At 35.6% G+C, this 70,734-nt stretch overlaps 7 protein-coding genes and 1 non-coding gene across 11 annotated transcripts; 3 read left to right on the forward strand and 5 right to left on the reverse strand.

Annotated features, from left to right (window-relative positions):
- Positions 1-1,915: 1,915 nt before the first annotated feature.
- On the reverse strand, positions 1,916-3,525 carry LOC111803363 (large ribosomal subunit protein cL37). Its single transcript, XM_023687728.2, has 2 exons — positions 3,369-3,525; positions 1,916-2,474 (listed from the first exon to the last, which is right to left on the reverse strand). Exons 1-2 carry the CDS (start codon positions 3,484-3,486, stop codon positions 2,113-2,115), a joined length of 480 nt encoding a protein of 159 aa, XP_023543496.2. The 5' UTR covers positions 3,487-3,525; the 3' UTR covers positions 1,916-2,112.
- Positions 3,526-4,738: 1,213 nt separating this feature from the next.
- On the reverse strand, positions 4,739-12,784 carry LOC111803359 (ER membrane protein complex subunit 8/9 homolog). Its single transcript, XM_023687724.2, has 5 exons — positions 12,465-12,784; positions 12,152-12,298; positions 12,018-12,077; positions 5,144-5,310; positions 4,739-5,049 (listed from the first exon to the last, which is right to left on the reverse strand). Exons 1-5 carry the CDS (start codon positions 12,669-12,671, stop codon positions 5,019-5,021), a joined length of 612 nt encoding a protein of 203 aa, XP_023543492.2. The 5' UTR covers positions 12,672-12,784; the 3' UTR covers positions 4,739-5,018.
- A 918-nt stretch (positions 12,785-13,702) lies between these two features.
- LOC111803348 (putative E3 ubiquitin-protein ligase RHC1A) lies at positions 13,703-15,990 on the reverse strand. 3 transcript variants are annotated; one of them, XM_023687707.2, is made up of 2 exons: positions 15,832-15,990; positions 13,703-14,882 (listed from the first exon to the last, which is right to left on the reverse strand). In XM_023687707.2, exon 2 carries the CDS (start codon positions 14,822-14,824, stop codon positions 13,904-13,906), a length of 921 nt encoding a protein of 306 aa, XP_023543475.2. In that variant the 5' UTR covers positions 14,825-14,882; positions 15,832-15,990; the 3' UTR covers positions 13,703-13,903. The 3 variants fall into 3 exon arrangements, with proteins under 3 accessions (XP_023543475.2, XP_023543477.2, XP_023543476.2); XM_023687709.2 differs by having other exon boundaries at positions 13,703-14,887; positions 15,832-15,985; XM_023687708.2 differs by having other exon boundaries at positions 13,703-14,927; positions 15,832-15,981.
- A 174-nt stretch (positions 15,991-16,164) lies between these two features.
- Positions 16,165-16,237, forward strand: TRNAE-CUC (transfer RNA glutamic acid (anticodon CUC)). The gene has a single exon. It is a non-coding gene; the product is annotated as a tRNA-Glu (tRNA).
- Positions 16,238-17,802: 1,565 nt separating this feature from the next.
- LOC111803360 (nascent polypeptide-associated complex subunit alpha-like protein 1) lies at positions 17,803-20,089 on the reverse strand. The gene is made up of 4 exons (XM_023687725.2): positions 19,975-20,089; positions 19,367-19,448; positions 18,412-18,539; positions 17,803-18,298 (listed from the first exon to the last, which is right to left on the reverse strand). The coding sequence occupies exons 1-4, from the start codon at positions 20,032-20,034 to the stop codon at positions 17,966-17,968; spliced, it is 603 nt and encodes a 200-aa protein (XP_023543493.1). The 5' UTR covers positions 20,035-20,089; the 3' UTR covers positions 17,803-17,965.
- Positions 20,090-24,558: 4,469 nt separating this feature from the next.
- LOC111803361 (nascent polypeptide-associated complex subunit alpha-like protein 1) lies at positions 24,559-26,568 on the reverse strand. The gene is made up of 4 exons (XM_023687726.2): positions 26,407-26,568; positions 25,756-25,837; positions 25,136-25,263; positions 24,559-25,050 (listed from the first exon to the last, which is right to left on the reverse strand). Exons 1-4 carry the CDS (start codon positions 26,464-26,466, stop codon positions 24,718-24,720), a joined length of 603 nt encoding a protein of 200 aa, XP_023543494.2. The 5' UTR covers positions 26,467-26,568; the 3' UTR covers positions 24,559-24,717.
- A 1,313-nt stretch (positions 26,569-27,881) lies between these two features.
- Positions 27,882-31,908, forward strand: LOC111803332 (uncharacterized). The gene is made up of 5 exons (XM_023687683.2): positions 27,882-28,385; positions 29,579-29,691; positions 29,774-30,145; positions 30,828-31,521; positions 31,606-31,908. The coding sequence occupies exons 1-5, from the start codon at positions 28,148-28,150 to the stop codon at positions 31,677-31,679; spliced, it is 1,491 nt and encodes a 496-aa protein (XP_023543451.2). The 5' UTR covers positions 27,882-28,147; the 3' UTR covers positions 31,680-31,908.
- A 3,429-nt stretch (positions 31,909-35,337) lies between these two features.
- Positions 35,338-42,950, forward strand: DPE2 (disproportionating enzyme 2). 2 transcript variants are annotated; one of them, XM_087127778.1, is made up of 23 exons: positions 35,338-35,571; positions 35,744-36,133; positions 37,236-37,356; positions 37,468-37,526; positions 37,652-37,779; positions 37,890-38,016; positions 38,105-38,301; positions 38,789-38,867; positions 38,987-39,025; positions 39,341-39,460; positions 39,607-39,708; positions 39,816-39,899; positions 40,005-40,247; positions 40,333-40,458; positions 40,547-40,621; positions 40,711-40,782; positions 41,146-41,262; positions 41,392-41,489; positions 41,627-41,786; positions 41,892-41,990; positions 42,100-42,297; positions 42,398-42,491; positions 42,573-42,950. In XM_087127778.1, the coding sequence occupies exons 2-23, from the start codon at positions 35,780-35,782 to the stop codon at positions 42,764-42,766; spliced, it is 2,886 nt and encodes a 961-aa protein (XP_086983904.1). In that variant the 5' UTR covers positions 35,338-35,571; positions 35,744-35,779; the 3' UTR covers positions 42,767-42,950. The 2 variants fall into 2 exon arrangements, with proteins under 2 accessions (XP_086983904.1, XP_086983905.1); XM_087127779.1 differs by having other exon boundaries at positions 35,339-35,571; positions 37,471-37,526.
- The last annotated feature ends 27,784 nt before the right edge of the window (positions 42,951-70,734 follow it).

The following is a 70,734-nucleotide window of genomic DNA, read 5'->3' on the forward strand; positions in this document are numbered from 1 at the left end:
ATTACTTCTATCTCATCCAAATTTACATATCACTCGAAATTAAGTTCTATAATTTTATTTAAATTTTAATGAATTTTAAAAAATCCATCGTATTTTTTATTATTTATTTAGTTCAACAACAAGTAAAATACGGGATTTTATTAAAAAAATTATAGTAATGAATTAATTTATTGGTGTTAGTCAATAATTTAATGAGTAAGAGAAGTAAATATAGGAGTGCATTATTCCATTCAAACTAATGCTTGAATTGGTCTAATGGTGGAATTATGATAGTTTGTTCATAAATATATTATTAATTCAACTAATTAATTCTTTCTTTTCATTTTTCTTCATTTTATTATTATCTTTTTTATTCAATAATGATGAAATTAAAGACCCGACCATTGACATTTTAGTTGGTAATACGTATCTTATTCATTTAATTATATTGACATTTTTAATTTTGTGTTTAATAAATCTTTTAATTTTTTTAAATGAACCTAATAAATTTCTTGAATTTAGATTTCCAATAATTAGACCATCAGAAATTTGCTCAAATCACCTCACCTAAATCAAATCTCTAAATCAAATCTCTGTTTATAATCATTTACAAAATCAAATAAATTAGAAAGGAAATGGAAACATGATACAATATATTTGTCTGTAATAAATAATGGAAAACTAAATATCATATCAGATATTTGATAGTCAAATATATATGGTAAATAAGCTGTAATGGAACACTAAATATCATATAAGATATTTGCCTTTAGTTCATCAAATATGATACATGTGATAAACCGTAATAGAATGCTAAATATCCCCATTCATACAAGCATTTTTTCCGTCGATTAAAATTTTTAAGCCCTAATTATTAATTTTCAACAATGGAATCATGCTAAATGGAATTTTGATTTTCCACCATAATCAAAGTTTGGTGATTGATTATACTCTTTGAATTGATTCAAAAGAAGTAAGACCCAAAACCCATAAGCATGACTTTTATTTGAAAATCATATAAACACATATGTTTAGAATTAATGAGTGAAAAATGAATCTAAAGGTAGAAAGTACCATCCAAATTCAAATATCTTACGCATCAAAATCTGCAAATAATATATATATATATATATATATATATATATATATATATATATATATATATATATATAACTAAATAATATCTTAACCATCAGTTCAAATATCTTAACCATATAACTGAATAATACACAAATTGGTAAGTTAAAAATCTTAACCATATAACTGAATAATACACAAATTGGTAACTTAAAAATCATCCTAAGGAAGTAGTTAAGACATATGTCCTTGATCAAGAGATCGGAAGTCATCCTAAGGAAGTAGTTAAGACATGTCCTTGATCAAGAGATCGGAGGTTTGAATCGGAAACTTTGATGAGTACTTAATGGGTTAAAAGTTATACCAAACATAGAAAGCTGTCCATCCGTTGACAGGTTCGAGCTCTAAAATGTTGGATGATGAAAGTCTCACATCGGCTAATCCACAGCAGAAAGGCAAATCAGCTCTAAATCCTAAAAGACAAGACATTCAAAATTTGGTTCTATCATGAGTGCCATCCTTTCCTACAAAGCATGTAAAAGCAGATACTTCCTATCCCTACATACTATTCAATCTTCATCAAAGGCCAGAATTCTTTGTTTGTTGAAGTGTCTATTCTCCCTAGCTTTCATCTCTATGCAACCAGTCAGTGACAAATTAAGACAGATACGTCGAGCTCAAGCTTGTCCCTCGACGGGGGTGTTGATCTCGACGTATATTTAAAAGGAACAAAAGCTTCTAATGAACCAATTTGGACAGTCTAAGTTCCTAAGATATGGCCTTTGTGCAAGGTTTTTTAGCAAGCTCTATATGATGGGAAGTTGAATGTTCTAACCAAAGTCTAGAGGCAAGTATTCAGTTCCTTTCAACTGACCATTAGTCATTCAAAACTAAGAGCACAATTTGCACATTACATCACTCACTGGATTCTTTAAGATACATAATGAAGCAAGTACATTCATGAAAGTATAAAGAAATTAGACAGAGAAAGTTGGAAGCAATGAGGAGAAATGGGGTCACCTCTAAACCTGCAAGAATTGAAGGAGCTGAAGATTGTCAAACGTTCTTCAACTTCTTCATCTTTGATGGAGGCCATCGTCCTTTCTTCCTCAAATGGCGTTTCCGAACAAGCCGCTTCCTCCGCAGCCTAATCTTTTTTGCCAACTTCATCCTTGCCTTCTGCTCCAGCCTCTCTTGCAGTTTTGATTCTAATGGAAGTTTGTCAACTGGAACATCCTCCTTTTTAGCTTCTGCCGAGGGCTTCGGTTCGTTACTGTCGGTTTCTCCCGTAGCATCGATCTCAGATGCAGCCTTGACAATAAATGACACCGTATTTTCAACGAAGGAGGGGTTTCGAAGTCTAACCCCATTGAAGTGTTTTGGCTGAAACCCAGTAGGCTTCATGAGTAACATAGAATCTGAAATGGAAACCACAATAAAGGAGTGGAAATTGAGCTAAGATACATAAAATGTAGGGAATTAACCATTCCAAGCCAAGAATATGTATGACTTTGATCTCTAAGCTTTAAGAATTGTGTCTAATAGAACCTTTAGTTTCAAAAAGTATCTAACAAATTCTATTCTTTTAATTTTGTGTCAAATAAGCCTTGATATTTGAGACGTTTTTAATGTTCAAGACCAATTAAACACAGATAATAGTTTAGGACTAGTTAATATGTTGAAATCCACTAGAGATTTCTTTTAAAGTTCAAGGATCTACCACATATAATCAAAGTTAAAGTTTCACCAACAAGCTCATAATATAACCAGAGGTTAAATATCTTCTAACCTATCCGCTCAAGCATTTGATTAAGTTCATTTTTTAAATTGTTGTCTATCAAACCATGGGATACTAGGAATGCTTATAATGCTAAATTAACATTCAAACGGATTAAGAATATGCATAAAAGACGACATTCACTCCAAACAATCTCTCTTCGGTTTAGTGACACACATTCAACCGCATTTCATGACTACGAAACTGTAATCTAGACATCAAATTGAGGATGATGAACAAGTAACAGAACATTCAGCATACAAAATCAGGAAAGGGAAAATCGACAGTCTCTACACACAGATACCAACTGTTTTGAAAATGCCTGACAAAAGAAAAATGACTGCGAGGAAACTCTTTCAATCAAGCACAGAAAAATAGTTTCTCAAGTTCGTGAAAATGAACACGCAGCGAAAAAAACTTTAGAACAAAGAGAAATGAATATACAGAATTAGACAAAAACATGGGGGTTAGGTTCGATCCCGTCAAACAGAGGCGCGGAAAGGAAGGTTCAGGAAGGGAAGCGGAAGATACTTACTCAGGGCGGAGAAATTCACTGGAAAACATGACGGCGACGGCGATGGCGATGGCGACGGCGAAAATGTAGATGAATGGAGAGAGATGGAGAGGGAATTGGAGCAGAGAAGAAAAGCCATCGTGTTTTTCTCTGGTTTGAGAGCCCCTCGCTGCCTTTGGATAAGCTATATATAATTTTTTTTTTAAATTAATTTTTATTCGAAAAATTACTTTTACCCTTAAATTTAAATCAATAAGGTCAACTATTTAGGGTAAAATTTCAAGCATTGAAGATTCCATCTACAAACGAACCTGTTCGGGAGATGGTAAAGTGGCTCTTGCTGACATCATCCACAATAAAACGAGATCGTCTTTCTTTCCCATCGACATATGGTTCTGCTTTCAAGCCTTAAAAAATGTCAGGAAAGAGGAGGAGCTGACACCGAACGAGAGATCTCGACAGATAGACAACATTCATATCTCATCCTTTATTTTATGATCTCTGAACCTTCCCACTATCCGTCCTCGTTCAAAAACATATAATTATTTAAATGAATAATTATGTTATCATACTTCCAAATTATTAAGTTATAAATATTTATTTATTAGATTTTATGAGTGTTTATTTAAAAAAAAAATATATCAAAATTACTGTTTGATCGATAGATACTTCAATTAACCGCTACATTCATATCAAATTTGTCGGTCAATTCTCGAAAGCTTGAATCTATTTTTTTTTTTTCTTTTTTTTTTTGTTACTTAAACGTCTATTTCTATCAGTTTATAAATACTATTGATGGATTACATAAAAGCTATCAAGTTAGAAAACTTATTACATAAAAGCTATCAAGTTAGAAAACTTATTTAAAAATACTAAATCTTTTAAAGATGTGAATAGAGATGTCTATTTAACTCGTGGGACTCATCCTAACAAGATATAAAATCACCATTTAAATGAGAAATAAAGGTAACTTATTATATATATATATTTGTACCCTGATTCGTAGATACCTCTAGTTGTGAACGTAAACCGTAAACATTGGCGTAAAACACATCATTTAAAAACAATACAAGGAATACCATTTTGAGTAATTCTCAAATTTATTCTCAACCAATAAACTAATACTCAATGTGCTTGAGAGTATATGTCCTCTCAACAAAAAGAATGACACGTATAGTGCAGAGTACATCCAAACTACCTCCTTAAACATCATCCACCCCTAACTCAAAGCACTAAAACACCGAACCAGATCGAGATCCATGTCCCACTCAGGGAAAGAGTTTGAGTTCGATGCGCCTGAACCCCGAACCATCTTGACCTCGGCTAAGTACGGGAAGCCGCTTACCGTCCGTACACTCATCCCAAGAATCAAAATCAAGTCCTTTTAAAGAGAATGCGAAAAGCTAAGATTCTTCTTTATTAGAAAAATGAATAAGAGGTTGAGCTAGAAGGATTGAATAGAACATGCCAGTGAAGGAGATCGGAAAGGGAAGAACGTCGGTATATCGAATCAAAGATGAGTAATCGAAGTCTAATGAGATAAAATTGGTTGAATACTTTAATACCAATACATCTAACAATATGAGTAATTGAAGCACAAGAAGCCTCCAGTTTCCAACCAATCCTTCTAAGAGCAATCAAGCCTTGCAACTATGAAGAAAAGATCTTTCTCTACTTGAAGAGGTCTGGGTTCAACCAATCCCTGCAAAATTTTTGAAGTTTAAAAGATTACTTTTGCTTCTTTTTTTTCATGATTGATGATGCAATATTCAAAAGAGGGGGATTGTGTGTCGTACTTGCTAATGTCGTCGAGGTGATCATCGAAGTCCACCACATCTTGCCATTTTTCAGATGATACGTAATCTAAGAGGACCATATTTGCTAACGGTTCTTTGATTGTTAGCTGGCTGCTTCCGTCGGATCCCGCCAGCTTCCAATTCTTGGAAGTTTCCCTTGTGTATAGCTGGCCGGTGACAAAACAAACGAAATGAATGAGCAGAACATTAGCAATAGATGAGGCCCTATAGTTTAATAGCATTCCTAGATTACATGATGTCTGGTTAGGTGGCATAGAGTAGCAGCATAGAGTAGCAGCACAAAACAGCCAAGAAAATCAGATATTGTTCATTGAAAGTACAGTCATGCAATCATATCTTGATTAAACTAAGTGATCCAGAAGAACAAATAAAACAAAAAAGAACAAATCAGAAAACCCCAGGTCTTCTCTCTATCTCTTTCTTTCTCCCTCCCTCATGAACCAGGAGCCAACAGCCACCCCCACCGTTTTCCCTCTCCAACGACTCGCGACGATAGCCTGTGGTGGTAACCACAATCAGAAGACGTCATCTGACTACACCTAACTCGTGCTACTCCTCCAGTGAACAGATTACCATAACGCGTGCAACTTTCTCCCATGATCGACGTTGACGACGTTATAGCTCCTCAAATGAATCCATATTTATCTATGTTAGCACAATTCCATAGACCAGTCACAACGGCGCTCCACAAATAGTAGACCCAGGATGAACAAACCTGCAATGTACTTCACCCACAAGCTTCATGACGTGCAACTACAGCAGACCTCTGATCTGACTCTCTTCTTTTCCCACCACGTGAGCACCCACTCCTCGAGGACGTCCAGCAGGCTCTTAATAAACACTCTATGATATCCCACATTGGTTGGGAAACACCCTTTATAAGGGTGTGGAAACCTTTCCCTACCAGACGCGTTTCAAAAGCCTTGAGGGGAAGCCCGAAAGGGAAAGCCCAAAGAAGACAATATCTGCTAGTGGTGGGCTTGGGCTTGGGCCGTTACAAATGGTATCAGAGCCAGACACCGGACTATGTGCCAGCAAGGCGGTGTGCCAGTAAGGATGCTGGACCCCAAGGGGGGTGGATTTGGCGAGGGTCCCACATTGATTGGAGAAAGGAACGAGTGCCAACAAGAACGCTGGGCCTGAAGGGGGGTGGATTGTGATATCCCACATTGGTTGGGGAGGAGAACGAAACACCCTTTATCAGGGTGTGGAAACCTTTCCCTAGCAGACGCGTTTTAAAAGCCTTTAAGAGAAACCCGAAAGGGAAAGCCCAAAGAGGACAATACCGGCTAGCGGTGGGATTGGGCTTGGGCCGTTACACACTCCCACAGCAATAAAAGCATCGACAACCCAATCTGCATTAGTTTCATTACCCACACTCTAAAAGACCTCAAAGTTGAATAACCATAGCTTGTAAAGTTCAGATCTGTGAATTCGAATACATTCGAACACAAACAAATAAGAACTCAAGTTTGTTTGGTACGAGCTAGTAGGTAATGCTTCATTCATATAAATTCCTTTTGGATTGAATTAAAGTATTTATAATAGTTTATAACCATTGGAACCTTTCTGGCTTTAGACAGAGTAGATTGGGAATGATGGGATAACGTTTGGTAAAACTAGATTTAACCCTCAAATAAAGTTTTAATTTCAGAGATTTATTCAGGTCGACCAAAGAACTTTCATAGTGCTAAGTTGGGATATCATATGATCATGATATTTGTTTTGAATGTTGAATGTTTATGTGATTGATTTGAAAGTTTTCCAAGTTGTATCACTGAACAAAAAATGAAATTGTGTATGTATGACTATATAAATGCAAATGTTATTCCGAAGACGGTGGTAATTATCCTCCTCTAAAACGTGGATATAGATCTTTAAAAGAAAAATGATGGCTAGCCATTCCAGACTTGGCTTGTGCAGACTGGATGACAACTAACCATCAGCTGGGGTAAAGTCTCATAGGGGCCAACTAAGCACCGAAGGGTTGAAAAAGGAAAAGTTATGAGAGGTTGGGCTAATTGTGGCCACCGTCGAAGTGAAAGGGTCAAAGAAAAATGTTTGGAGTTAAACTTAAAAGTTTATACTTTTGACTAGTAAGGTGACATGATCATTACTCGTACCTCGTCCAACTAACTCAAACCTTAAAAATATAATATTTATGATAGGCCCTGTCCAACAATTTTAGTTATGATAGGCCTATCAATTTTATTTATAACCAAAACAACTAACAGCAAAAAGATACCCTCCTGTCACAAAAACTCTCAGCTATATACTCTAGCTCCACTGCCACTACAACTATAAAACTCCCATCGGGCCCACTAATGCACATAATGCACCATATTCCTTTCTCGAGCGCTTATCACGTTTTTCACTCTCTTTCGTGTATACACGTTCGTAATACCAGGTCTATCAATTATTTTATTTTATTATAATTATAGTGCACATCTTAATTATTCTCATTAGATGATTGCATAACTCTGCTACATTTAGCTATTATGGAAACTCATAAAAGTTTAAATCATAGGTAGATGATCACCATGAATTAGATCCATTCGCTCTCAGCTTTTTACTAATTACATAAGTCTTTATTGACCACTAGTCCTATCTGTGATGGTTGGTTGGCAGAGGAGATAATGTATAGTTTAATTTCGAGGTTGCATAAAGTCATTTCTGTTATCTTTTCGATCCAAATTCTGAAGGAAGGAAAATTATGCTCTCAAGTTTGAGAATCTCCCTTAGAAATCTGAGCATCATGTTTATCATCTTTAAGTTTTCATGCAATTCTTGTGGTAGATTGCATATGAGTTATTCAACCAAGTTTTGAACAAGATTAATTGTGGAGTGATTCAATTTAGAACAAGATTTTCAAATCTTGCTTCTAGATATTTTATCTTATCTAATTTAAGACTTATCGCTAGGTTGATTTAAATTTTGCATAACGAAGTGTTAGTTTCTTTGATTCAAGAGTTGTTGCTTCAATAAAAATATGGATGGTTGGACTAAGAATTAGGGTTGTCTTATTTGGCATCTGAACTTATGTTGCATATTGTGCCATGCTCTAGATTTAATTTTATCTTTCATTTATACAATTGTTCATCTTTTCTACAAATCTGTCCGTTCATTTCATTGATGCACCTCCACCATTCCTCTTCATCTTTTGACTTTGATCTCCCTCCACCATTCCTCTTCATCTTTTGACTTTGATCTCATTTTTATCTTTAAAGATCAAGTTTACATCTTGAAAAGAGAAAAAAAAAGAGAGAAGAAAAAACATGTAGAAATTTTTTCATAGTGTTCTTAAATTACTATTGTAAATTTGGTGTTTGATCTTTGCAATCTAATCATATTTGAGATAGTAGTGATATTACAACAGTTATTGTTATTTTTTATCAACTATTAGACAATTTGTATGTTTATTTGAAGATCAGAATCACATTTTGCTAATACTGCCCAAATCTTGTCTCGGTTGCTTTTTAATGTTTTTCTTTCATATTCAAACTTGATGACGTCTAAGTTAGCTTGATTGCTCTGTTTAAGAAAAGAGAGACTGGCCTCTTATCTTTATGAGTTAAGAAAGACATTTAGTCAAAATCGTAACATCTTTGTTTTTAGAATTCATTTCCAACGTTATGTTTTACCCAAGAACTATCTTTGGGACCTTCCTTACTTGTTTAATCCTTTCTTCGTTTTTTTTATTCTATTTTGTTGTTAATTCATAATTATTCTGTGGTTGTCTTGAATAGCTTTCGGAAGTACCAAATAAATGATTATTTGAATCGGGGTTTTGAGCATAAAGATTCCACTGTAGTTCCTACAGGGTGGAGATGATGGAGTCGGTCCATGGATTTTCCTTCCTTTTGCCGCATTTCGCTCAAAGGGTTGAAGGGAGATAGTGCATCCAGCTGTTCGCAAGGGCCAACTTGATCCTCTTCCCCAGGATTAACGGATCCCTTAATCCACGTAGCAGCTCACCCAAGATCATAATTTAGCCATGTTTCCCAAATGGCCTATCTTTAAGTGTAAACACGATGTTCCGAGTAAAATAAATGACTTGAGTGTTTGAGAGATCATATCTTTTCATTTTACTTTCATCTTAAGAGCATATTTCACCAATGATGAAATCATCATGAGACCTACAGTAGTGATGCTCATTTATGAAAGGTTGTTCGAGATAATTTAGTAGAGATATGTCAATCCTTAAATACAAGTCTGACTTGAATCAAGAGATGAACTAGCAAGACCAAATCAAAAAGAGTCCAGCCACACAATCTATTAACAATAAGGAAGATTGTCTGATACCTCAAGTTGACCAGCCAATTCAAGATGAGGGAGATCATCCAGAATCTAAAAAGGAAGATTCCAATAGTGAGGTTGTCGAGGTGGATAAGGAGATATTTGAAGTGAGAGTTGAGAATGGAGCCATGATAAAATCTCTAGAAAAAATGAGGAAAGACAGATTCATGGGAACGAGGGTTCAGTTATGAAAGTTTGTGAGAAGGGCATTGTTTTGTTTTCAAAATGACACATACATGAACTTGTAACCAGAAGGACTTGATTTCTAATGGGTGCGCTTAAACCAAGTGTTCCTATTTTTCTTTTGAAATTCTTGCATAAAGCAAATGTTTAGTGTAAGATTTAAAGGTTTCTTAAAATATGAGCCCATGCCGAAAGAAAAGGACCGAAAGGCTACAAACGAAGCGACACTTCTATTTCATTCATCAAATTCAAACCTAGATTTCATGTGGGAATATGGAAGAGTAAGACCACGTGATGCAAATGATTTCAAGTTTTCATTACAATGGAATCCCTTAGATTCGAGGAAGAATCCCTTATATTCGAGGAAGAATCATCTTGAAGAAGGGTAGAATAATACAAACTGAGGTGCCTTAAACATGTCATGAGAATTTTAATGTAGATGTCGGGATTGAACCCTACATTCATTGTGAGATCCCACATCAATTGGAGAGGGGAACGAAGATTCTTTATAAAGGTGTGGAAACCTCTCCCTAACAAATGTATTTTAAAAACCTTGAAGGGAAACCCGAAAGGGAAAGCCCAAAGAGGACAATATCTACTAGCGGTGGGCTTGGGCTGTTACAAATGGTATCAGAGCCAGACACTGAGTGGTGTGCGAGCGAGGACGTTGGGCTCCCAAGAGGGGTGGATTGTGAGATCCCACATCAGTTGGAGAGGGGAACGAAGCATTTCTTATAAGGGTGTGGAAACCTCTCCCTAACATACACGTTTTAAAACCATGAGGCTGACGACGATACGTAACAGACCAAAGCGAACAATATATGCTAGCGGTGGGGTTGGACTGTTACAAATGGCATCAGAGCAAAACACCGAGCAGTGTGCCAGCAAGGACGCTAGGCCCCCATAGCTTCGAGAAAGCACTTTCTAATAATTGGTTTGAACGTTGAAGGTCTAAAACAAAACCAAAAGGCAAGAGATAACGGAATCCACTCCATTGCCTCCCTCACCGAAGAGGATTCTTCTAAAATTAAAAATATAAGATTCATTCTCAATAAAGAACGCTAAGCTTCTTTGGCTCCACCCATGAATTAGCTAATAATCGGTCATTCACAACGAGATCTACCTATACAGTAACGGTATTTAATTATGAAGATTAGTTGGGTAGCTGACCCTCTTAGTCCGTTCTTGGAAGAATAAGGCCATAATCCTTCTGTTAAATAGGATTTCCTCAATAAGCATTTGTTACCAATGGGGAATTCTTTCTCATCTAAAATTGCAAATTGAGATGATTGGATTTGCACCAATAGAAACCATAAATATGATGCACAATAAGAGGATACAATAAATCTTTTTTATTTATTTTTAGGTAGTTCATGAAGTTCTTCCATTCATTCTATCCTATTCACTAGTTTTTATCACTGATACGGGAAAAATTTTGTACTTTCTTTTGTCCCGGTCCATGGTCTGAACGAGTCGCACATACACCCTAGTACATGTTCCTCGATGCTGAGGGCATCCCCGAAGGGTGGGCGATTTGGTTAAGCCCTAGGCATGAAGGGGAAAACTAAATATTAGAGTCCAATGACTCTCCCCCAAATGGGTAAAAGATTCTATTGATGTTTCTCCTTGATCGATTCACACATTCCATGTTGAACATTTTATGAAATCCTACATCTAAAGCTGGAGCAGCTCCAACGAAAATTGGAGCTCGCCCTCCTATCGTCTCTCACATACTTCCACTTACTAAAATGAAACCCCACAAACTTTATCCATTCCAACGCAGAATCGGTACAAGCCAACCAAGTTTAGAGAACATTAAAACAGATAATAAAATTGAGTAAATTTAAAGATCTAGTTACTACTATTAGCTGGAATTTATGATAAATAAGCAAGAAAGTCCGTGAAAACCTCCAACATACATTTCCTTATATTTCAAATAGCATCAACAGTAGCCAATAGTATCTAACATTCAACTCTCCATCAATGGAAGAGGACTGAGAAATTTCCTAAAGAACACTTCTCAAACAAGATGCTATAAAGCAAATAATATCAAATCTAGCAATTGCAAAAGCTATAAGAATGTCACCTCAATTAATGAATGAATTATCAATATGAAATGTAACAAAGCTACTTTACCATATTCCAGTCCATTAAAAACCGAACGAGGTAGTTGGTCCGAAAAAATTATGCTACGTATTGGTATTCACCTACAATATTTAAAGTTTGCATCTTCGTGGTATAAGATTGCTCCTTTAAATGGTTTTGTACCAAAAGAAAAGAGGAAAGATGGTGGAAATTCATTGAGGAAATTCTAATAAAGCGTAAAAATACAATTTACAAAATAATGATAAGAATTCTATAGCAATAAACTCACCTCCATTACAGGGCTTCTATCCTTCCTCTTTGGAAGAGCTTCAAGTTTTCTGTGATCTAACTGCAGAGAAGCATAAATCAAACAAAAGAAATGTACAAAACAGTACAGATAAAGCACAATAAGAGATCTCTTACCAAAAGAAGAGCAGCATGTGGAAAAAATCGAGAAATATGATCACCAATATGCTTGGCTACACCACCGACCTCATAGTCATCAAACCGCTCATTGGCATGAAAGTATCCCACGATATTCAATCCCTTGGCCGCATAATATTCTTCAATCTGATTGCAAATGAAGCATGCCACGACCTCATCAATCACAGATCTCAAATACGCAAGTGAAAAAGGAAGTAAACATGGCGTCAAACACAACAAATTCTCACACGAGTAACCGGTTTACAGAAACCTAAACATGAAATTCAGCTGTAAAATGATTCAAAGGAAGTACCAGAAGGAGAGATATCTCGAGCTGAGGGAGGAGACCGATGCTGGAGTGGAAGAGAGGGACGGAATCGGCAATTTCGATTACATCATTGGGGCCGGAGATGCGACCAAGGAGGAGTCCGTTGACGGCGGAGGTCCGGTGCTTTAGGGCATGGAGAATAAGCTTTATGTAAGCATTCTGAGAGATCTCGAACCGTAGATCGCCGCCCATGGGTCAGTGAGTTGGTAAATCTCTGGTTAGCTCGCCGGAAGAGACGATTCCGAGAGGAGGGGAGGCGGAGTTTTCAGTCAAGCAAAGCTGAATGGCAGAAGTAGAAAAGGGAGAAGAAAACAAAATTTCAACAAATAAATTAATCACATTAATTAATCTTGCTTGTAAAAAAAAAAATTAACACAAAATTTAACCCAAACTATAAAAGATATATTGAATTTTTTTAAATTTAAAAATTTAGATCGTTTGAGAAGTTGACATTTTTATGAATTAATTTAGTGAATGATCATGTGTTTATAATCAAGCAATACTCTCTCCATTAGTACGAGGCTTCTAGAGAAGCCAATACTCTCTCCATTTGAGGCTCTTTGAGAAGTCCAAAGCAAAACCACGAGAGTTTATGCTCAAAGTGGACAATATCATACCATTGTAGACCGTCGTGTTCATCTAACATGGTATCAGAGTCATTCCCTTGGAACTCTCGTCGTGTTCATTTAACATGGTATCAGAGTCATTCCCTTGGAACTCTTGGAATGTCTTTCATAGTTTCATGTTACAACTCCCATTTTCTGCATTTGTACTTTTCTTTCAATTCTAGAATCATTCAAATATGATCAATCTTGTAATCAACAAGAATTATTCAAAAGCTAGACATGATCAATCTTGCTTATGGAGTGATTTGAATCTCAAACAAATGTTTTTGTCTTAAGATATTTGATCAACAAGAATCTTTCAAGATGTGGAGTGATTCGAATCAAACAAGTGTTCTTGAAATTCGAATCAAACAAGTGTTCTTGCCTTAAAATATTCGATCAATAAGGTAATCCAAATCTTACTCTCCTTGGTCTCTTGGTTCATATCAGATTAATTTTTTTAAAAAAAATCATAAATTAAGAACTTCCATAAATATAAAATTCAAAAATTCAAAAATAAACAATGGATCGACTAGTGTTTATCTATGTCAACACATTAACCATTGTTATCCATATATATATATATGTGTGTGTGTATGTGTATATAATCCAGCAAGAGGCAATGAAATATTTTCCCCCATTTATATACTAATCGAGTTGGAAGATGAAGGAAACAACAGCAGAAGCAATAAGCAGCTACTAATTATAAGGTCATTTACATACCAAAATTTGCACAGAAAATACAACACCCTGCGTGTATCTTCATACAGAGCCAGGGCACCCCTTTTTACTGCAAACAAACCATCTCCATACTTCAATTCATGGTGAATTAGTGTATCGATATCCCGAATACCCCATCTGGTGGTTCGTCGGGTCACTACTCCCTGCTCCACCGTGGTTGGACCTTGAATTAGACGACCTAAATGGCCACAGATTAGAGAATGGATTGCGTCTGCCTGGATTGATACTGGAGCCATTACCGCTGTTGTAGCTGCTGCTTTCGTTTTGACCATTGGCGATATGTCCCCCGCCTCCGCCTCCGCCTCCGCCCCCGACCCCTACTCCTTGTGGTGGCAGTTCCTGGCGACAGACAGGGCAAGAGTTGTGTTGGACTAGCCATGGAACAATACAATCTGAGTGGTACATGTGACTACAGGGCATCTGCCTAGCTTCAGACCCGAGTTCAAATTTTTCTTTGCAAACTGGACAATGTGAATCCGAGCGAAGATGTTGTTGCGCGATCCTAACAGTTGGTATTGCATCAATTGATGATCTAGATGCTGGCGGAGGGCCACGATGACCATTTCCTGAAAGCTGTTCAAATAGCTCCTCAAGTCCAGGGCCTATAAAGTAGTCGCCGCTATTGCCTCGTGTAAGGCCAACGCCAGGAGCCCCATTGAAGAGAGCTTCTAACCTGCCGTTTCTCATTGGAACTTGACCACCAAATACTAATAGCGGTCCAAATCCCGGGCTAAGCTCGAAAACCGACTCTGATCTTCCCCTCATGTCGTTTCTTTCAGCTAATCGCTGTCTCATAAAAGCAGAGAATGCTCCCATACCATAATTGTGAACTTCATCGTCATCATCCAAACCAAAGAATTCAAATGGGTTGCCATGCACCATATCATCGAGTTCATGGATAAATCCTCCATTGCAGTTGGGGCAAACTGCATCTCTACCTCGAGGACGTACCGAACTTCTGCATCTATAACACCAATGGGTGTTCCGACCATTCGACATCCTCTCTTCTCCTTCTCCCTACTAAAATATATAATGGGGAGAACACCAAAACTTATCCCTGAACTCCTCAGCCACCAAAACATTATCTCAGCATAATGTCAAGCTTTTTTGCAGTATATATAAGACTAAATCAACTTCAAATAGAGATAAGAAGTGCAATAATCACAAGCAAAACGAAAAGGAACTAAAAAGAACCAAACCATACAGTGAATCCCAGCTCAAATGAAATGAGACGAGTTCATAAAACTCGAACATAACTAGTTCAATAGCACAAGAAAACAAACCAACTTGCATGCCCAAGAAAGAATCCTTCTATCTCAACTTTTAAATCGTAAGGCGAAAAAAGAAGATCGAGCTAAATCTCGAGGTAAATAAATGAAACATTCACACAAGAACTCCGCACTGTTGAAATTATGGTACCTTCTAGGCAAACATATTGCTAACTACGAGTCAGTTTTGATTCTTTTTCTTCTTTTAGTTCGAACCTTCGATCTCTTGGTCAAGAACATATGTACGAACAAATTCAGCGTCGAGAAACATAATCGAATAAATGGTAACACTAATACCTTCTAGAAACTATGTTTAAAAAATTACTCACAACAGAAAAGATTGATAAATCAATCTCACCAAACTCATGAATGTCCAAATCCCACAACAATCACCATATAACTAGCACAACTTCTACGTAGAATCATTCCACCAAATACAGAGCATGAAAGTCCATACAAGCATACAATAATAACAGTACTTCAAAATTCCCACTACAATATTTCCATTCCAAATAGACCACAGAAACCAATCGAAATCACCCAACGAAGATCCAAACAGGACCAATTTCTGAAAGTTATCAAAAAAAACCTCTAAGAAACCAAGATTTTAAACAGAAAAAAAGGCCTCCCGATTCAGAACGAAAAAAGAGACGCAAAAGGGGGTAGAACTGTCACAGAGACATTGATTGGAATTGAAGGAATTGCAGAAAAGGAAGGGAAAAGGTTGGAGAAATTCACCTTTGGGAAGACGAAAGAGAAAAGCAGATCCAAGCAATTTGGCTTTTCTGGAAGTGAACGAACAGAGAGAAGAAAGAAGAAGAAGACGACAGAGGCGATGGGGTAAACCCAGAGCCTGGGCTACCAGGTCGAGGGAGGACCGACGTGACCTTATGTTCTTATTTCCTTTTTTTTTTTATTTTTCTTTTCTATTTTTCTCTTTTTTTAAAAAAAAAAAAAAAAAAAAAAAATTGTTTGTTTATTTTATTTCATCTTAATTTATTGAATTTTTATGAAAATGGTAAAAAACATATATATTATTTATATATTTGTTTGACATTCCAGATCAATAAATCCGTTGTAGTCTAGTTGGTCAGGATATTCGTCTCTCACCCGAAAGACCCGGGTTCAAGTCCCAGCAACGGAATTCTGTTTTTTTTTTCTTTTCATTTTTTTGCCTTTTCTTTTCTCTTTATTTTTTATTTTTTATTTTTTAAAATTTTTATTTATTTTCAATTTTCATTGTGTTACTTTTCTTTTCTTTTTCTTTTTCTTTTTTTTTTTTTTTTTTTTTTTGTTATTAATTATTTTCAACTTTTATAATTTACATTCAATTGGTATATTATAAAAATACATTTTGAATCTGACACGACTCGAAAAAACATAAAAGGCATGTGAACGCTAAAAACAAAATTATAATTAAGAATATGAAAGTTAAAAAGGTGAAAACACGAGATAAAAGGTGACAAAGACAATTCCCTTTTGTTGTCTCATATAAATAGGGTTGCCTATGTTATTGCTTAAAATGAATGAAACTAACATAGATATAAAAAATTTCAACATCGAAAAAGTTGATTTACTTGAGTTTCTCAATAATTATTTGATATTTTGATAATAACAAACACGCTTTTAATTATTAATAATTCCAGTATTCTAAAGTGTCCATAGTATAAATCTTGTAATGACGATTCCAACGCCTTCTGAATCACTTAAATCATGACTAAAATGAAAAAGTTATAGTCGAAATAAGATCAAGTAAAATATATAGAACGGCGTGGCACCTGAGTTGGCCTCATGAATTAATCCAACTATGACACACGAAGTTTTGGATGAATAACAATGGTCTGTGGTTTAGTAGCTTATAAAATTCATATTCTCCTCCACACAAATTTTTTTTACAATTTTTAATTTTTCCTCTTCTTTAAAGTCCGTATCCAATTCATATTTCTATTTATCACTCTCTACGGATATGCTATTATACGATGGCACGTGTCCCATGGCCCCTACATGTGTCGTATGCTTGAATGGTATGATATGTATGAACGCTTACAATATAATATATGATTTATATCATATAATGTGTGCGGATGTTTATTATGATGTATTGACGGTGTTTCCGTTAGTGAGTGATATGGTCCATGGTCCGACAAGCCAGACCTAGGGAGATTGTGGGTTTGCCAGCCCACCTAGTGGACCCATGCTCACACGCGTGGGTCCTATATAAAAAAGCATCCAATCTTATCTAGATGGGAAAGCTTCCTAAGACCCGGATATGTATGACCATGGATGCATTTCCTTTTATTAGTCTTAGGTTAGATTAAAGCAATGTTTAGTTTTTGGATATATTGTTTATTCTCATTTCATATATGCTTTTATTTTTAATGTGAACGTCCATGGTATCGTTGGTATGATATTCTCTACTTTGAGTATAAGCTTTAATTTAGGCGCTTCCCCCAAAAGGCCTCATACCAACGAGACGTACTCCTTACTTATAAGCTCATGATTATTCCCTAAATTAGCCAACGCCTCGTACCAACGAGACATACTCCTTCCTTATAAACTCATGATCATTCCCTAGCCAATGTGGGACTTACATTTTATATAATGCTCAAAGTGGATACTCCAGTAATAATCAAGATCCATCATCTCCATGGCACCAAAATTCACAAACCAATTAAACCAAAACCATTATCTCAGAAGGAAGGCACATAGTATTAGAACCGCCGCAAGCTTTAATGTAACATAAAACTGATATGAAAGTTTACAGAATCATTCAATCTCTCAGCTTCAAATTTTGCGGGTACAACATATGGGAAAACAAGGCAAAATGATTTCAACACTCCATATTAAAGAAACACTGACCTCATACTACTCATTAATTTGTAAGTTCCATTATAGCAGATACGATATCGCCATCGGCTGCTTTGAGGGCTTTCACGGCCTTTGGTCTCGACACACCAGCTTGAGTCATCACCAGTTCAATGTCCTTGGGTTCGACCCCATCCTCATCAACTACTTCGTCGTCTTGAACCACGGTTGATGGCTCAGGCTTTGATGTCAAGTTACTCAAATTAGGTGCCTTGAACTGCTCTGCAGCTTGGGTTTGTAGTTGGGAGCTCAAATCTTCAATCTTGGCTTCCCCAAAGATAATGTAGGTATCTGAAGTGGGACTCTTGAAAACATCTGGTTTTGAAATGACAAAAAGAATCTGCAGAGAAAATTGTCAAAGGTTTCAGATGTATCTTTCGAGATCAGATGATCGAGATGATCGAGCTGACGATATTTTAGAAATTCAAATTTTGGGTATTAAAGAAAACAAACATTCTTGCTCTTCTTGATCGTGACGCGGCTCACGCCAGGAATTGGCTTCATTCCTAGTTTCAACATTGCTTTGCGACTCTTTTTTTCACTTCTGCTTTGCCTAGACCTGCCACTGGCCTCTCCATGCCCTGCCACCGGAGACTCCGTACTCATATAACATGTTCCAAACAAATATAGTATATGCAGCACATACACAATACAACAAATGGAAAATGCAACACAAACTAACTGAATGGAGAATGAATCAGGCATTAGGTTAAGGCCATCCTGAAATCATTTATTGAAGTTAAACGATTACATATATCATATATGAGAATGCAGAATAAACGAGCACGCATCATTAAGAATCAGGCCACAAGTTCACAAATTCAACATTAAGGGAAGTTTCCAGATGTGCCCAAATGCTAAACGACACAATGATTCGATCCTAAAGCTCCATTTGGATGCACCATATCAAAAAATGGTCCAAAGTCAGTATCCCAACCATTTAAATTATCCCCAAGTTTCCTATCCAAATCAAAATTTAAAAAGATTATGAATTCAGAAACTTTAAATTTAGATCTTATCGGACACTGGATGTGTGTCCTGTCATGTGCAGGATGTAAAAGATAGAATGTTATTTCTGGTCTCTTTTCGAACCTGAATGAACAAAACATAAAAAAATCCAAACACTTGTACAGTATTACTCATCCCATTTATAAGTTATATTATGATCACAGCCACACGCACAAAAATATATCCACTGCACTGCTTAAGATAGCATCCGTGTGAAGAAAATGCTGAACTAAACAATTAATTCAACTTCTAATTCTCTGTTCTTGCATTAACCTAATAGTAGAATTAACCAAATGAACTGATGGTATTTGGAAACGCCTATAAATGAATAATCATATGCACAATGGAGAGTCAACAAAGGAATCTTTGTACAATGTTAACTCTTCACATGTTCAGTTACCTTCAGCATCATCCTCATCTTTGTCATCGTCTTCTTCATCATCGTCATCATCATCCTCCTCTTCAATTACAGGTTCATCAGACTGCAATAGCATTAGCAGATAGTTGGTACAAAATTATGAAAATATACTTTTACGGTGGAAAATACGGCAGTTCTCATTTCTATCTCGAGGAATCGACATAAAATATCTACAACCGACTGTTGCACAATCGGCAATGTAAAACCCTCAACCACATATTTCATTTCTTGATTGATGATACTACTCGCATCATTGATACAATACAAACACATGATTCTAAAATGCCAACTTTCAAATTAAATGCCCCCGAAACGGTTTCAAAAAACCAAAAGAAAATCTTCTCCAAGACTAAACCCGAATATGACTTGAAACAGAGCAAATAATTTGAAGTACTGAAATTTCGAAATAACAAAACATTGGAATCGAAGAACCAAATGGTCCAAGTCACAAAATGATTGAAGATAAGAAAATCCGTCATTACAGCTGATTTTAAACTACCACAAATCACTGTGACAAATCTTAAACTGAGTTCCTTGTGACAAATCTTTCAGTTCTAGCAAGGAAAAGTCACGAAAGAGAGAGAAATTACATTAATCTTTTGCTCCTCTAGCTGAGCGGCGAGAAGCTCTTCCTGGGTCTGAGCAGTCATGGCGTTAGAAATGTGTTGAGAAGACCACAGAAAGCTTTTGACGACAGAAGAAACCCTAAATCTCAAACTGGCTCCATGTATTTATAGGAGCTTATTCGGGTCCGGGTCCGGGTCCGGTTCGGGTTCGATTAAGGATTTTGGTATTAAGTAATAAATTAAATCTAAAATTATTAGCTTTAAATTTTGTATTATTTAATAAATTCTTCTATTTTTAATTTTATTTCACTTTTAAAAAATTTATTTAGACATAAAATTTATTTTATAATTAATTAACCAATTATTCTTTACATATTAAATATATTAGGGGCTTATTAGAAGAAAAAAAATAATAAATTTATTAGAAAATATTAAAATTAAAACATGTATTCGATACTATTTAAAGTTCGAGCGCCGTATTAACTAACACAACATTAAAAGTACATAAACTAAATTTATAATATAACCTAAGTTAAATATTATAATATAAACTATATATTTTACCGAATTGGATAAAAATATTAACTTCAAACTAACAATAAATACTCATAGATGACTAAAGTGTGAAGTGGGCTTGACATATTCAAGGGTTTACTGTACCTCTAGACGTCCGATTACAGGCAACTAGTCCAACTATGATAGGTCCAGGGGTGTGCGAGCTGCCTGGTGGGCTCACACTTACACTCACACGTGTGAGTTGTGTAGGAAAGTACTACATATCCAATTTATCCGGAATGGAGGCCAACTCTATTATGGTTTTAAATGATAGGTCCCTAATCATTATCGCATGTGTTTGCATTTTCTAATCGTAATAGTGAGGTCAATTACTGAATTATTTCTTAAAATACACAAGTCATGTGTTACTTTCATATTTTAGGTAAAGACAAGACACTCATGTATAGTTGACGACGACATCACGATTAAAGACCATGACACATGCATAGGATAGTTGCATTAAATTTCGTAGATCATAGGTTAGTATAGGACATTACTATTGTAACGAACCTAAATTTCCACATACTCAGAGTCGCTACTAACGTTTCATGCTCATCTATAATGCGGAAATATAACTCTTACATGAACATCATTTATAACGTAAACTTCGAAAAGCGCTTAAAACAACTTCTTCTCTGGAAAACATAGTCATGGACTTACGTGTTTAAATACGAAATACTAAAATTTAGAGAAAATAAGAACAAACACAAAATAATTTAAAACAATGAAATACAAAACAACCTATTCTAACCAAACACTAGGAATTTAAATGAGTCTACCCTATGCACGCGCCACAGTCTCTGCTCGCGATGCCGCCGCCCTCAATACAAGTGCGCCTTGTCTTTACCTGAAAAATGATGTGGCACGTGTCCTAAGTATTTCGAAGAATACTCAGTACGTGGCCCCACTATAGGGGGCCATGCAAATGCAAACACATGCAAACATGATTTACGGACCTATCTCTAATCATCATAAGGGTGGCCTCTAGTCTCGGACAAATTGGATGTGTATTACTTCCCTACACACGATCCACATGTGCGAGTGTGAATCCCCAGGGCGCTCGCACACCCCTTGGACCCTCTAGTCAAGCTAATCTATAATGAGATCTGGAGGTCAGCGGAACCTCATAGTATCATGCGCCTCATGAACACTCTCATATGTGCGCATTGGCACTCATCATCATATTGTGCGCATCTGCACTCATCATCATATTGTGCGCATCTGCACTCATCATGTCTAGGGGAAGTAGTCCTATGCTTATGAACATACCATATGCATGAGATCCCTCTAAATTCATCGTAATGTCTCTTCTGACATAAGTCTCATCTCTTTGTTATTCTAGATAACACATACTCGTGGATATTTAGATTAATATAATTTTCATGCTTTTAGGGTTGTGTCCTATGTCGATCTAACGACATGATGCAATATGACACTCATCATTATATAGCATGCTCAATATGGAAAACATCATCATATTAAGGTAAACGTCACGCAATCATCATACTCATCATATTGCCATAAAGTGTATCAAGCATATCAAGTACGTCATTCATCGAAATATATATATATTACGCACATTATCAAGCATCATAATAATTCGTACATCATCATAACTCATACATAATCATATACTAACAGACGATATCGTAACCTAAGGGCGTTACAACTATTTTTTGCATTTACTTATATATATTCTTAATATTTCCCTTGTAATGTTTTAAGACATATTCTTTGGTATTGTTTTATGAAGACGTATTAATGAATATTTCCGCATAAGAAGTTACGTCATGCATACGATAGCAAGTCACTAGAAAACTAGCGTAGTTACATTTTTCTTTTCACAAATCCATTCATATCTTATCCGTTTAACCTTGTCAAGAAGATCTACAAGTCTAAACTGAATTTGACTTATTTATTCTTCTCGTCATTTTTCATTACTACTTTGAGGTCAATAAGCCTTTGTCGTCTAACATGACAACCTATGACTAGGATTTACTTGAATCTCAAATGTAATTAAGTTGTTAATTACTTTTGTCGACTATCTCGTGACTTTACTTGAAACTAATTTATTAACTCTATCTCATCTTATTAAAGATTTACGACCTTTTCTTTAATGCTCCTCCAGAAAAAGGATATTTGTCAGTAAAAAAAAAAAGAGAAAGTAACGGTCCCGTGAAACTAAAAGAGACAGTTTGGTAAAATGGTATGTTTAATATGCATTGTATTCATTAGGTATATTTATATTCCAAGAAACCGTACCAATTCCATGTTTCAAAAATTTTAAATACGAAACAATGATTTGGGAAGAAAAAAAGAGATAGAATAAATATGTCGAGATATTTATTTATTCTAAATAATTGGACTACAAGGTGACGGATCTTTGCAGTCATTTTGTTTTAATTGATATCATCAAGAAGATTGATATGAGGTCGAATTGGATATTGAGGAGCAAATTCAGGCAGGTACAAAGAATAATTAGTAACTCCGGTCTACAGCAACTAAGTAAAAGGTCTTACTATCGGCATGGGTAGAAGTTTATGTCTGTATGATGACATGTTCCTCGTGGTTCTGCATGTGTCATATGCTTGATATGTGTGAAATGTTTATGAAATGATATGACTACGATATGATATGTTAATGTTATGATATTTATATATGTTATGGAGTAACATGTTTGGTACATGCTTTATGATATGATACATGCATGATATAATATGATAGGTTGAAGGACATGTTATGTGGCTAATATGACATAATATGAGAGGTGTACATTCAACCCGGCAATCTGACAACCCGGACCAACCCAACCAGAACTATAAGGGTTGGGTTGGGTTGGATTAGCATTTCGGGTAGGGTTGGGTGCATTTTTTTGAACCCGAACTAAATCGGTTCGGTTTTTGGTTCATGGGCAAAACCTTCGGGTTGACCCAAACCAAATAAAATATATAAAATGTATTAAGAATTCTTTTGTATTAATGGGTTTGCCAGAGTGGTACTGAGGTCCGTTCTAAAATATTTACGCTCGAGTTATTCTATTTATATTATTTTATTATTTTAAATAATATTTTTTTGTTTATATTATTTTATTATTTTAAAATTCTAGTTTCTGTTTTTATTATTCTATTTATATTATTTTATTATTTTTTAAAAATAATAGTTTAGGATGAGAGGCGACAAATAAATAAGTAAATAAGCATATTTCAATTAAAATATTTTTATATATTTTTTATTTTTGTTTATACAATACCGTCCGACTAATGATTTTTATTGTTTATTTAATTTCATGATCTATCTTTGTATGTATTTTTGCTACTCTAACCAATTCTAAAAAAATGTCGGTATTTAACTATCCTTAGTTTTATGATAATAATGTTAAATTATGTTAATATGTTACAATTTTCACTCATTCCTTCTTATTGAATTTGTTTTTTTTTTTTTTTTTTTTGTCAATAATTACACGCTGATTTGTGTTTGTTGGTCAACTTTTAATATATTTTATTTAAGATTTGTATCGGAATAATTATAAAGGGTAGATAAATAAAACTTTTAAAAAAAAATTGAAAACCCAACCCGGACCCAACCCGAACCCAACCCGAAAATAGAGGGTTGGGTTGGGTTGGGTTGTGTAAAGTTTCGGGTTGGGTTGGGTCACCAATCCAACCAACCCGAAGTTTTGGGTTGGGTCAAAAAAAATCCCGCAACCCGACCCAACCCGGACCATGTACATCCCTACATAATATGATATGGATGATACGGTATTCAACCCCGATATATGTCTTAAACGCTATGCTGTAAAATGATATAATATGAAGAAAAAATGGAAGGGATTGATTTGTATGGTTTAATAAATGAAAAACGTTGGGACCTCGTGCATGATCATATGTTTCATGCATCGAAATATTTCTCCGTTTACAACGCGTACGAACGTATACATTACGAAAAGGAATGATTATTATGTTTATCATAATACTACGATGGTCATTATTCTTACTGGGTATCCGACAAGAGCACCAAAGAATGCTAGCCCGACCAAGAAAGACTCATAAGAGGTGTGCGAAGAACATAGTTGAACTCATAATCAATCCAGAGTTTATAAAAACTACGTTTACAAAACATTAAAATCTCTGAACTTCAAATTCTGCAGCTGAAACAGAGCGGGGAAAAGAAGGAAGAAAAGATTCCAACACTCCACCTCATAGAGCTCTCTTACTAATTTGTAAGTTCCATAATGGCAGACACGATATCACCATCTGCTGCTTTGAGTGCTTTCACGGCCCTTGGTCTCGATACCCCAGCTTGAGTCATCACCAGTTCGATGTCCTTCGGTTCAACCCCGGACTCATCGACTACTTCGTCGTCTTGAGCAATGGTTGGTGCCTCAGGCTTTGATGTCAAATTACTCAAATTAGGAGCCTTGAACTGCTCTGCAGCTTGGGTTTGTAGCTGGGAGCTCAAATCTTCAATCTTTGCTTCCCCAAAAATGACGTAGGTATCGGAAGTCGGGCTCTTGAAGACGTCTGGTTTCGAAATGACAAAAAGAATCTGCAACGAAAATGACATCGATATTAGACGTATCTGGGATTGAATCGATTTAGAAAATTGAACTTCGGATGTCGAGAAAACCAACATTCTTGCTCTTCTTGACTGTGACACGGCTCACACTCGAGATTGGCTTCATTCCAAGTTTCAGCATTGCTTTGCGACTCTTTTTTTCGCTTCTGCTTTGCTTCGACCTGCCACTGGCCTCTCCGTGCCCTGCCACAAGAAACTCTATTCTCACAACAGATACTAACCAAGTAATGCATGTGCAACACACGGACACGAGACAGAGAGAGATCAAGGCAACATTCCAAACTAAATGGAAAGAAACATAAATTATCTGCATTCACTAGATAAGATTACTGATCAAGTCTCTGTTAATCAAAACTTAAACTCGTTTACATGCTCTGCACCACTGCACATGAACAATGAATAAGCAAATAACATAAAGAATTCCACAAATTCAATCATATTTAGCTTTAGAAAGCATCCGAGTGGAGAAAATGCTGAAGAAAACAATAACTCAACTCCAAAGGCTCCTTGTATTCATCTTATATCAGAATCAACCAAATGAATTGACGAGATTTGGAAAAGGCTATAATGCGTAATCATATGCACAATACAGGAAAAATTAAGGAACTTAAGAGTTAAATAAAGAAATTTATGAGGAAATCCATGTACAAGGTTACTTGTTCAATATTCACTTACCTTCAGCATCATCCTCGTCCTTGTCATCATCTTCTTCATCATCGTCGTCGTCGTCGTCGTCCTCAATTACAGGTTCATCAGACTGCAATATCATTAGCAGAACATTGATAAAAAAAATTATGAAAATATACTTGTAAGTCTTACGGCGGCAAATACAAGTAGTTATCATTTTTTTTTTATCTTGGAAAATGAACAATTGAATGATGATACTACATACATCCTTAATACAATACAACCACATGATTCTAAAATACTGATATTCCAATTAAATGCACTCCAAACGGATTCAATAAAACTGATTTAGCAACAAAAAAAATATATATGAAATTACATCGCGACGGATTCAGTCACCACAAGCTACTCTCCTCCAAAACTAACACGAAAATGACTTGAAACAGAGCGAGAAAATTGCATCATGTACTGGAATTTCGAACTAATAAAACATTGGATTCGAAGAACGAAATTGCTCAGATCACAAAATGAGTTGAAAAAAAATCCATCATTGCAGCTGATTTCAAACTACCACAAATCACAAGCAACTCTTAAGAAAAAGGGGAAAAAAAATGATCTAAGACTGGGTTGCTTGTGACAAATCTTTCATTTCTAGCAAGGAAAGAACACGACAAAGAGAGTAAGAGAGAGAGAGATTACATTAATCTTTTGCTCGTCAAGCTGGGCGGCGAGAAGCTCTTCCTGAGTCTGAGCAGTCATGGCGTTGGTGAAGAGTAGAAGATAAGCGAGACAACCGGGAAAAAAAAAACCACAGAATCCTTCAGACAGCTTCAGACGACAGAAGAAACCCTAAAACCCGAATTGACTCCACCTATTTATACAAGCTTTATTCGGGTCTGATTCCGGGTTCGGTTCGGATTCAACTTTAATTATACACGTTTATTTAATGTATTTGATATATATTAATTATTTTAATATTTATTTAATCATCACATGAAAATTAATGCTTATTATTTTAAGCTCTTCTTAACCCTCCTATCCTCAGGATCGCTCTTATTAAAATATGGTGTTGGTTCATCCATGTATTCCTCTTCTGTCACATGTTCACCAGCTTCCACCTTAATTCGTCTCCGAACCACATCTTACTAAAGGAGGTACGACTCTAATACCATTTGTAACGACTCATGCCCAATTCGAATCATGATTCGAATTTGAAAATTTGAATTCAGTACTTGATAGCCCCGACATTTCTCTGCATCCTCTATGACATAGTCTTGAAATCCGAATTCGGTATTTAATGGCCTGACATCCCTTGCATCCTCTACAACATGGTTACGTTGCCTACTTTCTGCTTTTTAAGAGTGAAGACTATCCTCACTTACCAAAACGAGTCATTCCAGCATACTCTGTCCCCACTCACATGCATCCCAATTTTTTTAAGAGGTCACCCAACATAGAATCGTTCATATTGATATATGTAGTGCCTTTCAAATCTTTTGAACTTATCGTCAGAATCACTCTTATTTGGATTTGGTATCAGTTCATTCATGTATCATTCCTTTACTCGGGTGTCGCAACGTATGTCTTTTAGTTTTTACACATTAGTAGTCTCGTCAATTTTATTTTAATAATAATAAAAAAAAAAAGCAAATTCTTCCGTACAAAATTGAAAATTCATGAACTTATTAGACAATTTTATTGAACCTAAAATTAAAAAAAATCCCAAATATTAAAATTATAATATTAGTTTTAAGGTGACAAGTGAAATTAATTTGGTTGTCTGGTGAAGGACATGCCAACCACCTAATTTAATGTCTTGCTCGTAAAATAATGAGTACCTTTTACTTATAAATTTTAGAGCTCAAGTTGTTCGAGTCATCCATCTGGAAATTAAATTTCCAGCACTTAAAATTTCAGGTTGATTCAAAAGATTTCACGCTTCTATTTATAATGGCACAACAATCTATTTGGAGGGAACGGTGGAAGAACATGTGGATCATGAAAAGAATATTATTTAGTTTATAATTTCATTTGAATTTAAAAGAAGGGTGGTAAGTTGGCAGTCCACCATCCAAAAGGCCACCAAAAAGAGGAGAGTTGTCATTTGCAGTTCACTTACTGTTCAAGTTTTTCAATTTCAATCCAAACCCTAACAAAAGAATTAAGAAAAAACCTATAATTTTTTTTAATTTTCAAGTCGAATTTCGATGACCCACATTAAGAACACAATCAAAAACCCCAAAGTGAAGTAGAAATTTCAACCTCCAAGCGATTCCCTGACGTTTTCTTTGCCCTTCTCTTTCATATTCATCGCAGTCTCGTTATTATTACACACCCACATTCAAATTTTACTCCCACGCCAATAATGGGCGCACCCAACTCAGCCCTAGCGGAACACAGCTGCAATGGCCCTTAACCCACTTCGCCGGCATTGTTCCGAATGGGCAAAAACGACGGAGAACAGCCACCGCAGTCCGCCGTCGGGTCCAGGCCATCAGGCCAGGCTTCCGATGGCCGATTCTGTTGTGGGTGTGTTTCGATTCGAAGCCTCATTGGCTTTAGATGCATCTTCATTCTGCTATTGTCCGTTGCCTTGTTCGTTTCTGCTGTTTTTGGGCTTCCCCCTTTTCTCCATTATGCAGATCAAAAGGATCTGGGTCATAAATCCCCGTATCGAGGTGGAACTCTTCACCGATTCTGATATCTTTTTGGGTTTTGAGGGTTTTTTTGATTGATGTTCGTTTGTAGGGTACATAGATCTGGGAATTGTTCTGAGAATCTGGCTTTGATTTTATGATTTTGTAGCTTGTTCTTGCTGATTCTGTGTGGTTCTGTGTTCTTGCTGATTTTGATCGAGATTTTGATGCTCATTGGAGCTCTAGAATCAGTTATGTTTGATTAATTACATGTGTTCATCATTGCTTACAAATCTGATTTCATGGTTTTCAAGTAATCTATGGTAGTTTATGTGACAAGTTACATGGATTATTGGCTTAGTTAGTGTGTCGGGATTTGAACCTTCAACCTCGAGAAAAGGAATAGGTTACAATACCGATACCGAGCTTTGACGTTGGCCAAAACTTGTATGATTGACCTTAATCTAGAATCAGTTATGTTTGATTAATTACATGTGTTCATCATTGCTTACAAATCTGATTTCATGGCTTTCAAGTAATCTATGGTAGTTTATGTGACATGTTACATGGATTTTTGGCTTAGTTAGTGTGTCGGGATTTGAACCTTCGACCTCGAGAAAAGGAATAGGTTACGATACCGATACCGATACCGATACCGATACCGAGCTTTGACATTGGCCAAAACTTGTATGATTGACCTTTATCTCTTAGTTTGTCAAGAATTGGGTAAACATACAATTAGTTTGGTATTTGCTTAGCTTAAAGTTAAAACATTTGTATTTGAAGATCCCCATTTTACAAACCAATGTTGTAAGTTACTCGTGATTTCGCCCCTTCTCCATGTTGGACGGGTCGGTACGGCCTAATGGCTAATAGGATGTCTTATAGTGATGCATATTGTAAGTTATTCGTGATTTCGCCCCCTTCTCCATGTTGGACGGGTCGGTACAGCCTAATGGCTAATAGGATGTCTTGTAGGGATGCATGGAGATTCATGTTGGGGTTTAGTTGGAAGTGAGTTGTAGAATTTAGAACGTGTTGTGAGTTCGAAGTTTTGGATTTGTCCAAACTCGTGTATAATTCAAGAGCCTGGCTAGTTCATTAACTAATGTTCTTAGTTCGATTTCCATCTCAGTAGAGTTGAATATTACCGTGTGAGGCGAGAATTTATTTTGTTAACGGTGAAAGTCGACATGAATCGAAATGGCTCTATTCTGATTACTTTCTGTTTTCAGGTCATGATATATTAGCAACATTCAATGTTGAGAGACCCGTTTCTTTGCTGAGAGACAATGTCGAGCAGCTCCAAACCGACATTTTTGAAGAGTTCCCTATACCATCTATCAAAGTATCTACTGTTGTTTATGTTCACTGATTGTGCTCTCTCTATATACTCTGATGTATTTTAATCCGATGCTCTTTTAAATCAGGTGGATGTACTATATCTAGATTCGTTATCTGGATCAAACTGTACGAAAGTTGTGTTCAGCCTCGATTCAGATACGGATGATTCAGAAATCTCGCAGACTTATCTAAGTTTAATCAGGTCGACGTTTGCAAGTCTAGTAACGAATCAGTCGTTCCTCCATGTTACCAAATCCATGTTCGGGGAGGCCTTTTCGTTTGAAGTACTGAAATTCCCGGGAGGAATAACGATAATCCCGCCACAGAGTGCATTTCTTTTGCAGAAAGTGCAAATTCTTTTCAACTTTACATTGAACTTCTCTGTTCATCAGATTCAAGTTCACTTCGGTGAACTGACCAGTCAACTGGAGGCGGGATTACGACTAGCTCCGTATGAGGTTTCGTGTATCTCTAACCGCTCATTTGATTTTCAATGCATTGATTTTATGGGATGTTTTCTAGTTTTAGAAACGAGATTGTTATCGATCGTGAACTTAATCTCTTATGAGTATACAAGCTACAAAAAAATGTTTTTATTGTTCCTTGTGAGATCCCATATCAGTTGAGGAGGAGAACGAAACACCCTTTGTAAGGGCGTGGAAACCTCTCCCTAGTAGACGCGTTTTAAAAACCTTGAAAGGAAACCCGAAAGGGAAAGCCTAAAGAGGACTATATCTGCTAGCGGTGGGTTTGGACTGTTACAAATGGTATCAGAGCCAGACACCAGGTGATGTGTCAGTGAGGAGGCTGAGCCCCTAAGGGGGGTGGACACGAGGCGGTGTGCCAACAAGGACACTGGGTCTCAAAGGGGGGTGGATTGGGAGGGTCCCACATCGATTAGAGAAGGGAACGAGTGCCAGCGAGGACACTGGGCCCTAAAGGGGGAGGAGAACAAAACCAGCGTGTGGAAACCTTTCCCTAGTAGACGTGTTTTAAAAACCTTGAGGGAAAGTCCAAAGAGGACAATATCTGTTAGCGGTGGGCTTAGGCCGTTACATTCCTTCTGTAGTGGGATATATTTTGGCCCGATGAGTAAAAACTTTGTATTTCTTGAGCTTATTTGTTTTGTTCAAAATGCAGATCTTATATATTAAACTATGGAATGCGGAAGGTTCGACCGTGACTGCCCCTACGATTGTCCAGTCGTCTGTTCTTCTGGAAGTCGGAAATACTCCATCGATGCGACGACTGAAGCAGCTAGCTCAAACAATATCGGGTTCTAATTCTAGTAACCTCGGCCTGAATAATACAGAGTTCGGAAAAGTTAAGCAAGTTCGCCTTTCCTCGATTCTTAAACACTCCCTCAATGGCAGTGACGGGAACAGCCCTGTAAGGTCACCTTCTCCCGCTCCGGCTCCGGCTCCTACACCCCAGCCCCATAACTACCATCATCCCCCGACTCGCCACCATCACTACCATCACACCCCTCTTACACCTGCAATTTCACCTGCCCCTACAACCGAGAAGGGCTCACCGAAATACGGTTCCCCTGCCCCTGAAAGAACAGCAGCGTCACCTAAGAGAAGTTCCGAGGCAGAGCCGCCCGGTTGTCAATATAGATACAAGAGGAAGTCCAGTAGAAAAGAAGGAAAGCAATCTCCTGTTCATTCTGCTCCATCACCATCACCAAAACATCGAGTCGTCTCTCCAGTTCCAGCATTAGCTCCATTACCAAACGTCGTTTACACTCACGTTCAACCACCGTCAAAAAGCAACTCCAACCACCACGAAACATCGACGACGAATCCATCATTTGCACCATCGCCATCCCCATGTGAGTAACAAACTGACACTGATAGGAAACTGAATATAGATAGTCTAAACTTTTTGAATTGACACAACTCGACCGATTTTGCAGCTGGTGCAGATCGTCATCGAACGATCACGCAATGGGGATTCACACTGTTCCTGATTCTCGCACACCATATGTAGCAGATTTGAAACGAAGACTGGCAGTTTTGCGATGAACGCGTGTCGGTGACGACGTGAGAAGGTGTGTGTGTGTGTGTAAGTGTGTAAATATGATGTGATTAAGAAGGAACTTAGATGGGAGATGCAGTTTTCAGGTCAAAGTCCACAGAGGTGGCAGGCCTTGATAAACATGCATGTTTTTCCACTGTTTTGTGTATTATCATCTTATCATCTCATCTTCTCCATAAAATGCAAGCACATGGAGGAAAAAAAAAAAAAAAAAACAAAACAAAACATAGCTTTTTTCTTATAACTTGAAGTGATAAGATAAGGAATCACTACAAGGGGAGTAAGATGCGGATTACCTTGTTGATCGAAGATCTCAAGACAGGAACATTGTTTGAGATTCGAATCACTCCACAAGTAAGATCGATCATGTCTAGCTTGAATGATTTTTGTTGATCAAATATCTCAACGCAAGAACACTTGTTTGAGATTCGAATCACTCCACAAGTAAGATTGATCATGTCTAGCTTGAATGATTCTTGTTGATCAAATATCTTAGCTTGAATGATTCTTGTTGATCAAATATCTCAACGCAAGAACACTTGTTTGAGATTCGAATCACTCCACAAGCAAGATTGATCATGTCGAGTTTGAATGATTCTACATACAACCTAAACTACATAGTATTGCAAATAAACTTAGCTATTGGCTAAAGAAAGCACAAATGAGTCATGCTATAATTGTTGTAACATTCATACTTAATGGCCATAATTAACCATTATGTAACTGTAACTTAAAAGTAAATTAAAAGTTTTAAATTACATTAATGAAATACAGTAACTCTACAATTACTCTAAATTGTAATCCACTCAAAATTTACAACATGAAACTTCATTCTTTTTCGATGTGGCATGAATTGAAATATCTTTTGACAATTTCAACAATATTTTCTTCACATGTTCATTGAAGCATATTGAATGATTGATGTCTCTTGGTTCATATCATGAAGCTTTGTATATATATGTATATATAAACAAACACAAAAAACACCCTAAGCCCCAGGATTATTGGGAGTGAGTCCCACATTGGTTAATTTAGTGAAAGATCATGGGTTTATAAGTGGGGAATACTATCTCCATTGGTATGAGGCATTTTGGGGTAGTCCAATGTTTGAACTTTCAAAATTTTATTAATACTCTTACAACTTTTTTAAAAATTTTAGAAAATATTTAAACATTTTTTAAAAGGTTGGAATGGGTAAGGGTGAAAGTCTCATCTCAATTTCATTAATTAATTTGTGGGTATTTATAGTCTTCCGAAATGTGCACTAAGGAAGTTAGTGGTTAGTGAGTGACATGATTTAATCCGGATCCCACTAGTGACCATGATTTAATCCCGATCTCCTTGAATCACCACAAAATATGAAGTTAATTCGACAATTAACTTCCACCCTTTGACCCATTACAAGAATTGTGAAATAAAAAATAATAAATAAAGTTAAAATGATGCTTGCAACTTCATCCGCTACTTAAACCGTGCAAATATTCACTTATGAAACTCTATATAATCTTTCCTCAATCGAATCAGCTTTTAACACATGAAATAACGGTTGAACTGAGTCTACCTAATTTAGTAGATGAATAATGAATGCTTGTTGAATCTTTTTGACTTTGAATTGTATAACCGAGCCTACCCAATTTAGTAGATGGAGAATGAATGCTTGTTGAATCTTTTTTACCTTAAATTATACAATAAGTACAGTTGTTGGAACATTTGAAACATTGAGATTAGTATCATATTTTAAAAATAACCTTAAAAAGTAGCGTTTTAAGTTTTAAATTTATTTATTTTAAAGTAAAGTTTTAGGTTTTCATTTAAAACTCGAGTATTATTGAAACTTTTGAGAGTTCAGAATATTTTTTAGACAAAATATAAAATTCAAACATATTTCTATTAATTAATTTAGTTCGATAGTAAACTTGTTCCCAAACGAGGTTGACATAGAATCTAGATGATATCTTATTAGATAAATGTTCGGGTTTTAAATGCAAGTACCTAACTTTTAGGTACACTTTTATTTAATATTGGAAAGCAAGTTTCACGTGAAAGTGATCACACAAAGTTTGGTGCCAAATTTAGGGTTTGACTTCCTCATGAATATTGTGGGATGAGGTGGATTTCAATTAATGATATTCATGTACTATTAGGTTTCGTAATCTTTCATATTTTCTGACCATAATTAGTCATTATGTAAATTTAATCTTAAAATAAATAAAAGCACCCGAAACCCTAAACTTGATTCTTCATTAATGTGACATGAATTATAACATCTTGCGATAATTTGAACAACATTTTCTTCACATCTCTCTTAAACTTTTCGGTGATGTTTTGGTTTATATAATTTCTGTCCGTCAAAAGGATTTTTTTTATTGGTTCGAGCTACAATACAGAAAAATTTATAGTATCGTTAGAGTAAGTTTATATTTCACATTATAATACTTTTTTTTTCATTTATAATAAATTCTTCGTTAACGGAATCTTATGGGTGTTTAAAAGACCTGAAGATTCGAAAAACTCGATGGACCTTACTTTATTTGAGTTGTGTTAGTTCACAAGTGTTCCTCTCAGCTTAGTCAAACAAATCCAAAATTTATTGTTAATTTTAAATTAAATCATAAATAATATTATTGAAATTGAGTCGCGAATCGAAATTAAATAATATAATATTTTATTTTTATTAAAAATAAAATTAAAATTTTAGAAAGCCTAATCATTAGATTTATTAAGAGTTTCTAATAAATAAATAAATAAATAAATGTAATTTTATTTTCAGTTCACAAATTTCCTTACCTTTTTTATAATTTTTTTCGATAGGAGTGGAATCTTTCACAACCCTTAAGAGCCACATTATTTATTTATTTATATAATTAAAATATAAATTTTATTTTATTTTCAAGAATACAGGATCATTATTTATTTATTTTACTTTTGAATTAAAAAAATTAAAAAAATTAAAAAAAGATTTAATTAAAAATTTGAATAATAGATAAAAATCTTAAAGTTACTGTAAAGTTATGGTGAAAAGTGAGTATATATATATATATATATATATATATATATATATATATATATATATATATATATATATATATATATATATATATATATATATATATATATAAATTTATAAAAGGTATATTTTTTGTTGAGAAAAGTACTATAAAAGGCATATAAATGTCTTTTTTTTATTTAACACTAAAATATAGTAAACATTAAATTTTTTTACTATTTTTTTAAAATAGTAAAAAAGTCGTTATTTAGATTAGGTAAATTTTTTACAGAGTTACAATCCAATCCAACCTTATCCTATCTTTACTTGACTATAACAGTCTGAATTTTTTAGACTTGAGTTAGGTTGTGAATTCTATTCGAGATCTAATCAACAATTGAATGAATTCGAATTTTGGTTTTGATTATGAACGAAGCAGGAATGATTTTGAATAACATATTACAAATTTGATGATTCCAATTTGCATTCCATGTGGTTTTAGATATTGATTTAGTTATCGTCCACATGGGTTGGAAGATTTTCCGGGAAAATTTCGAGGGAAAGTTTTGGCAGAAGGGTCCAAATGGATTTCTGTAACAAGAACAGAAAGATTTCAATTCCTATCAGTTTTCACTTTTCATTCAAAGGCCAAACAACAACTGGTTCGAATCTCTCCCTCTCTACTACAGGACATTCACCACAAAAAAATATCAAGCAATCCCATCAATCCTTCTCTCTTACTTTCTATCTTCACCAACGTGGTGATTGCCGATTTCCACTTCGCTCATATATTCTATACCAGAAAGCCGGATTCCCACCGAACGGAGCTGAACTCTTGGATTTCCTTCTTCCTGACTCGTGAGTGAACGTTTTTTTTTTATGGATTTAGCTTCGTTTCTTTGAAATTTTATTGTGAATTTGTATTTCCTTTTGTTTGCTCATGCTGCTATTAGTTCTTAATTAGTGCGAGAGGATTGTTTGAATTTGCATGGGAGCTGGAATGTTAGTCGTTGAATTGTTTTCTGTGTAGGGATTTTGTTCTGTGTCTGATTCAATTCTGAATAAGATGGTGAATTTGGGATTGTTTTCTGGTGCCAAACGTGCGAAATCGGTGAATGTGAGGTTTAGATTGCCATACTATACTCATTGGGGTCAAAGCTTGGTAGTCTGTGGCTCTGAGCCGCTGCTTGGTTCGTGGAATGTGAAGAAGGGGTTGTTACTGAGCCCTATTCATCAAGGGGATCAGCTTATATGGTATGGAAGTATTGCGGTGTCCGATGGGTTTGGATGTGAGTACAATTACTATGTTGTTGATGACAATAGAGAGGTCTTGAGATGGGAGAAGGGAAACAGGAGGAAGCTGTTTCTACCTCAAGGATTACAGGGCGGGGAGGTCGTCGAGCTCCGTGATCTTTGGCAGGTGCTGTCTTTTACTTTTGAATTTCTTTGATGTTTCAGCTCGTTGCATTTGATATGAGACTAAAACCGTAATCTTAAACTGAACTTGATGTCTTTGATCTAGTTTGGTTTTAGAACATTGTGTAAGCTAAACAAAAACTATGAGGTACTAAGAAGAAATACACTGAGTAGAGGTCCAAATCTTCCAAAAAGTTTCCATTATCCTCTTTTTATGAAGAAAGAAAACATCCTTGCTTACCACAAAGTTATCTCGTTCGGGAATAAACCAATAGATGACTACACTTCCCAGCCTCTATTGGGTTGCAACCGTATGAGAAAAGGGGAAAGCTCAGTTGATTTACCGTGAACAACTTTCTTTGCAGAATGAGAAAAGGGGAAAGCTCAGTTGATTTTCTATCATTAAGGTTTCATGATTTAAAATTCCGAGCGACAAAAGATCATGACACTGATGAAATGGTGCAAAGCTCAACACGAGTAAAATTCTAATTTCTAATGATGAGAATCTCAGAGTCAGAGTAGGCTCAATTTACTTTCTCACTAGCCGAAGCACTGTAAAAATACATGAATAACCTGAATGAGAGGGATCCTCAGAAGCATTCTAGTTGTTGAAGAAAACCTTGGTTTACTAGCAAAAGGCTCCTATGACTATCTGCGAACTACTTGTCTAGCAGGATCTGATTCTTATAGACCAAAATATCTACACTGAACCCATCTCCAGTTGTGTATTTTACCTTGGTTTGCTACCAAATTCGTATGACGTTGATTTGAGTAAGATGAAAATCAGTTTGCCTTGATGACTGAGAATTGTAATACTATCGTGATGGCCTGGGGAGTTATGTTTCAGCCTAGGCATTTTGTGTGCGTGTGCGTTTTGTTTTGTCTTGTGTTTTTCTCCTTGTATAGCTCTCGATCCTTACACTTTTTTTTGTTTTTTTAATGTGTTTCGAAGACTTTGCAAGTTGTTGCTTTTCAGTTTCCTTCTAGTTACACTATTGTAATTTTTTCTTCTGAAGGTTCTGTAGATATTGGTGTTTTAGAACCTACGAGCACTTCCCTTATATTAAAGATCTCATCTATTCTTCTGTTTGATAAATAAACTCCAGACTGGTGCGGATGCGATTCCTTTCAAGCTCGCCTTCAAAGATGTGGTCTTTGGAAGAAGTTCGACTTTGAGCATTGAAAGACCACTAGGAAAATTCATTCATAATAATTTGAATGAGGATGGTAAATTTGATATTTCCTTTTTGTTTCGTAAACATCCTTCTTTGATGTCATATGATTATATTTGGGTAATTCGATCTTGACCAATTTGTTGGTTTTGGTTTCTGACTGAAGCAGATTCTGTTCTTGTCGATTTCAAAATTTGTTGTCCAAATATAGAAGAAGATACAACAGTAAATATCTATTTCTCTAACCTGCTTTATTTCTTATCTGCAAATAAATGGTTCGTTTGTTACTTCACATTGACTGGCATCCAGTTCCAATTCTAGTTATAATTTATGAAATTTTACTGGTACAGGTCTACGTCATTGGTAGCTCTTCGAAGTTAGGACAGTGGAAGGTACAGAATGGGATTAAACTTAGCTATGCGGGCGATTCAATCTGGCATGGAGACTGCATCTTGCAGCACACCGATTTCCCCTTAAAATATCCTTAAGTGTCGTTTTTCTTACAATTGGAATATTTGTCAATGAATATGTTTTTATCATCTTTAGTCATCTCTCTTTCCCTTTACTCTTCCTTAACAACAGTTTCACGTACAAATATTGTAAATATGGAAAAGATGGAGTTATTTCTTCCGAATTTGGACAAAACCGGGACCTTCTCCTTGATGCTTCAAATATTCCACCAAGACATATTGTACTTTCAGATGGCATGTTGCGAGTAAGCTATTGTGAAGAAATTTCTTCTGATGAATACTAGTTAGTTGGTTTTTTTTTACTAAGTTAGTTCACCAATTTCTTGTACCCAGGATGTTCCTTGGCGTGGTTCTGGTGTTGCAATCCCCATGTTCTCTGTTAGATCAGAAGATGATCTTGGAGTTGGCGAGTTTCTTGACTTGAAATTACTTGTTGACTGGGCTGTGGAGTCTGGTCTCCATTTAGTTCAACTTCTACCTGTTAACGATACATCTGTGCATGGAATGTGGTGGGACTCGTATCCTTACAGGTAGGATGCAGTTTCAATGCAAAATCTAAAGTCAAGTTGTCCAATCTTCATTATTTTACTGGTGATAGTAGATACTTTCAATCCTTTAGTTTTCGGATTTGCTCAACATTTTACCTATCAAAATGTATCGTCTTTCGATTTAAAATATCATGTTTCATAGCAAAATTTATGTTCATATGTAACGTTATGTTTGTTTTAAAAATGAATTAAACAAAATGATTAATGTCTTTTTGGGAACTTTTAGAAATTTTTAATTGGTTGCTTCATTTTCAAAATATTTATAATTATGTATTAATCTTAGATATAATAAAATATATTATTAAAACATTGCTTCATAATTTTGTTTCTTACTTTTATCAGTTTACTTCAACTTCTATGACCAGAATTACTTACCCACCTTAAAAAGTACCGTTCCTCTTATCTTGAGAAGTTATGGTTCAAGACATTAATTTATTACCGTAATGATTACTTGATTGACCTTTTGCAGCTCACTTTCTGTATTTGCCCTGCATCCATTGTACTTAAGAGTCCAAGCACTTTCAGATAATATTCCAGAGGATATCAAGGTATACTTAATAGAATTATTTAATGTTATGCTGATTAATCTGTTTTCGTTACCAATTAACTTATCGGGTTCTAGTTTCTTACATCTTTTTTTTTCTTTGGGGGTGGGGGGCTTTTGCAGCTGGAGATTCAAAAGAAAAAAGTTGAACTGGATGGAAAGGTAGTTCTTATGCTTATGTTATCATGTTTTCTTCGTGCTTGTTACAGTACTAGGAGACAGGACAACATTCAAATTAATCATCCTTATCCTTTGTATTTTCGTTCTTTTTCGTTTATAGAGTTGCGAGAAAAAAATTATCAAATCCTGATTTTTCATCTGCTATCTTTTTGCAAATTGTATTTTGGTAAATAAATCATAAAGATTATACTTCTGAAAACGAAAAAATTATGGCTATGGCGAAAATTAAAATGCTTGCTTGGCTGTAGTTCTGTTATCCCACATTCAAGTTCCACGTTCGACTCTGGTTCTATGCAGGATGTAGATTATGAGGCTACTATGGCTGCTAAGCTTTCACTTGCACGGAAAATTTTTGCTAGGGAGAAAGATTCAATACTGAATTCCAGTTCCTTTCAGAAGTATCTTTCTGAAAATGAGGTTTTGAAGTTTTCCTCTCCTGAACAACTTACTTAATTTTCTTAGTAGTGGTGAAACTGAAGCTTTACGTAGTTTTGATACTTCTTCCTATAATAATTTATGTATTGACACTGATAAACATTCTTTCCTATGTGAATTACTTAAAGGAATGGTTAAAACCCTACGCCGCGTTCTGTTTTCTGCGGGACTTCTTCGAAACTTCAGATCATAGCCAATGGGGTCGTTTTTCTCAATTTTCAAAAGACAAGGTGATAATCACTGTTATTCCCTTTTGTTTGGAACTAGATTTTTATATGTCAGATTAATGCTTGCTTCTTAATATAAATCCATTTCCTGTTGTTCCCTTCTTTCACAGCTTGAGAAGCTCATCTCAAAGGACTGCTTGCATTATGAAGTCATCTGCTTCCACTATTATATCCAATATCATTTGCACCAACAGGTACTTAAAGTCACAAAATCACAAGTTTCATGAATTGCTTCTTTGATAAAATGGGATGGAAGATGTCTACTGTATTTTGTTGTTTGCTGACATTATTAATGTCAGTTGTCAGAGGCAGCAAATTATGGAAGAAAGAAAGGAGTGATATTGAAAGGAGATCTTCCAATTGGTGTTGATAGAAACAGTGTAGATACCTGGGTTTACCCTACTTTGTTTCGTATGGACACGTCAACGGGAGCACCTCCAGATTACTTCGACAAAAATGGACAAAATTGGGGCTTTCCAACATACAACTGGGAGGAGATGTCAAAGGATAACTATGCTTGGTGGCGTGCTCGTTTAACTCAGGTTTTGCTAAAATTCTAGAACATTTTATCGTCTGTCCCGAAATTTTGTTGGCCTTATAATAACCCTATTCATGTTTGAATTATAGATGTCAAACTACTTCACAGCTTACAGAATTGATCATATATTGGGTTTCTTTCGAATTTGGGAGCTTCCAGAGCATGCTATGACTGGTTTAGTTGGAAAATTCCGCCCTTCTATTCCTTTAAGCCAGGTACGTTTGCTCATTTCAGAAACAAACATATTTATTTAAAATGTGAATGGTTGTGCAAAATTTTGTAATAATATTTATTCTTCCACAGGAAGAGCTCGAAAGAGAGGGAATATGGGACTTCGATCGCTTGAGTCGTCCATATATCAGGGCTGAATTTTTACAGGTTGCTACATTATGAATCTACTTGGCCATCCTGAAAACCATTATTTGATTCTGATTCCCTGAAGTAGGTTGTTCCTTTTCTTTTTTCAGGATAAATTTGGAGCTGCATGGGGATATATTGCATCACACTTCCTGAATGAATATGAGAAGAACTTTTATGAGGTGATACTTCATTATCATGGGTTTTACATAAAATTGGATCTATTGTCTATCTATGAGAACATCATGTGCTTGTCGAACAGAAAAATCGGTTAATTGTTAGTTTGTGTAGTCCAATTTCTTCACTTCATGTTGAAATTATGCATTTCTGTATTCATCTTAACAGTTTAAAAAAATTCAGAATGTTGAATTATGAACACTCTGTTATTAGCGATACCGAAATCATAGCTAGTGGACAGATTCTTGTTTTGAGTAAGAGACATGGATCTTGATCTATTGAAGAACATTTTGGCTTTTTTTTTTTTGCTTCTGCTCTAATCCAACATATCATGTCTTATCTGGGTATTTTTTTTCCCTCTTTCTCAGTTCAAGAAGGAATGTGACACAGAGAAAAAAATCGCTTCCAAACTGAAATCACTTGTTGAAGAATCACAGTTGCAAAACCCAGACCAGATAAGACGCAGTCTTTTTGAACTTGTACAGGTAAGAGAAGATGTTACATTAAAGAATGCATAATTTGTGTGAACTTGTTCATGTAAAACTCCTACCTTTTTCTTGCACTTTTCGTTTCTATACGGATCATGGCTTTCGGTTTCTTTTTGTTGTTTGCAGAACATAGTTCTTATCAGAGATCCAGAGAATCCAAAAAGTTTTTATCCACGTTTCAATCTCGAAGATACTTCTAGCTTTAATGACTTGGATGGCCACAGGTTTCAAGCATGATTTGAGAACTATTCCTATGAACTCAAAGTTTTAGCCATTGTCGTTTGGGATGAACACGTTCTTTTATCTGATGTTGCTGTGTATTGCAAGATTTTAATAATTTTACTTATCATACGTGATGCAGTAAGGATGTTCTGAAAAGATTGTACTATGATTACTACTTCCAGCGCCAAGAGGATCTTTGGCGGAAAAATGCTTTAAAGACCCTGCCTGTTCTACTCGACTCTTCTAACATGCTAGCCTGTGGAGAAGATTTGGGCCTTATTCCTTCATGTGTTCATCCTGTACGACTAAATTATGATATTCATCTGTATCTCTTCGAACAAAAGACTGTCAATCCCGAGCGAGATGATGTGTAGAGTCTCACCTTGTTCTTGATTTTGATGCAGGTTATGGAGGAGTTGGGATTAATTGGTTTACGCATTCAACGTATGCCGAACGAACCCAATCTAGAGTTCGGGATCCCTTCTCAATATAGCTACATGACTGTAAGCCCTTGCATCTCTTAAATAGATTCATCTGCCTCTGATAACTAAGAGGCAAACTATCAAACCCGTAGAAACTTAGGATTTTGTCTAAGAATGGGGCATGTTTTAGGTGTGTGCTCCGTCCTGCCATGACTGCTCGACTTTGCGTGCTTGGTGGGAGGAAGACGAAGAAAGACGAGGACGGTTTATGAAGAACGTTATAGGCTCTGATATATTGCCACCTACCCAATGTATTCCAGAGATTGCTCATTTCATCCTAAAGCAGCATTTTGAAGCTCCGTCAATGTGGGCTATCTTCCCACTTCAGGTGACATATATACCGCCTTAAGCTGTTTCAGTTTGTAATATCAAAACATTTACATCTCAAGATACATTCCAAAACTGAAAATCCTCGACGTCGATGCCAGGATCTGTTAGCCTTGAAAGATGAATACACGACACGTCCTGCAAAAGAGGAGACGATCAACGACCCAACAAATCCAAAGCACTATTGGAGATATCGTAAGCACGTGCTCGTATTTCAAGTTTGAAAGAAATCTTAGTTTTCTTGTCTTGAAATCATTGTTGTGCATCTTTTTTCAGGTAGCCATGTGACATTAGAATCTCTAATGAAAGATAAAGAACTCCAAGAAACCATCAAAGTTCTTTCTGTGGAGAGTGGGAGATCAGTTCCTCATGAACCCAAACCAGCATCAACAACAGTTCATAAAGAAAAGATTTCTGTAGCAACAAAGTCTAATGGAATACCACAAGGTGACACACTTGCAGTCATATAAATGCATGGGTCTTTGAGGTAAGTCTTCTCATTGTACAATAAAGCGATTTGAGATAGCGACGAAAACATTAGCTTCGACGATCGTTGTATAAGCAAGCATGCTTTTTCTAAATGGAAAATTTCGTTTCGGTCTTCACAGACCCCTCGTTAGGTAAGAAATGTTAAAATGACTATTTTCCTCCTCAGGGTGACTTTGATCGATTTTTTCTAATTTTTTTGAGCTCTTATGATGTTTCTAAACATTTTTCTCTTTGAAGTTGGGCGACAAGAAAAATTATCGCCGCTACTATAGCAGCATGTATAAGAGCCAAAATCGGACTTTAATTCGAAATTCTTTTAAGACCCTAAATAAAATTCCAAAATATAGAACTTAAAAAGCAAAACCAGATGTTAAATGGGCTAGAGTGTTACATTTATGTTGTTTTAAAATAAAATAAATTTAAATTTAAAAATAAAAAACGCATGTATAGGTGACCGCTTTGACGACAACGTTAAAATAGTGTCCATTAGACATCATTTAAAAAAAAACAAAAAACAAAACAAAATTATCATTGGATTTTGGATAATTATTATGATTATTATTATTTATTTATTTTTAATCCCCTTCCATTTTATTTCTCTTCATCTTATTTTGAGATAGTTTTATTATTAGGATAAAGTGGTGAGTGCTCAAACAAGGGTCGTAGTGTAACTCCAAATACTCGTAATGGTTTGATTCTAACACGTTAAAAGATTAGGTTTTCTCTTGAACCCGTGAAAGAGTAGCGTAGTGGTTCTCTTATTCATGAAAAGAGTACCAACAAAATATTTATTCAAATTTCAAAAAGTTGAGTAGGTTGAGTTTACCAAATCATGATCAGTTTTCTCTAACTCAATCCTATTTAATTTTAAAATTATTGGAACGACGCTAGATTTCTACTTACCTAGAGTTGCTACCGTCATTATAATGTAAGCATTTTGTGTGGAAATAAGCGTTTAAACTTTATTATAAAACATAAACTTCATCTTAAAACAATGCCATGGACTTACGTGGTTGAAAGCATTTTTAAAACGACACAATGAAATACTAAATAAAATAAATAATTATTAAAATTAAAAACACCATAATCTAAACTAAGTCTAAGAAAATAAGTGCAACTACCCTATGTATGTGTCATGGTCTCGAATTGCGATGGCGTCGTCAGCCATATAGGGATTCTTGCTTTTACTTGAAATAGATGTAGCACATGACTTTAGTCTTTTTTTGAAATACTCGATCCCACTATCAAGGTTAGATGAAAACACACACAATCATGAGTGAAACCTATCATATAGTCTATATTCCTTAGGTGGTTATCCTGAACGGGCTAATTGGATGTGTATTTACTGTTCTACACACGGTCCACACGTGCAAGTATGGACCTGCCAATCAGTTTGCACACCTCCTGGACCCCTTTCTTGTCGGCGAGCATTCTCTGGTAGTTGTTGATGCCGGATACCCATTTAGAAATAGCGACCGTTGCAGTATTAGGATAACCATAATGATCGTTTTTCTATTTGATCGTCACAACATTATAATAAACATAATGATCATTTTCCTGCCTGGCCATCGCACATTATGATAACCATAATGATCATTTTCCTGCCTGGCCATCGCACATTATGATAACCATAATGATCATTTTTTTGCCTCGTAAAACGGATGCTTTTCTCAAGGTAATCAGAATAGAATGTGGTCGAGCAGCTTAGCAAAGTCCTGGGGGAACAAGATATGGAGCAACGACCCCAACAGTTTGGAAGATAGTGAGGGTCGGAGCTCGTATGGATACATTACTTCATTGTTCTATGTTCTATGAGGCTGAAAAAAGTCAAAGACTGCTCACCTGACCCTATCCAACGACTTTAGCGCTCACGAGCAAGAAAAGACCCCTTCCTATATCGAGAGATAGGCTAAGGCGCCTTTACTAATATTCTAATAGTTGGCCCCTGTCAATCAATGTTCTCTTGGAGAAGAAGAGAGGTGACCTAAGATTCCTCCGTGGATAGGCAGTCTGGTTGTCTGATTGAGTAGCCCCGCAGTCCATCTAGCCTGTCTATTGCGTTTGTCCGAAGTGTTGCGCCAAATAGGGGATAACCCAACGCCAGAGGAAGGTATTCTGTACCGAATCGAACTGGCAAACTACGGGAAGGAGGACACATGGGATACTTCCGATTAGGGGCTGCCCCTTCTTTCTTTGTGAGGTGGGCTTCCTATCCCTAATCTTTCCGATTTTTGTTTCCTCGTGTCCGTACCATCATAAAAAGGGGGTATCCCCCGATGCATGAACACACAATGATGCATGAGGTCCCAACATTTTTCCTTTCTCATTCTCATGTATGACAACCCATCTAGTGTTTTCCTTCATATCATATCATTATCATAATTTTTCATGTAATTTCAAGAGTGGTGTATCATATCGAAACATCTTATTACATGTCATTCATATCATACATCTTATCATGTTACGTGTATCATATCATAAGTGATATGAACCAAGACATCAATCATGCAATATAAACTTCAAGGAAGATGTGAAGAAAATGTTGTCAAAATTATCCAAAGATGTTTCAATTCATGCCACATTGAAAAAGAATCAAAGTTTCATTGATTTAAATTTTGGGTGAATCATAATTCAGAGTTATATGTTTATTTAATGTATTTTAAGGCTTATTTACCCGTGGCTAATTATGGTCATAAAGTATATAGTGGCTAATTATGATCATCAAATATAGTTACAACTCTTGGAATGACTCATAGATGGGCAAGTGTTTTGATTTTGAGGTTATATAAAGACTGTATGTTATATTGGTAACATAGATTTGAAAAATGGAGTAAAAGGAGGAGTTGACCTTTTTAGTGAATGACTAAATTTCTTTCCAATTCTATGTAGTTTAGCTTGCATAATCATTTAAGCTTCGAATCTCAAACAAGTGTTGTTGCCTCGAGATATTTAATCAACAAGTTAATCTGAATTTTACTTTTTCTTGGAGTGATTTCTTATCATTAGGGCTAAGTTTAGATTGCATTTTTAGAATCATTCAAGCTAGACATGATCGATCTTGCTTGTGGAGTGATTCCAATGTCAAACAAGTGTTATTGCCTTGAGATATAAGGTAATCCGAATCTTACTCCCCTTAGTGATTTCATATGGTATCAGAGCTTTCCCTTGGGCTGATTCCATATCAATAAGCATACCGTGTCTCCCACCTATCATGTCATACCGTAGACGTATCATATAATAAAGCATATCACAATATGTATCGTATTGTCAAACGTATGTACCATAACATATATAATATCATAATATATATATATATATATATATCATAAACGTATCATATGTACTTCTTTTACTGTCGATCTTATTTATGTTGATGATATTCTATTGACAAACAAGGATCTCAAAGAAATTCAACTGACTTGTTTACTCGAGAAATTACTTATCAAAGATTTAGAAAATTTGAGATATTTTCTAGGCATTGAATTTTCTCGATCTAGAAAAGAAATTTTTATGTCTCAAAAGAAGTATGCTTTAGACATTCTTCAAGACACGAATCTTACATGAGCACGTCGAGAAAAATTTCCTATGGAACAAAATTTGAAACTTTCTTTAAAAGGAGAGAAGTTGAATGATCCAACCAAATAGAGATGGTTGATTGATAGATTAATATATAACTATTACTGGGCATCCAACCAAATAGAGATGTTGATTGATAGATTAATATATAACTATTACTGGGCATCCAACCAAATAGAGATGTTGATTGATAGATTAATATATAACTATTACTGGGCCTAACATAGTGTATTTAGTTCATATGCTTAGTTAATTTATGCATGAACCAAGAAAACCACATTGGGAGGCAGCTCTTCAAAAGTGCTGAGATACATCAAAGGTACTCTTGGCTAAGGACTTCTACTCCCATATGAAAAAAACTTGAGATTACAAGCATATTACAATTCTGACTGAGGTGGTTGTCGAACTTCCAGACGGTTTATTTCTGGGTTCTGCATCTTCTTGGAAAATTCAATTATTCATTGGAAGTTTAAAAAGCAAACCAATGTATCCAAATCATCAACAAAAGTCGAGTATCGCGTTATGGAAAATACTTGTTTAGAGTTAACTTGGCTGAGATACATTTTTCAAGACTTGAAAGTTCTGCTATTCGAACCAGCATCGTTGTATTGTGATAATCAAGTAGCATTGCATATAGTAGCCCATCTAGTTTTTCATGAACATATGAAGCACATTGAAATAGATTGCCATATAGTTAAAAAGAAGTTACAAGTTGAAGTCATCAAAGCATGTTATGTTTAGACTAAAATGCAATTGACAGTTGTTTACACTAAAGGTTTGGGTAGACCGTTTGATTTTCTAAAAGACAAGTTGGGTGTGGACATACACTCTCCAACGTGAGGGGAGTATTATGAAATTTGATTTAAGATATAAAGTTGACTGTATTATAGTTGACTTAGTTCAATTTTATTTGTAATATGAGTATGATATGATTTACCTTGCATGAAATATGAATGTTAATTGATATATTGATGGTGCCTAAATTTAGTAAGGTTTGTACCATGACCGGGGAGTTATAGTTTAGTAAACTGTTAAACATTGGTAAATGCATGAAAATGTTTTTGATGAGGAATGTTAAATATTTAAGTAGGACGTCTCGGACATAGTTAAAATACACAATATTATGACCATAGATATGAAAAGGAATGTACCAACGTATACTGACGAGTAAGTAGTTTGAAATGAAAATGACCAAAGAAGCTCAATAGACGACAATATCTTATAGCCTACTATAGATATTAAAAGTTATAGTGTCGAAAGAAAATTTTGTCACTATGAAGTATTTAAATATGAAATTAAAATATTGTTACGAAAAAAAATTATTACTGAGAAGACAATGTAATGCAAGAAATTGATTGAATATTTGCTTAGTTGATGAAAGGAAGAAGTGAGGAAGAAAGTGATTTGAATGAAATTAAGTATTTAACGATTTCCAACCTTAGTGTCTACGTGAATATTGATTTCAATGAAGCGCTCTAGCCACAAACTTACCACATGAATTCTTTTGCTCATGAAATTTTAGAAGAATGCTCAATATGACATGATAAGTTTATGTATAGAATTCATTTATCATTAGATTATGATAACGGGCTAAACCAGGGTAGTATAAAATGACTAAAATGCCCCTATAATTACGTACCATTGGCTTATGACCAAAGTGACCTCTAAATGACATGAAATTTCATGAGGAGCCTTATGTCATAGTTTAAGGGTTTATACAAAGTTACAAGACCATTGGAATATGTGGAGTATTTAAACCAGATTTGGGGTAGTAAATGACCAATATACCCTTATAAGAATTCTAAAACGTTTTCAAGATTCTAGAGAACCCCAAGGGTTAAGAAACTTTTTATGGGACTCATTTATGACCGTGAGGGTAAGTATGCAAGATCTCACGAGGGGATTAGAACATGTTTGAGGTATAGACTCTAAGAAAAAGGACGAAACTACCCCTAAAGACCCTTTAAAAGAAGTCAAGGTTTATTATGAATACCAAGTGACAAGATGTGTACAAAAAAACTGATTTGTAATTATCTTGACTCTCCTTAATGTTACAAAGAAGTTGGAAGAAATAACCCTCCTATTAGGGATGTTTATGCACTACGATTATAGGTGAAAATATTCCGAGGAAGCTTTGAGGTTGTATAGGCAAAGTGACCAATTGTTGGATACTTTATCAAGGTTTGGAGTGTGTGGCCTCAAGGATAAAGTAATACATAAAGACTAATCAAGTCATGATGAGTTAAAGGATGGTAAAAATCACCTTGAAAAAAAGTAGGAAGATTTGAATTAAGGCCGAATATTATATCTAAGTTATTCCAACATTAATATCAATCCGAGATTCTGATTTCAATAAAAAAAAGTATGAACCTTGAATCTGCTTGCAATTCTTAGTATGGACAATACAATTTAGCAAAGTTGAGGTAGACAAAGCCATAGGTACATGAACTTCTAAGCCAGGACTTCAGTACTCCTCAACATTTATTCAAAGAGCGCAGTAGCTCTGGTCATTAAGATAATAGAATTGACCCACGTGGCAATATATTGAACATCTAGAGTTTTCAAAAGTTATGGAAATTTTTGGCCTTAATAGTAGTATAAAGGTGTGATGGATGATGTATGAAGGTTAGTAAAATTTAATGATGTTACGAAGAGATAAATAGTTAGAGTACTAAGACAACTCAAAAAGTAAGCATCCTACCTCATATTTACGAAAAGAACGTGAGGTTGTTTTCCTGGTCCTTAATTTGGATGACCTGACTCATGTCGTAGATCTCGCATCCTTACAGGTAGGCAATGACCCAAGTTATGAGAAAAGACGAATAAGAATTTTAGCCCGAAAAGTGAAGGTCTTCTGAACTAGGAAAATGGTCTTTATAAAATCATTAAGCGGAAGAAACTATGTGAAAAAAAGAGAGGAAGAGATAGGGAGAAATACTCGGAGTAGTTCCAAGATTAAGACATTTTCGAGGGCCCAATTGGTCACTTTGCTTATACAACCTCAAAGCTTCCTCGATAGGAGGGTTATTTCTTCCAATTCCTCGATATTACGGGTAGGAGAACGATCATTATGTTGATCATAATGCTATCATGACGGTGACTTTACCTAATGGGTGTTTGACATCAACAACTACCAGAGAATGCTCGTCTGACTAGAAAGGGGCGCCTAGGAGGTGTGCAAATCGACTGATGGGTCCATGCTTAGAGAAATTAAATACACATCCGAGTTGAGATAGGATATCAAAAGGATGTGATAAACATAATGTAACGATAGGACCAAGATCTTGATGGTGTTAATATAACACATGCGGAAGCAATTTGGATCTTAGGCACTTTTAGAACATCAATTATTGTAAATAACTAGCATGTTCATAAGTATTAAAACTTAATGAGTTTAAATACTAACCTTTTGTAGTTCAAACTTCTTTTACCTCACGAACCGGTTTCGAACCACCACTAGTGTCTTCTCCACTATCCTCCGGCCTTAGAACGGGATTGTGGAATCCGGTGAGTGACTAAACTTGGGAGGGATTTTGTATATGTGAAAGAGAGTGTTTGTGAGAGGTTTTTCTCAAGGTTTTTCATCAAGATGAAGAATCCTTTCCAAGTATCATGATCACTCATGTTTGCATGTTCATGCAAACTTGAGATCACCAAATTTTGACACTTAAAATTCCACTCAAATGTTTGGGATTATGTGGCAAGCATGCATGTTTGAGTTAACTAAATTTTGACACTCAAAATTCCACTCAAATTTGTGGGGTTTATTTGGCAAGCATGCAAGTTTGGTTAAACCAAATTTTGACACCTCAAAATTCCATTAACATTGATTTTTACATGAAATGAAGTCAACATTTTGACTTTCTTCATTTTAATCCAACAATTAATTTGAATAATAAATTTCAAATTAGAGTAACATTAAATGATTAATTAAACTATTTAATTAATATTTAATATTAATTCAAATGTCAATCCCAATCAATTCCGACACATAATTGATTAAGATATTTAAATCTTATTTAAATATCTCAGATTCTCTCTTTTTGTTTAATTCGTAAATAAAACAAAAATGCGGTTAAATATATCGTATATTTGTAGCGCATATTCCTTAATTTGAATTCGAACACTTCGAACTCACTTGTCACACTGTTCTATGGTTTAGTCCGATATGAGCTAGCAGAGGGACCTAATGGACCTATAGATCATGGGCTCCAACGATCCAAGATTAACCAGCTAAACTCATTAACCTTGTTAACCAACATTCGTTAACTACTAGGACACTCCACTATAGCCTAGTAGTTGCACTCCCCTCACTATAGATATATTTTTGTGCATTTGATATAATCATGACTAGTAAGTCGATCCTTCATAGGTTGTTCGTAACTAGAGCTGGGTCAATTTACCATTTTACCCCTAAAGTTACTTCTTGTTCCTTATGTCTCACTGATCCTCTAATGAACAATTGGTTTGTGGTCCAACCAGTAAACCGAATCCCTCTCAGGCTAATGAGAGGGTGGGGCCCCTTGTTCAAGACCTGGAGTCAGTGCTTAAGGGAACTACCTCTCTTCTATCCCTAAAAGTGGGTAGGAGTGAATTCCATCTTGCACCTCACGTCCCCAGCCATTCACCCAGTCTTACCCCTGAAATGGGAAGCCTATTGAGTCGGCGAACTAGAGCCACTCTCACCCATGCAAATCTAAGGATAATTCCGAATAAACAGGAGTTCATGGTTAGCTCAGAATTAAAACCGAGTTACCTAGGTTATCGAATGAAAAGAAAATCAGTCTCAACAGTAAATGACATTATAAAGTGAGAGTGGTTTTCTTCATGGTCCGATCTTATGCAATACTCATTGCATAGGACGCCCCACTCACATGTCTCCACATGTACAATTTAGTGATCACATTGTTTATATCATATACAAAAGTGAGCCGCATCCATAGTGTCCCCAGAATAAGGTACTCAGCCTTATCCTTATACTATAGATCATTTTGACTATATACTTGAACTTGATCCACTCTTATATCTCTACATATAGTTCAAGTAATCATACTATAGCCAGAGTGTTCTTAGTTTATTGGATTTAGATTAATGATCTTAAAGTTCACTTTATTTAATAACAATCTTTACTGAATAAACAACAATAATAACTCTATTGAAAATAGAATATGTTTTTTTGTTTACAAATGATCAGTTTTATAACCTAAAACCCACCAGGTTATTAATTTTTGGTTTTTAAATTTAGTAAAAAAAAAAGCCATATTTTAGGAAGGATTGGTTTACAAGTGAGAAAAAGTGGGAAGAAAAAGTGGATAGTTATGACCTAGCAAAACTTATAAATAGGCTTTACCTGTGGTTGTAATATTAGAGCAAGGAAGAGTAAGTAGAGCAAGAGTTACAGAGTTAAATACAATGTAATAGAAAAGAGTTTTGAGAATTTCTTTATCTCCTTGTTTCTCCCCTCTCGATACCTCCTTCACAGTTTCGTGAGAGTTATCTAAACGAGTTAGTTTCAGAGCGAGTGTCTATTTTCTACAAGTTGGTATTAGAGCGGCTTTTAATTTCAACAAATTGATATCAGAGCAAATTTATTTTCTATCAATTGGTATCGAGCGATTTTATTTCAACAAATTGGTATTAGAGCCGATGGCAAATATAATGGAACAAATGCCGCTACCACGATTGACGAAAATGAACTACGAGAATTGGAGCATCCAAATGAAAGCTCTTCTTGGTTCGTAAGACGCATGGGAGGTGATCGAAGAAGGTTTTGAAGAACCGAAGGATACCATGGGTTATACGGCGGCGCAAAACAAGGCGCTAAAAGAATTACGATTAAAGGATACGGCAGCATTATACATGCTGTTCCTAGCTATTGACGAGTCGAGCTTTGAGAAAATTGCAAGGGCAACTACTTCAAAAGAAGCGTGAGACACTTTAGAAAAGGTGGTCAATGGAACCGACCCAGTAAAGCAGGTGCGTCTCTAGACTCTGCGTGGCAAGTTGGAGAGCATGAAGATGAAGGAGTCAGAAAATGTATCTGACTACATCATACGTGTACAAACCGTGGCGAATCAGCTAAATTGAAACAGAGAAGTGTTACCCGAGACGCGGGTTGTGGAGAAAATCTTGAGGTCATTAACAAACAACTTCGAGAATGTCGTATGTGTCATAGAAGAGTCAAAGGACCTGACGAAGTTCATAGTCAATGAGCTTGCCGGTTCTCTCGAGGCACACGAGCAACGTAAGAAAAAGAAGGAGGAGCCACTCGATCAAGCGCTTCAGACGAAGACATCCATAAAGGATGAAAAGGCACTCTACTCTCAAAAGTTTCGAGGTAGAGGTCGTGGAAGTTGCGAGAATGGTCAAGGTGGTCAAGGCAACACTTACGAAGAAAACTACTAGGAGAAGAGACTGTCGAGCCAAGCAAATTGGCGTGGAAGAGGATGCAATCAAGGGCGCGGTCAAGGATACAATTTCAACATCCAGTTCTTTAAATGTCAGAAAAATGGCCACTATGCAAATAATTGTAACTCTGACAGATGTTACAATTATGGCAGAATGGGTCGCTATGATAGAGATTGTCGAGCCGAAGAAAAGGTGGAAGAAACCATAAACCTGGCCTTGGATGACGCAACAAGTGGAGGCATCCTGTTGATGGCCCAAAACGAAGAGCCAAACACAAAAGGAGACGACGACGTGAAAGATGATAGCGGTAGTCTTGAGGTAGTAGAAACTATCAGAAATGAGGTGATACGCAGCAGATTTGGCGAAATCGCGATATTGGAGACGATAAAATCGAAGAAGGATGAATAACCAGATAACAGAGAGCCCGAGCTCGAAGAGAGAGAGAGAGAGCTCCAATGGCCGGAAAGGAAATTCAAGAAAGAAAGAAGAAAGAGGATGAATATTGAAGAAGAAAAGAAAGAGCTGGAAACAAGAGTTGAAAAGTTAGAGAAAGAAATGGCTGAGTTGAGTAAGAGTTCATTCTGTCTAAAATAGGAGAAGGAAAAGGATGAGAAGATAATCTCTGATCTTACGAAGAAAGTTGAGGAAGGTGTGGAGAAAGAGAAAGGCCTATTCATGGAGATTGAGGGTCTAGTGGACGAGTTAGTGAGGGAGGAGAAAGATATAGAGATACTGACTCAAGTGAGAAACCCACTCGACGTGAACCTGAATCAAGTTCACCAGGAGGTAGTGAATTTACGACATACAATTGAAACACTCGCTCGTGATAAAGCCAAACTGGAGGAAACAAGAATGTCGTTGTGGACTTGCGAAGGGAATTGAGTAAATTGAATGAAGCCATGATGTCTGAGTCAAGCGTGGCTGAGAACGGGAGAAATGAAGAGTTGGTGTCTTAGATAGGTTGTTCTCGAGAAGATCCAAATGAAGTCTCATCTGAGAATGACAACCTTAGTTTGCCGCTCGAGGAAAAAAAGAGAAAATTGAAGAAACCACGACTGAGCTTGAGAAAATGAAAACGGCGCAGGTGGAATCGTTGAATAGAACATTTAAGTTTATGGGGGAGTTTTGTTGGAAATAAACTTAAATGAGAGAGAGAAAAAAAAGAAAGAAGGTGTTATTAATTTTTGGTTTTTAAATTGAGTGAAAAAGTCATACATATTTTAGGGAAGGAGTGGTTTATGGGTGAGAAAACGTGGGAAGAAAGTGTGGGATAGGTACAACCATTTCTAGCGTTAGGAAAACTTATAAATTAGCTTTACCTCTCATTGTAATATTAGAGCAAGTAGAGCAAGAGTTAAGAGTTAAAGTACAGTGTAATAGAAAAGGGTTTTGAGAATTTCTTTGTCTCCTTGTCTCTCCCCTCTCGACACCTCGTTCACAGTTTCGTGAGAATTATCTAAACGAGTTAGTTTCAGAGCGAGCGTCTATTTTCTACAAGTTGGTATCGGAGCGACTTTTAATTTCAACAAATTAGTATCAGAGCAAATTTATTTTCTACAAATTGGTATCTGAGCGATTTTATTTCAATAGAAATGGAATCAGAAAAATGTTGAAAGTTGGGCGAAGAAGACGAATCGGTCGGATCTAGATCCGGGTTAGTCTCAACCCACAACCCATTGACAACCAATTGGTTTGGCCAAACGCGCGCTTCGGCCCATATCAATAGACAGGTTAGTATTGACCACAACCCGCCACTACAGCAGTGACCCAAAATTGCCAACTCAACACCTACAACCCGAGATCGCATGTAGCCCAAAGATTTAAACAGCCCAAGTTGAGGCCTACCTATAGTAGCCTAGCAGTCGCTCCGCGACCCAGCACCCTCGCCTCTGTTGGGTTTTATGTCCTAAAACACATCGTTTGTAAACAAAAACATATTCTGTTTTGAATAAAGTTATTTTTTTTATGTTTATTCAGCAAAGATTGTTATTGAATAAAGTGAATTTTACGATCATTAATCTAAATCCAATAAACTAAGAACACTCTGGCTATACTATGATTACTTGAACTATATGCAGAGACATAAGAGTGGATCAAGTTCAAGTATATAGTCAAAATGATCTATAGTACATGGATAAGACTGAGTACCTTATTTTGGGGACACTATGGATGCGGCCCACTTTTGTATATGATATAAACAATGTGTTCACTAAATTGTACATGTGGAGACATGTGAGTGGTGGTGTCCTATGCAATGAGTATTGCATAAGATCGGACCATGAAGAAAACCACTCTCATTTTATAATGTCATTTATTGTTGAGACTGATTTTTTCACTCGATGACCTAGGTAACTCGATCTTAATCCTGAGCTAACTATGAATTCCTGTTTATTCGGAATTATCCTTAGATTTGCATGGGTGAGAGTGGCCCGAGTTCGCCGACTCAATAAGCCTCCCATTTCAGGGGTAAGACTGGGTGAATAGCTGAAGACATAGGGTGTAAGATGAAATTCACTCCTACCCACTTTTAGGATAAGTAGAGAGGTTGTTCCCTTAAGTATTGACTCTAGGTCTTGAACAAGGGGCCCTACCCTCTCATTGGCCTGAGAGGGATTTGGTTTGGTGGTTGGACCACAAACCAATTGTTCATTAGAGGATTAGTGGCAGTTAAGAAACAAGAACTTTAGGGGTAAAACGGTAAATTGACCCAACTCTAGTTACGAACAACCTGTGAAGGATCGACTTACTAAACATGGTTATATCAAATGGACAAAAATATATCTATAGTGAGGGGAGTGCAACTACTAGGCTATACTGGAGTGTCCTGGTAGTTAATGAAGGTTGGTTAACAAAGTTAATGAGTTTAGCCTGTTAATCTCGGATCGTTGGAGCTCATGATCTGTAGGTCCATTAGGTCCCCCTGCTAGCTCATATCAGATTAAACCTTAGAATAGTGTGACTAGTGAGTTCAAAGTGTTCGAATTCAAATTAGGGAATATACACTAAATATATACGATATATTTAACCGCATTTTGTTTTAATTATGAATTAAACAAGAAGGGAGAATTGAAGATATTTAAATAAGATTTAAATATTTTAATTATGAATAGGGATTCATAATCAATATGTGCTGGAATTGATTGAGATTGACATTTGATTTAGTCGATATATGGTTTAACAAACTTGCATGTTTGCCATAAATCCCACAAATTTGAGTGAAATTTTGAGTGTCAAAATTTGGTAATCTCAATTTTACATTAACATGCAAATATGACTCTATAAATAGAGTGATAAGTTAGATGGAATTTCTTCTTGAAAAACTTTGAGAAAATCTCTCAAAACTCTCTCTTTACATATACTAAATTCCTATCAAGTTTAGTCACTCACCGGATTCCGCAATCCCGTTCTAAGACCGGAGAATAGTAGGGAAGACACTAGTGGTGGTTCGAAACCGGTTCGTGAGGAAAAATGAATTTGAACTACAAAAGGTAGTATTCAAACTCATTATGTTTTAATGCTTTTGAACATGCTAGCTAATTTACTATAATTGATGTACTTAGAGTGCCTCATATCCAAATTGTGTCTAAGATCCAAATTGCTTCCGCACATATTATAGTAATACCAACAGCCTCGACCCGCACCTCGACCTGACTCAACCTGCACAAGCATCAGTGCCTTATTGTGCCATGTGCCAATGTGCAGCAAAAAGAACTCCCTCGGCTACATGGCTTGACTCGGCTCTCTACAGTCCTTCGGCTAACAAATGGCTCAATGGGTTAAGTTTGAAAATTTTGACACCAACTCCTATGTTTTTTACCCTCTCAAAGTGATTTTGTGTAACACCCAAATAAAGAAGAAAATTAGCTCCAATAAGAATAAGCACCCATGTACTTAAAAGATCCGAGGAAAGTAATTAAGGGAATTGAGCGTGGACAAGGGTATTAAGCAAGTCAGTTCTATGGGATAAGTAAATTTAAGTCTTTAAGGCCTTTGGAAAAAGACGAGAAAGGGAAAAAGTAAGTGAAAAGGGTAAAAATGTCATTTTATTTTTTCAATTATCAAGGATTTTTTTGAATTTTTAATACCTTATCTATAAAGAATTTCAAGAAGCTCAAAAAAAAAAAAAAAAAAAAAAAATTAAGGATGATGAAAGTTTAGAAAATAATAATAAAATATTCAAAAAAATGGAAAATTACTAAAATACCTTTAAAATTGTAGATAATTACAAAACTACCATTAAACAAAATATGCAACTAGATTTGGTTGAAAAATTGACCATACAAGGAAATCATATTCGGATTTATGCCCTAAAGTCTTGTTATTAATCATGTAATTTCTAAAATAATTTTTATTATTTTATTTGTTATTTAATTGTTATCCATCGTATAAAAATTTAAAATTATTAACGTAATCTTGAACAGTATATGGTTAACATAAAAGACAATCGTGTTTAAGTAATAATCTAAAGGGTCTATAGTATATTGGTAAGGTTTGGTGTCTTATCCTAGTGACACTATTGATACGACCCACTTTGTAATCGTTATAAATGATTTGATCCAAATCGTTCATGTGGAGACATGTAAATGGGGGTATAATATACAATGAGTTTGTATTAGACTGAACCAAAAAAATCTTTAATCTCCCTTTATAAATCCGTTAATTGAGAAGATTAATATTTCACATGATAATCATATGTGACTTGATTCTAATCCTGAGTGAGTTATTAACTCCCGTCTCGGAGGGCTTGTCCTTTGATTTATATGGGTGAGAATAACTCTTTTAGCCGATTCAATATGCCTACCATTTTGGGGAATTGACCAAATAGGGAGTTTGGGAAGATAATATCATGAGATAAAATTCACTCTTTTCCATATAAGGAACTAGATGAGTTGTTCACTTAGGGACTTGAATAATGGGGCCCCACCCTCTCATTGGCCCGAGAGGGACTTGGTTTATGATTAGATCATAAACAAATTGTTCATTAGAGAATCAGTAGTACTTAAGGTGAAAGATGTAATTATATGGGTAAAACGAACTTTTGATGTAGCTGTAATTATGAACAACTCGTGAAGGATTGACTTGCTTGTAATGATTATATCAATGGACATAACTTGTCTTACAGTGCATAAGAGTGCAACTCTACGTCTATAGTGGAGTGACCTATAGTTAATGAATGAAAATTGATTAATTAAAGAGTTTAGTTAATTAATTTTGTATCACTCGAGTTTATAATTTGTAGGTCCATAAGGCCCGTTACTAACTCATAGTAACGCTAAAAGGTTCAACTTAGGCGAAAAAAATTTGAAGAGTTCAAATTAATATTTAATATATTAGATATATTAAATATAACGAGAAAAATAAATTTAATTTGAAAGATTCAAATTAATATTTAATATATTAGATATATTAAACAAACCGAGAAAATATATTCAATTTGAAGTTTCAAATTAATATTTAATATATTAGATAGGTTAAATATAAATGAGAAAAATATATTAATCTCAACGGTTCAACTAATATTAAATATATTAAAAAGAAAAAATATATTTATTATATTTTTGATACCGTAAATAAAAATATATTTAAAATTTGAATGAAATTAAAATTAGTTATCTATATATATTAGAATATTTTATAATATTTAAATATGATTTGTATAAAATACTAATATAAATATATTATTTGGTAAAAATTCTCTAAATTCATACACAGTCTGTACAAGAGGCAGTTGCTTCTTGATCGTAAAATACTTGCCCAAATCGCTATATTAAATTGAAATTGTCTTTATATGATTTTCAGTGAGATCATAAAATAAGAAGATTGGAAAGAATCAAGTGGAATGCTTAAAATGGAGTTCTCTCCATAATGAACTCCAAGTAAAGTAGAAATTAGTATGATAAAATATAATAAAGTGGTCAAAATTTGCGAATATGTTCGAAAAAAAAAAAGGATTAATTCTTCTTCTCCTTTTTTCTTTCTTATAACAGGACAATCAGATCTAGATTTTTGGGATTTTTCGAACAAAGCATCAACTAGCAGTTGAGTTAGGATTTTCATTTTAATTCAATTGAAGAGTAAGTCTATTTATTCCTTGTTCTAAGACGAATAATTCCAGTAGACGCCCGTCTTTCAAATTGTTTCTCATTATTAAGAAAAGGTAACAAAGATAAAATACGAACTAGGACCATTGGGTTAAGCCAAAGATATACTAATTTCTCCCACTTTCTCTAGAGAACGAAAATACCTCTCCAGAGAATTCTCTTGAAACTCTCATTCTCCAATCTCTTTGGAATTTTCTTTTAAGAGGATCCCACAAGCCTTGACCTTGTGTTCGAGTCATAGCAAGGAAGATCTTGTGGAATGTTAAAGAACTTTTGCATGGTAGAAATACTTCAAGGTGGCTTGCAAGCTAGGGTTTCTACAAAGGTTTGTTTTAATTCATAATAAAAAATCAAAGCGGTTTCCAATGCTTCCGCTACGTGGATGAAGAGTTCATTCCCTTGAAATCAATGGTATCTTCACATCAACCGTTGGATCGAGCTAAAATTTGGATATGTTTAACAAGCCTTGACATACTTTAGATCCAATCGTTAGAAATTTAAACTCAATGTCAGTAGCACTCTCATTGGAGTAGATATTTCCGACGCAACTTCTAGAAGAGTTTAAAATAAAAAGGAGAAAAATAATTACGATTTAGGAAAAATCAATTCTCTAAATAAGATGTTCTGGGCAATGTTTTACGACAAGAATCGAGTGATGAGGATTCTTAAAACTCGAGTTTTAAGCCTTTAGATTATGGTTTTTCTTCCTCGGATTTAGAAATCCGAGGGCTGTGGTTAATCATTTTCTATCCTACCAACTCTTACACATTCCACATAGGGTTTCCAACAAGTTTTATGAAGGAATCGGGCCCTGAAAAGAACTAGAATCGGCTACCCAACAAATTTTTTTTCAGATTTATCTAAGCAAAAAAACACGTTTTCCGACGAACTTTCGAAGGTTATAACTCGAGCTACAGACCACGACAAGGTACGAAATTGGTCTCTACTTCTTCCCTGAAACTTCATCTAAACGTTTCGTGAAAAAATTGAGTCCATTAGAGGTCTATATAGAGCTGAACCAAGGCAAAACTAGAGGGGTATGATAAGGAAAAACATTGCATTTTCTAGTAACCAAAGAAGAAGATGAAGTCCAAAGTCAAAGGTCAACTTTTACCATAAAAGTCAAAGGAAGTCATATGCGGACCTTTTCTACACTTTATGATCAATTTAGACTCCTTCCAGATAGGTTCTCATATATTTCTTTATGGTTCCTAAATCTAGACTCAAATATGAATCTAATAAAGAAATTTTGGAATAATTCGGATACCGGAAGCTTGAGAACGTAGGTCCCGAACGTTGACGACGAGGTAAGTAGCTCCTTGAACTTTTCTTATGACATTGTAGGAATCGCTTGAATTTCTATATGAACTCTAAAAATAGTATGAATTAAAGATATATGAAAGAAAAACTCAAAGAACCATGAGTTAAGACCCTGAACCGATCAAATTACTTGAGAATTAAGTAATGTTAAAATAACTCACTAAATGAACTCCACTACCTATGAAATTTTAATACTGAGTATATTATAGAATTTTAAGATTATGTATAAAATTTGGCGGTCATTGGATAAGGATAAGCAAGTAAACCGAGAAATAGTATAAAATGACCAGAATGCCCCCAAGGTAATTTACCTTAGGTTCATGACCTACTTGACGTCCAAATGCTATGAAACTCTATAGAAAATCTTATTTTATGACATTTGATGATTTTGTAAAGTTTGAAAGCCATTGAAATAAGTTAAGTAGCAAAATCAAGAATTAAAGGTAAAATGACAAGAGGTAAAATGATTTTGTAAGACTACTTATGATATTTGAAGGTCTATACGTGCTCCAAATGACCTATTAATTTCTATAAGATCTATTCTTAAGGACATGAAGATATGTTTGAGATTTCAAATTGATTAGTGTAAGTTTGGAACCTAAACCAAGTTAGAACACAAGAAATACCTAAAGGAAACACCTCAAGACTCTGACCTTCTAGAACCCTCTAAAGAATTCATGATGACTCTATGACTTTCTAGAATAACTCATTCTTGCTATTATGTTGGATTCATATGTTTATGAATGCACGTTACAACTTATGCCTTAAAGAATTATGAACATTAGAAACTTACAAGAGTGAGAACCAAGAACAATACCACACAAGCTCTACGACTGCCAAGGTAAGAAGAATGCTAGGTACCACTCAAGTACAAGGGACCAGTGTCCTTAGAAATAGAAACTTAAAGACCGTTAGATAATACTCTCATCATGTCCAATTGTGACCCATGACCTCCCCCACGCGGGTGCTTTCAGAGACCCATGTTTTCCTTTTCTAGGTGGGATGCATTGCACCATTATTTTTTTTTTAATTATTTATTATTATTATTTATTTTTATTTTTTTGTAGGATGTCATGTTTAGCCTCATGTTTCCTTCACCTAGATGAGATTCCTTACACAATGTTATGGGTACCCTAAGATTTGCAGGATGCCAAGTTCATGTTTTGTATTGATCATGTGACCTTTATGGTCTATCATGGGGAGTCATCTATGGCTACAATTGGAACAAGAAGAGAGTAAGTTACCTTAACCATGAATCAATAACCTCCTAAGACCTCTCACGGTACAACATGTTCATGACTTAGACTATTCTGCTTGGAACGTACGAAGCCTTGAGTGTAGATTTTCAGACTATGCCGCTTGGGACGTATGAAGCCTTGGATATAGGTATTCAAACTGTATCACAAGGCAAGCTCTGGATGTAGAATTAGACTACATCGCTTGGATCGTAAGAAGCCTTGGATGTAATTTCGAGACTAAGCCGCTTGGAACGCATGAAGCCTTGGGCATAGGATTTCAGATCCTATCGAAAGGCAAGCCCTAAGGTGTAGGTTCAAACTATATCGCTTGGAACACATGAAGCCTTGGACGTAGGTTAAGACTGTGTCGCTTGAAAGGCATGAAGTCTTGGACATAGGTGGTCAGGTTCATGAAGGATACCATAAATCCTAGGGGGAGTGTCTTGGAGAATGGACCAAGAACAGAAGAAGAACCTAGAAAGTATCAAGAACAAGATAACGATCAAGGACTAGAACATGGATCGAGATCCAAGTTCTAAAGACAAAAATCAAGAACTAAGAACTGTAGTACTAAGGCCCTTACATCAGAACCAAAATTTCAGAATCCAAGACCAAGGTTTTTATGATAGACCATGATAAGAATCCACAAGTCAAGAACAAGAACTAGAAGGCCTAAGTACTTGCCTCAAGAACAAGAACAAAGAAAAGAAAGAATGTGGTACCCTAGCATATCAAGGATAAGATTAAGAGCCAGCCTACAAGTAGGCTACTTACTGAGTCTTTGAACTTATTCCTTATTTTTCATTTTTTTTTCAGGTAATAAGGAACTGGTCAAGGTCGGGAGTGGACTCTGGAGTAGGTGCCATAGACAAGCCTCATCCGTCGTCCTTCAACCCTTTTTGTTTTAAAATATTTTGTGTCGTTCCTTGTTTTGTGTTTTACTCATTTATGAACACAATTTTGTTTTAATGAATGTTATGTTTTATTTTGCTAAAAATTTACCTGTTTTTTTTGGAGTCATCGAGTCAACCTGGTCCTTACATTTTAACCCTAACTATGGTAATTAAGGTCGATATGATGCTCTATTTCATGAATTCAAATTAAGTTTCGTTAGAAATTTGAGATATTAATGAAATGAAATGGAAATTCTAATAGAAAACAACAACCGGCAACGTCTGGAACAACTTCGAGGAACAGAAGCTTAGCGAACTTGAAATTAGGGGAACGTCGACTAAGGCAAAACATATGGACTTACTACAGGATATTAATGAAATGATGTATGATGACACGTGCCTAGTTGCAGCATAACGTGTCCTTTATGCTTTACAATTATGATGTATGACGTATGACGTTTGATGTATGATGACGTCTATGAGTTATATGATGACGTTGGATGATGTTTTACAATGATTATGATGTGTTTATGATGACATTGTATGATGATGAGGATGCATGCTAAAATGATGACGTAGATGATGCTATTCCCTTGGTATGATGATATTTTCCATATTAAGAATGCCATATATGAAGATGATTTTCATAGGACACAAACCTAGTTATTATAAATAATGATGAAAGAATGAAGACTAATGCATGTATATTATTAATGGTAATATAAGGATGGAATTAGGGTTGTGTCATAAAAAAATGTTTAAAAGACAAGAACAATAGGGACCTCATGCATTTTTGTGTGTACATACATCGGGGTACTTTTCCTTTTATGATGATGAGAACGAACACAAACACTACGATGATGATGGTGATCATGCCATGCATGACACCAGGGGTCTACAAACCTCTAGACATCGCTACAAACAACTAGCTTGACTATGATGGGTCCAAGGGGTGCGCACAAACCTGACCCACATCCACCGCTTAGCCCAAAGTCCACTCCTACACAGTTCAATGCGTGTGAAGCCCAAGCTCATCCTCCCTCCGCCTAGGCCAAACTCCAACACCCAGTTGACAAGAAAACTGAAGAGAACTCTGACGAGAAAACCACGACTTAAAATCTCAATACCAGACGCCTAAATCGACCAACCCACACTGCGAAGGTGACCACCAGCCTTAATACATCCAACCAAAGCAAACTCACCCAGTGTCGTTGTTCTTGTCGCCGTTAGAGAAGGAAACAAGAAATCAGTTTTTAAGAAATCTCTGATCTACCTCCACGGACGTCCAAGAACCACGAAACTGATGGTGTTAATATAACACATGCGGAATCAATTTGGATCTTAGGCACTTTTGAACATCAATTATTGTAAATGACTAGCATGTTCTTAAGTATTAAAACTTAATGAGTTTAAATACTAACCTTTTGTAGTTCAAACTCCTTTTGCCTCACGAACCGGTTTCGAACCACCACTAGTGTCTTCTTCACTATCCTCCGGCCTTAGAACGGGATTGTGGAATCCGGTGAGTGACTAAACTTGGAAGGGATTTTGTATATGTGAAAGAGAGTGTTTGTGAGAGGTTTTTCATCAAGATGAAGAATCCCTTCCAAGTATCATGATCACTCTATTTAAAGAGTCAAGTTTGCATGTTCATGCAAACTTGAGATCACCAAATCTTGACACTTAAAATTCCACTCAAATGTTTGGGATTATGTGGCAAGCATGCATGTTTGAGTTAACCAAATTTTGACACTCAAAATTCCACTCAAACTTGTGGGGTTTATTTGGCAAACATGCAAGTTTGGTTAAACCAAATTTTGACACCTCAAAATTCCACTAACATGATTTTTCCATTAGATGAAAGTCAACATTTTGACTTTCTTCATTTTAATTAGATGAAAGTCAACATTTTGACTTTCTTCATTTTAATTCAACAATTAATTTGAATAATGAATTTCAAATTAAAGTAACATTAAATAATTAATTAAACTATTTAATTAATATTTAATATTAATTCAAATGCCAATCTCAATCAATTCCGACACATAATTGATTAAGATATTTAAATCTTATTTAAATATCTCAGATTCTCTCTTTTCGTTTAATTCGTAAATAAAATAAAATTGCGGTTAAATATATCGTATATATGTAACGCATATTCCCTAATTTGAATTCGAACACTTCGAACTCACTCGTCACACTGTTCTATGGTTTAGTCCGATATGAGCTAGCAGAGGGACCTAATGGACCTATAGATCATGGGCTCCAACGATTCAAGATTAACCGATTAAACTCATTAACCTGGTTAACCAACATTCGTTAACTACTAGGACACTCCACTATAGCCTAGTAGTTGCACTCCCCTCACTATAGATATATTTCTGTCCATCTGATATAACCATGATTAGTAAGTCGATCCTTCACAGGTTGTTCGTAACTAGAGCTGGGTCAATTTACCGTTTTACCCCTGAAGTTACTTCTTGTTCCTTATGTCTCACTGATCCTCTAATAAACAATTGGTTTGTGGTCCAACCAGTAAACCGAATCCCTCTCAGGCCAATGAGAGGGTGGGGCCCCTTGTTCAAGACCTGGAGTCAGTGCTTAAGGGAACTACCTTTCTTCTATCCCTAAAAGTGGGTAGGAGTGAATTCCGTCTTGCACCCCACTTCCCCAGCCATTCACCCAGTCTTACCCCTGAAATGGGAGGCCTGTTGAGTCGGCGAACTAGAGCCACTCTCACCCATGCAAATCTAAGGATAATTCCGAATAAACAGGAGGTCATGGTTAGCTCAGGATTAAAACCGAGTTACCTAGGTTATCGAATGAAAAGAAAATCAGTCTCAACAGTAAACGACTTTATAAAGTGAGAGTGGTTTTCTTCATGGTCCGATCTTATGCAATACTCATTGCATAGGACGCCCCCACTCACATGTCTCCACATGCACAATTTAGTGATCGCATTGTTTATATCATATACAAAAGTGGGCCGCATCCATAGTGTCCCCAGAATAAGGTACTCAGCCTTATCCTTATACTATAGATCATTTTGACTATATACTTGAACTTGATCCCCTCTTATGTCTCTACATATAGTTCAAGTAGTCATACTATAGCCAGAGTGTTCTTAGTTTATTGGATTTAGATTAATGATCGTAAAGTTCACTTTATTCAATAACAATTTTTACTGAATAAACAACAATAATAACTTTATTGAAAATAGAATATATCTTTGTTTACAAACTATGAGTTTTAGGACATAAAACCCAACAGAAACTTCATGAGAGTGAAAAGGAGAAGCAAACATAGAGGAAGAGGAAGAAAAAGGACAAAAAACAACGTCTGAAACATACATTCACAATGCAAAATTAATTAAACAACCTTAAGTGGGCTGGTTTTGGCATTTTAAAGCAAGAAATTAACTAAATAATTACATTAATAATTAAAAAATAACTTGAACCGCTGCGAGGATCACGAACCGGTTGAACCAACTCTTAAAAACGTTGAACCAGACCCCAACCGGCAGAAAAACACCCGAACCGCCTCCTCCATCTTCTTCTTCGGTTCAACTTGCTATCTCTTCCATTTTCGATCCATTACAACTTAAAATGTACTCTAATGGCTCCATAAAATTACATACCTTTCTTCTTCATTAAAGCCTACATTAGGCCAATTACAATAATTGTATCAAATGGGAGCATAAATAAAATGCCAAAACCATAAACATCCACTTTAGCAACCACAAATTTTTATTCATGAAATGGTACCCACCATGCTTAAATGTAAACGAAGTGCCTAAAACTTGCTTTGATACCAATTGATGGTGTTAATATAACACAGGCTGAAGCAATTTGGATCTTATGCACTCTAAGTATATCAATTATAATAAATTAGTTAGCATGTTCAAAAGCATTAAAACTTAAGGAGTTTGAGTACTAACCTTTTGTAGTTCAAATTTCTTTCTTGTTCTACTTTCGTTTTTCTCATGAACCGGTTTCGAACCACCACTAATGTCTTCCCTACTATTATTCAACCTTAAAACGGAATTGTGGAATACAGTGAGTGACTAAACTTAAAAGGAATTTAGTACATGGGAAGAGAGTTTTTGAGAGATTTTCTCAAAGTTTTTCCAAGAGTATTTTCATGTATCTTGATTACTCCATTTATAGTCATATTTTCATGATTAGGCAAATTTGAGATTACCCAATTTTGACACTTAAAATTCCACTCAAATTGGTGGGGTGCAAGTTAACCAAGTTTTGACACTCAAAATTCCACTCAAATTTGTGGAGAGGTTATTTGGCAAACATGCAAGTTTGTTAAAACCACGGGGATTATGAGGCAACCATACAAGTTTGGTTAACTCAATATTCCACTCACTCAAACATGGATTTTTCCCTAAAGTGAATTTTGACTTCCTCTATTTTAATTCAACAATTAATTTTAAATTAATATAATATTAAATGATTAATTAAACAATTTAATTAATATTTAACATTAAATCAAAATCAACCTCAATCAATTTCAGCACATATTGGATTATGAATCCCTATTCATAATTACAATATTTAAATCTTATTTAAATATTTCTAATTCTCTCTTTCGATTTAATTCGTAATTAAAACAAAATACGGTTAAATATATCGTATATATTTAGCGCATATTCCCTGTCATGAATTCGAACACTTCAAACTTACTCGTCACACTGTTTTAAGGTTTAGTCCAATACAAGTTAGCAGGGGACCTACTGGACCTACAGATTATGGTCTCCAACGAGCCGAGATTAACCGGCTAAAGTTATTAACCTTGTTAACCAACATTCGTTAACTACTAGGACACTCCACTATAGCCTAATAGTTGCATTCCCCTCACTATAGATATATTAATATCCAAGCTTGTCCAACCCAATTAACTCCCTCTCCCTACTTACTCTAATATGAAATAGATGAGGCATACTTCTATATGCTCTCTCATCAATCAATGAAATAAACTTAATTACCTATATCTCTTTTCCAATGGATTCTATCTATCCTTACGTCATTTCTTACCAAAAGAAAAAAAAAATCCAAATTTATCAATTCATATATTTAAAACAACTAGTATCTATATCTTGAATAATTTTTCTCCAATCACAAAAGTAGCTTGAAAAGTTGGGGTAGTGTTACGACATGAGTTTCGAGACTTCGAATCTCGAACCATGAAAAAAACAGAAGACGAAAGTTAATGAAATAAAAATAAAAAATGGCAATTCGATGAATTTTAAATCAAATTAAAGAATGACAGCACCAAAATTAAATACAAAAAGATTTCAAAATACAAGACGATGTTGTTCACATTTATTACAAAGGGGAAGACAGGATCAAGATACAATATTACATAGATCCGATCAGTAGACGAGGGATCGTTGTTAGAAGAGACCATTCTAGTAAGCCAGATTTCTAAATATCTCGTTATCGTCTAATTTCATTAATTTTCTTTACATTTATTTTAATTTGGGGTAGAGAAATAAATACCAAAAGTTTTCAATTCTAGGAAGTTTTTGTTCCTTTTATTTGTAAAAATACATGGAAAAAAATAAAATAAGGGAAGAAATCAAGAAAGGAAAAAAAGGAGTTTTTCTTCGAAATCAAAGTCTACGTTCGAACCTAAACTTCGAAGGGAACTGCACCCAAACATTATGTTTGGAGTTGAACCTTCCTCATCTTCGAAACAACCCTCACATACCCACAAACCCGACCCACATCCACCGCTCAACCCATAGTCCATTCCTACATAGTTCGATGCACGTCAAGCCTAAACCCATCCTCACTCGGCCCCATACCCAACTCCAGCACCCAACCAATGGCTGATTTATTATCCAATATGACCCGATCTACGACCAAAATTTACTTGATCCACAACCCAAATAGACCTAATCCACGACCTAACCCGTAATTCGACTCAAACATGACCCATGCCTCGACCGGACCTGCAACTTGCACCCTTCTCGAGTGTCGGCTCCTTTTGGGCTTATTTGGCTCGAATTACATAATTTGGACCCCGTAGAACTAATTCATACCCTTTCTACCATTTGGCTCATTCTAAAGTCATTTTTTACACTTTTGGAGGCGTTGAGGTTAGCATGATCACTTTTTGGTCAATTTTTATTACTCTTTAGCAAAAAGTATTTTTAATTACCATCAATAGAGGAATTAAATCATTTATTATGCCTTAACTTGATGTCATGTATCCGTGTAGGTTTAATTGAATTGCGAAGGACAGATACGAACTAGCACTAAGGATAAATTAGTGACTCTAGCTTAGACCAACCATATAAGTGGCTTTACTACTGGTTCGGTTGAATGAGTTGTGTGATATATGAATGACACGGGTTCTATGTCCTCTATTCATGTCATGTTTTATGATTATTTATGTTACAATACAAGTTATGCTATGTCATGAGTTGTTTTATGATATAATTTTGCTATGTTATTGAACTATGTTGTGATATCAATGTTGTATAATGCATGAATTTCCATATGCCACGCCATGTAAACTATGTTAGCATATTCACTCTAAATTTTTGAAACATTGGTAAACCAGGTATGTTAATCATCAAAGGAATGTCAAGTATTTTTTATGTATCCCGAAGCATAGGACACACAAGAATGCATGAGGTCCCCATAATTTATAATCATGACGTAAATTTATTATGCAAGTCCAACCTCCATCCATCTATGACATAATGAGTCTGTGATTTATGCATAAAATTTCTTGTCAAATCTTTCCTACCTAACATAGCTTTTATGGAATGGTCTAAAGATGCTTATGCATATTAGGCAATTATCTTCCTAAGGTATCACTAGGCATAGTCATACAATAGCATAGTTTATAATCATGGTCCAATACGCAACATAACATAGTACAATATAGCATATCATGCCATAACATAGTACATAGCGTAACATAACATAAAAATCCTATTTATGAAATAGTGTAACGTAACATGAAAATCCTATTTATGAAAATTCTTTTTAGGGATATATACTATAACGTGCCGTTTATGTAAAAATGATAATAAAAAAGAGAGTGTCGATCGATCGCTCGTAGACGTGAGAATTTTGGCAGCCAAAATTCTAGCCCACCAGATGAGGACACACTCCTTTCTCCATATAGTGCTCCCCATGGACCCTCCAAATAATGTAGCCCATACACCCCTCGAGCGCTTACAACATAGAACGAAAGAGAAAAATCATAGAGAGAAATCAAGACGTTTTCTGGCGAGTTTGAACCACATACCCCGACGCCTAAAACGATTGACTCACAGTGTGAAAGAAATCCCCTACGACTGGACGACCACCTAAGGTATGCTTATGCGCCTCACCAACGTCTATTGTCATCAGTAGCAATAGATGAAGTTTGATTGTTAAAAATCTCATTGATCTACCGGTTTGGGCATCTACAAGCGAGACTCCATGAAAAAGGATCAGAGGGTCCAACAAAGAGGTAGAAGAGGAAAACAATGAGGAGAATGGCGAAGACGATGAATCCACAGATATTGATCCAGGTCGGACTCAACTTGTAATCCATTGCCTATCTGTTGGTTTTGGCCTAGTGTTGCACTACCAGACCTGTAGCTCACTAACCTGTATCCTGTCACAATTTTAGTGCAACTTATTTCTGTTTGAATTAGTTATGGAATATATGATATTCGTAATCTTCCCGAATATATTAGTTAGGAAATATATTTTAGATATCGTAATCAGTTGAATTTGAATAGTAGTATATTTGATTTTATTATCAGGATTTAGTTAGTTTATATTTTCTTGGTAGATATTATTTAGTATCTTGTATCCTATTGAAAGGTGGTGAATATCAATGAAGATTGAACATTCCATCCCAATTCTTTTTGTCATTCTTAATGAAAGGTGGTGAATATCAATGAAGATTGAACATTCCATCCCAATTCTTTTTGTCATTCTTAAATCTGTATTCTTTCGTTGAGTAATAATATTTTCATATCTATGCACACTTTTAAGTGGTAGATATTGCGTCATATCCCAAACCAAGCTCTCAGCCCAATCCACCTGCAGCAGCCGACGCCTATAACACCCACGTACCCAAACTGCTCGACTCGAACCTGCACCTCAACCCGTGAAGAGTATTGCGACGCATCACTCTCCCTTGGTGACACATTTCACGCCTACAGAAAAATACCTTCAGCTTCACGGCTTGGCTTCCCGTAGTCCTTCGACTAAAAAATGGCTCAGACGTCTTGGTTATACAAATTGGACACCGACCCCTACATTTTTTATCCTTCTGAAGCTAATTTTGATCCTTATTAAGGAAATATAGGTCATTATAATGCCTTATTTCACAAGGTTAGGTTGAATTTTGTTACGATTGTGAATAGTAAGAAAGGGTGATGAACAACCTA

Source organism: Cucurbita pepo, chromosome 10 (assembly GCF_057944985.1).
Source record: "Cucurbita pepo subsp. pepo isolate OVF chromosome 10, ASM5794498v1, whole genome shotgun sequence".
Lineage (NCBI taxonomy): Eukaryota > Viridiplantae > Streptophyta > Magnoliopsida > Cucurbitales > Cucurbitaceae > Cucurbita > Cucurbita pepo.

Excerpts from the sequence above, each read along its gene's own strand:
- LOC111803348 (XM_023687707.2), bottom strand. The coding sequence starts at position 14,824 with ATGTCGAATGGTCGGAACACCCATTGGTGTTATAGATGCAGAAGTTCG.
- LOC111803360 (XM_023687725.2), bottom strand. The coding sequence starts at position 20,034 with ATGACTGCTCAGACCCAGGAAGAGCTTCTCGCCGCTCAGCTAGAGGAG. Across the intron at positions 18,540-19,366 it reads AGATGAGGATGATGCTGAAG|GGCATGGAGAGGCCAGTGGC; the intron begins GTAACTGAACAT and ends CTCCGGTGGCAG. Across the intron at positions 18,299-18,411 it reads CGATCAAGAAGAGCAAGAAT|ATTCTTTTTGTCATTTCAAA; the intron begins GTTTGTTTTCTT and ends TTTTCTCTGCAG.
- LOC111803361 (XM_023687726.2), bottom strand. The coding sequence starts at position 26,466 with ATGACTGCTCAGACTCAGGAAGAGCTTCTCGCCGCCCAGCTTGACGAG. Across the intron at positions 25,838-26,406 it reads TTGACGAGCAAAAGATTAAT|TCTGATGAACCTGTAATTGA; the intron begins GTAATCTCTCTC and ends ATGATATTGCAG. Across the intron at positions 25,051-25,135 it reads CAGTCAAGAAGAGCAAGAAT|ATTCTTTTTGTCATTTCGAA; the intron begins GTTGGTTTTCTC and ends TTTTCGTTGCAG.
- LOC111803359 (XM_023687724.2), bottom strand. The coding sequence starts at position 12,671 with ATGGGCGGCGATCTACGGTTCGAGATCTCTCAGAATGCTTACATAAAG. Across the intron at positions 12,078-12,151 it reads CACATGCTGCTCTTCTTTTG|TTAGATCACAGAAAACTTGA; the intron begins GTAAGAGATCTC and ends GCTTCTCTGCAG. Across the intron at positions 5,050-5,143 it reads CACCTCGACGACATTAGCAA|GGATTGGTTGAACCCAGACC; the intron begins GTACGACACACA and ends AAAATTTTGCAG.
- DPE2 (XM_087127778.1), top strand. The coding sequence starts at position 35,780 with ATGGTGAATTTGGGATTGTTTTCTGGTGCCAAACGTGCGAAATCGGTG. Across the intron at positions 41,263-41,391 it reads GTCTTTTTGAACTTGTACAG|AACATAGTTCTTATCAGAGA; the intron begins GTAAGAGAAGAT and ends TGTTGTTTGCAG. Across the intron at positions 42,492-42,572 it reads AAAGCACTATTGGAGATATC|GTAGCCATGTGACATTAGAA; the intron begins GTAAGCACGTGC and ends ATCTTTTTTCAG.
- LOC111803332 (XM_023687683.2), top strand. The coding sequence starts at position 28,148 with ATGGGCAAAAACGACGGAGAACAGCCACCGCAGTCCGCCGTCGGGTCC. Across the intron at positions 29,692-29,773 it reads TCCCTATACCATCTATCAAA|GTGGATGTACTATATCTAGA; the intron begins GTATCTACTGTT and ends CTTTTAAATCAG. Across the intron at positions 31,522-31,605 it reads TGCACCATCGCCATCCCCAT|CTGGTGCAGATCGTCATCGA; the intron begins GTGAGTAACAAA and ends CCGATTTTGCAG.
- LOC111803363 (XM_023687728.2), bottom strand. The coding sequence starts at position 3,486 with ATGGCTTTTCTTCTCTGCTCCAATTCCCTCTCCATCTCTCTCCATTCA. Across the intron at positions 2,475-3,368 it reads AGTGAATTTCTCCGCCCTGA|ATTCTATGTTACTCATGAAG; the intron begins GTAAGTATCTTC and ends TTTCCATTTCAG.